This window comes from Abrus precatorius, unplaced genomic scaffold (genome assembly GCF_003935025.1).
Source record: "Abrus precatorius isolate BTA unplaced genomic scaffold, Abrus_2018 Scaffold9, whole genome shotgun sequence".
In the NCBI taxonomy this organism is placed as follows: Eukaryota; Viridiplantae; Streptophyta; class Magnoliopsida; order Fabales; family Fabaceae; genus Abrus; species Abrus precatorius.
Genome location: NW_020874439.1, coordinates 7,700,557 through 7,772,645, shown reverse-complemented (window position 1 = coordinate 7,772,645; position 72,089 = coordinate 7,700,557). Strand labels below are relative to the sequence as shown.

Sequence of the window (72,089 nt, the reverse complement as noted above, 5' to 3'; positions counted from 1 at the left end):
GAGATTTATGCAAATGTCTCCTACACCTCTGCAGCCCCAATTCCTTCATAATTCAAGAAAGAGAAACCAATGATGATAAAGGACACTCTGAAACAGCTAGCTGAAGGGCAGAATCAATTGGCTGAAAGGCAGACCGAGCTGCACAATAGCCTCAAAGCTGGAGTCATGTTAATGGAATGTATCATGCTGAATATTGGTCAGAAATTGGGAATGACCAAAGATGAAATGTATCATACTCTAGACTTGGCAGAGAATGCCCAGTGCCTTCGTTCTTCTGTTTTCAAGAATATGCCAATATACAGAACCCACTTTCCTCAGCCACTATTTGAAGAGGTAATGGAAGAAGAAGAAGAAGAAGAAGGTTCTGATGAGGAAAGCTCAGAAGAAGAAGATGCAGCAGAAGATTAGTTTAGGAATTTATTTTCTGTTATTAGGATTTTGTAAATTTTTAGTAGTTTTAAACTTTTTGGGTTGTAATCACTATTTGGTATAATTTGGTTTAATTTTCACTTACCTGTTTTGCAATTATATTAGCTTCTTAACTAATTATCTTTCTCTTGCTGCGAATTGATGGAATTCTGGTGTTTTTGTGCAGAGAATATCACACACACAACACTCACACACATTGGATGGTGACTCTTGCATAAGTTGCCATGAAATGGGGGTTTCATTCTCTACCTCTTATTCATGTGTAGCCTCACATTACACTGAATTGTTTTTGAAAAACACCAAAATACTAGAATAGATAATAAACTGTTGGCTGTGAATTCTGTGTGAATTTCTTTTTAAGTTGTTTTTTCCATTCTTAAAATAAGATCACACTTGTATTTTTAAAAATGAGGCAGTTGCCACTAGGTGCATATATTTCTCAAAAGTGCATTGTGTTTTCATTAATCCACATGATCACTTATAAATGCCTAATGAGACTTGAGCTGCCTATTTCTTTTTCTTGTGTGATTAATCAGATTTTACTGCATTCTCTAGAACTTGCCCTTGTTCTTAATTGAATATGCATGTTACAGTTCTCACACACATGATAGAGGCCATGTTTGATATACTTAGTTAGCCTAAAATGCCTTCCCTTATGATTAATTGCCTAGTTTACCCCTTTGAGCTTAATATTCCCTTTTCTTGAGTTAACTTCATTACACGCCTTGCTGAAAAACCAATTTTACCATTCAAATTGATCATAGGCATTGTGAGTTTAATCAAGAATGAATTTTAAAACTAAGTTTGGGATAGCATCCATTTATGTTGCTTGAGGACAAGCAAATTTTTAAGTTTAGGGTAGGGGAATAGCAAGCTATCTAAGTTTGAGTTCAAGAAGTCAGAACGAAAGAACAAAAGTGCTGCAGAAAAATGAAAAATTATGCAGCAAAACTGTGGAAAGAGTAAAACATGAGTTCAAAAACAGAATCTGAGTCGAAAAGAGCAAAATGGAGATAAAAAAAAAGAGAAATTCGGAGTAAACTGTTGCAGAGAAACAGAAAAGAAAAGAGTAAATAGAAGTAAGAGAAAAAAAAAAGGAAAATGAAAATTCTGCTTTTGCTGCATAATTGAGGGATTTAATGTGAATTGATGCTAAACCAGACTAGTTTTAAAGTCATTCACTCAAAATGCTCTGATCTTTTGAAATTGCAATTTGTTTCTTATTTTGTTCAGTATCAACCTTAACCTAAGCCCTGTTATAAACTGTAAAAAGTCCTCTTGATGTGTGATTGGCTGTACTAAGCAAAGGAGATGGAGAAATTGGGCAAGCATATGGTAGAGTGTAGCTGAATTGATGATTAAAGAGAGAAAACATTACCTAAACACTGCTGAGAAATGAGGGAAACACTGTCCAGTGAGAAGTGATCATGATTTTAATGTTTCTCACATGAACTTGGCTGATATATATGAACTTAGATAGCAATTCTTGCTTAAAATTTGATGAATGCATTGTGATTGCAACGATAAGTAATTGGATGAACATCTTGATTGAAAATTTTGCAAAAAACACAGAATTGGAAATTGAAAAATCTGAGAAAAGCAGTTTGTAAATTGGTTTTTGAGAAGTGGAAGAATTACCCTTAGGTTAATTTGATTTGCTTGAGGACAAGCAAAAATTCAAGTTTGGGGTAGTGATGAATCCATATTTTGACTGATATTTTAGCATAATTCTAACACAAATGATAAGAGAAATATATAAAGAAAGCAGAAAAACTCAGAAAAAGAGAAGGAATTGAAGTTTGTTTAAATTTGTAGTTATTTTAGCAATTGTGAAATTTTTACTTAGGAATTAAGTTTTTAATCTTGTTTTTGAAGGAATAAATTGAGCAAAATCATATCCATGGAGGTTTGATGATAAGGAAGAGGAAAGAAGCAAGTCTGGACTCCAAAAACACAAGAATAAGAAATTGCAGACTAGGCGTGATCACTATTGTCAGTGAAAGTGATCACTTCAGAACTCAAAGAAGAAGGAAAGCTCTGCGTAACCACTTTTATTATTAAAAGTGATAGTTCCAGAGAGGCAAAATATCAGGAAAGCTCTGCGTAACCACGATTGTCATCAAAAGTGATCGTTCCAGAGAGTCTTCAACTTGGCGAGTTGCGCGTAGTCACTTTTATCAGCAATAGTGATAACGCGCAACTACCTTGGCTCTGCGTTGTCACTTTTATCATCAAGAGTGATAGTTCCAGAGAGCTCGCAATATCAGGAAAATGCGCGTGGCCACTATTTCTGAGAAAAGTGTTAACGCGCAACCAAAAACTCACTGCGTAACTACTATTTCTCATAAAAGTGATTATGTGAAAATCTGAGAAATTCTATAAATACCAGAAACGATCCGGAAATAGGAGATTCTGTTCATTTTCAGTTTTTTTTAGTTAGTTTCTTGTTAGAGGAAGTGAGAGAGAGGAGTGGGGATTCGAATCTTGGAGCTTCACGAAGAGGAATTGGAGTGGAGCAAGCTTCCATGGCGTTTCTGAGTTTCTTCTTCTCTTTCTTTTCTTTTCTCTGCTGTCATGGCTGTGTAATTCGTTCATAGTTAGGGATTGTAGATCTGAAACGAACATGTTGAATTGATTTGGATCTGAATTTCAAGCTTTGGAATAGATTGAGTGATTGATTCTGCACTTCACGTTGAAATTGAATGGAAATTTGATTAACTAAATTCAGAGGAACTCTTGTCAATGGAAATTGAATTTGTTCTTCAGATCTGAACCAATCACCGAGATTATAGTTTTCTTAGGGACAAGAGGCTTTGATCTTGCAATCTTTTGGTTTTTTACACTTAAAGCAACATTGAATTGAATCAGATCCAAGGAATTAGAATGGTTTAATTGAATGTTAGGTTCACTGAGTTAAGGAATTAACCTCTGAATAATATAATGTGAAACTAATTGTCATTCTTTCCAGTTGCTTGTTAATTCAGAACTTTATTGATTAAACATTGGAGTTTTAGTGAAGCAATTCCCTAGCTATGGTTTCTCCCTCTGTTATCACATAACTGTGTGTTCATTGTTCTGTTTTCTGCAAGTTCATTTTACTTTAAATTGTTCTAGTTTGCGGTATTACATGTTACTACTCTCGTTACAATTTCGAAAAGCTTAAATGGTTATAATTCTATGAAGTGATACTTGAATCAAAATTCCCTGTGGAGACGATATTTGGATCTTAAATTTACTCATCACTTGCTGCAATCCTAGTGCACTTGCTATTGTAGATTGCTAACAACAAGTTTTTAGTGATGAATCCATATTTTGACTGATATTTTAGCATAATTCTAACACAAATGATAAGAGAAATATATAAAGAAAGCAGAAAAACTCAGAAAAAGATAAGGAATTGAAGTTTGTTTAAATTTGTAGTTATTTTAGCAATTGTGAAATTTTTACTTAGGAATTAAGTTTTTAATCTTGTTTTTGAAGGAATAAATTGAGCAAGGATCATATCCATCGAGGTTTGATGACAAGGAAGAGGAAAGAAGCAAGTCTGGACTCCAAAAACACAAGAATAAGAAATTGCAGACTGGGCGTGATCACTATTGTCAGTGAAAGTGATCACTTCAGAACTCAAAGAAGAAGGAAAGCTCTGCGTAACCACTTTTATTATTAAAAGTGATAGTTCCAGAGAGGCAAAATATCAGGAAAGCTCTGCGTAACCACGATTGTCATCAAAAGTGATCGTTCCAGAGAGTCTTCAACTTGGCGAGTTGCGCGTAGTCACTTTTATCAGCAATAGTGATAACGCGCAACTACCTTGGCTCTGCGTTGTCACTTTTATCATCAAGAGTGATAGTTCCAGAGAGCTTGCAATATCAGAAAAATGCGCGTATAATGAAATTCATGAATGAAAATTGAAATTGTTGAGAGAATTCATTATTAAGTCCATTTTGTTCATATTTCAAGAAAGAAAATGATCAAGAAGTGAAAGTTCTAAAGGATAGTGGGAATTGAAGCAAAAATCAGAACCAGGGATATACGCGGGCAAGTACATGTCTATGTATCTGAGCGTGTATCTCACTGGTTGCATCAATCAAACACATAATCAGAGCCAAAGATATACACGGGCAAGTACACGCCCATGTATATGGGCGTGTATCTTACTGGTCACGTTAATTAAAGTACGTCATCAAAACCAGAGATGTACACAGTCAAGGTACATGATCGTGTACATGAGCATGTACTTTTCAGAAAAGTTTTCAAGGACAATTTTTAGAGACCAGAGATGTACACAGCCAAAGTACATGGCCGTGTACATGGGGCGTGTTCTTTTAACTTACGTCAGAATTAAACTTCTGCGATAAGATGAGCCCTGGAACCACTCATATAAAAGAAAACTTGACACAGAAACCTAAGAGACGTCGTGTTTGGGAAAGAAAGAGTTAGTGATGCTGGGAGGATGCAATCATGATCTTTAATTTTTTTCTTTTGTAATTGTAGTTTCGACATGTTTAGATTTTAATTTTCCTTTGAGTATCTAGACGTAATGAATCATATGTGATCAATTCTTCTGGAATTCTTCTTAATGTTATTTCATGTTCTCTTTACTTGAGTTTAATTGAGTAGTATTAATTATTTCCTATCTTATTTTCTTGTTTGATTTTGAGTAAAAATCCTACATGAATTTGCCATTATTCAATTAAAAGGACTTGAATGTATTTTTAGAGATAGAAAGATGTGAGTTTTCTGTATTAGAAATAATCCTAATTATGGAATTCATAATAAACTTATTGCAACCTAGGAGAACTAATTAAGGAAGAGATTTTGATTAATCAACCGAAGGTTAGGAACCATTATCCTTGAGAAAGGTATTAATTTATTTCAGGAATTCCTGTAGCAACAAGGGACTAGAACTAAGTAGTTGAAGGAGAATTCTAGTTAGGAGGATTTACAATCTAGATACTCACTTATATATATATGAATAGATAGCTGGAATATATTCAGATTGAGTAAATTCACATGAATAATTGAAATGTTGATTGATTTTGAAATTATGTGATGTACGAAAGAGAAAGAATGAGATGCATTATTATCATGCGTAGGTTAAAATAACTTGAAAAATGTGATTACGATATCTATTATAGCACATTGAATGATGTATTATAATATATTGTGATCCACAAGTTTATTTAAATCGTAACTCATGTATTATGATATGCTGATTGATAAAAAGAAAATGGAAATGAGAAATGCTGAAAAAGAGAAAGAGAATAAGTATATTTAGTATAGAGATACACTGGGGTATAGAGCCCAGAGAAAATTTGAGAAATCTTGGAGAAATGAGAATGGTGAATGCTAACGATAAAAGGGTGCACAATAATTTGCTGAAAAATAGACATTCACAGGCCACACCCTCATTTCCTAACGAAACTCTTGACTATACCTTTGCTAAAAGGGGTCAGGGCGATACACGTATATTCGTGATGTTGCGGCCGGTCAACCAGTAGCTATCTATGCTATGAAGTCCTCAAGGGATCCCAAGGGCAATTATTATGAAAGTGTTATAGATGTGAAATAGTATAGAATTTTGTATGATTATAATATATGTATCGTAACAGATCGATTTATGTTGTTATGATATGTGTGTTGTAATACATCAACAAGTGTGACTGGGATACATGTATTGTGACATTTAATTGAGACAATATGATACATGTATAATAACATACAGGTCAATATAGAAATGTATGTATAATGAGTGAATTGTTGTATATGCTCTGATTGATGGTTGTCTTAGTGTATGTGCTTGGTATAATGAGTATCAATACGAATTGTGCAATATTGATAATGAATTAGAATAAGATATTAGGCAATAACTTTAGTTTCTTTTAAAAAGATTTATAATAAAAGAGATTTAGTGGGGCAGGAAATACTCACTGTTACTGATATTTGCAGGTAATAAAAGAAAGAAGGTGGAAATGGTTGACCCGTTCTAGAGTCACACTCGTCAAGGATTGTAGGAAAGGAACTGCTCAGATATAATTATATTAAATATAGTAGATGTATAAATCTATTGATGTATTTTTATTTCATTAATAGATCAAATTTCTAATTTGGTAAATTTATAAATTTGTTAAATTTTATTAATTGGTATTCCCATATTGTAACATTTCTTCAAAGTTGTACAAATTATTACTAATTTTCTTAATAATATTTTCTATAATACAAATTATTTAAAAGAAATTATTTAAAGAAAAGAAGGATGTTACAATGAATGTCCAAAACACAAAATCATGAGAGCTTAGACTCAAAGTAGATAATATCATACTAGTGTAAAAATATAGTAAAAAGTTCATATATATTATAATAAGTGGTATCAAATAGCAAGGGAGGACTCAGTGCAGGTCGACATCTAGTAAAAGGCGATGGCCAAGGCCTGAATTTTATTATTTGATAATTAAGATTGTAGAATTTATTTTATCAAATAAATAATATTTCTTTTAAATGGAACATTTGTAACATCCTTGTCTCAATAATTCGTACAATGTATAAATTATTCTTAATCGTTTAAATTTGAACATCAATTTACTTAATATTATGGAAATAATTATAGCAAATTAATGAAATTTTCTCTAACGTATAGTACTTGTTCAATTAATTCGACATAAATTAATATAAATGATACGACAATAATTTTAAAGGCTGAATTTAAAACATAATAAAATGATTTAAGTTAAGAAATTTTAAACAGACATTTCATATATTAAGTATATTAATTTACAAATCATGATTCAAAATATATGCGATTTGAAATAATAATTACATCATTAAAATATTTATAACACATAAACATATACAACCACTTAAGATTAATCCTACTCATCTCTAGCTTCCCAACTCTCAATCTCAACTAAGTCTTTCGAATCCATATCTTTGTCCGATCTTAGATAGAGATCTCCTGAATCAGCTCTAACCTTTGTACTAGTGACATGCTCAAATATCCATCTGGATGGTCTTTCGAGGTGGTCGTGATCGTTGTAGGTGAAAAGCTAAGTAAAAGTTGTTGGGGTCCTAACAGTACCTTGGTACATATATACACAGAGAGTCTGGTGTATCCTACTCCTAGGAAAGTCAAAAGGATACTATAAGAGTAATTCATTTCTATCATAACAAAAACCTTATGTTCATCTTCTATAAGTATAGCAAATTTAAAATAATTTACTCTCTGATACTCATTAAATACATAATTTAACCTAAAATGTACAAAACTATTTACTAGTCTAACGCTTCCCTGAGACTTCATCATCCCGATTCCCTGAAATTATTAGTAATTCTATCCTTTTACAATCATTTAGCATAAAATCATAATTTTAACATAAAAGCAACACATTCAATTTCACGAATTCATATTTACAAACATATTCAGATCACTCATAACATTTAATAATTTATCATTCATTTTCCTTTCTCTCATTCCAACACGTACTCTCAGTGCACTATGATCACAGATACCGATGCCTCCAACACTTCTCGATGTCTTACTCAACTAGGTAAATAGTCGCCAGTTAGCCTATGCACACGGATACAACATGTATAATAATTGGACCCTTAATAAAGGTATAGTTAGGAGTCTAGTGAAGAAAAGAGTGTGAGGCCATGTGACGTATTCGCTCTCATAAAGAGTGTGTACATATACGCGAATGTCGCTCACCACTCTACATTTTTCCTAGATTCTCATTGTCTCCGAACTCTATACCCCATTGTATCTCTGTAATTATTTACACTAGATCAATCCAAATCTGACTCTTATAGTCATTCTCAGAATTATTCTCTTTCTTACTCATAAGATCGTGCTTAGTAAAGTACTTCCAGACTAATTACATTCCAGTACATTTCATCTCAATATCATTCCAATATACCATTTTATTCAAATATATTTAATATCTCATGATAATCATTCAGCAAATTTAATCATCTTCCATTTTAAGTACTCATCATGTAATACATATACACATATATCAACCACTTAATCCAAGCAACCAAACAGTCCAAACAATCAACAAACATCTTTTCAATCATACTCAGCACAACACATATCCTACTCATCTATTCTCATACTATATTCACATAACAATGCTCTATAAGCACATCATAAATACTATAATAGAAAGATAAAAATAGAGCTCTCCTTACCTCGAAGATGAGCTCACAAAGATATATGGAAAAGGATCAAAGTTCACAGACAAAAGTTCTCCTGAATACCAAGAGATATCCATAAGAACAAAAACACGAGAAACGATTAGAGAAAATCAAATTTAACTCGAAGAAACTTACTTAGAATCACTTAGCTTCAATGCCCAAGCGTGATTATGAAGAGAAGTCAGAGTTTCTGAGGCTTTTATTTGAGTGAAAAGAAGAGAGAATTCAAAGAAAAATTAAAGGAAGGACATGAGTTTGTAATAGAATGAAATTCTCATGCGAGAAATCTCTTAAATACCCCTCATCCTTGTGCATTCTCGCCTAAGCAAAGGACATCTCGCTTGAGCGACGATATCTCGCTTGAGCAACGACTCTGTCGCCTGAGCGAGATATGCAGACAATGGTCTCGCCCCATATTTTCTTATATGCTCGCTTGAGCGAGTTCCATCTCGCCTGAGCGAGATGGTACCCAGAGAGCATGTCATTTCTCCTGTGGGTCCTCGCCTGAGCAACTCATCTCGCTTGAGCGAGATTCTCAGCTCGCCTAAGTGAGATCACTCTCGCCTAAGCGAGGTAACAGTTGGGCAACATTTATCTTATCTCGCTTGAGCGAGATAGCCTTGCAGCAAGATATTTCTGCACATCCAATCTCGCCTAAGCGAGATCTCCTGCACCAAAATTTCTCTAAAATCCTCCAAGCTTGCTTCTAAATACATTCTAATGCAACTCAATGTTAAATAACACATAATTACCGAAAAATGAGAAGAGGGTGTTACAACATTATTATATTATTTGCAACAGGAAGTATGACAAATTTCTGCTTCAATTGGATGGGAGTTGCAAATAATTCAACTCAGATTCCTCTAGGGAGATTTTTAAGGAATATACATCAATCAATTAGACAAAGATTACATAGATTACCATTGGATTGGCATAACTCAGCAAAAAATTTGGACAATCCTTCAAAATTATCTTCATAAATTTTGTATTTTTGAAGTGTCAAGGTTGTTCGTGAAGTACCTAGAATGACTGAGATTGAGAGTCTTTAGCAACTAATAACCAACTCATTGCTTTGGATTATCTAGATTTAAAGAAATAGCCAAAACAATTTATTTTTTTTAAAAATATGATATATTGGTGAGATAATTATAGCAACTCAAATATTGCATAAAAAACAAAAAAAAAATGAATATCATTATGAGTTGTAAAGCAATAAAATAAAAATAGTCAGATAAATGAAGGGGTGAAAGAAAGAGAGAAAAAAATATCTATGATATTAGTAACTGTATGAAGACAATTGATGAGTTATTAACTTATGTAGTATATTGAATGTTTATGGCACATTTCATTGCATAAATGATTCAAGTTAATGTAATTAATTAAAATATTCATTAGAAAGATGTTATTACTTGGAATGTAATGAATTGTTCAATTATTAATAGTTGGCCGTTGATTTTTTAAGGATTCAAAAGAGAAATCACAATTGAATTTAAAGAGAAGAAGTTGAATTGCTGCATGACATATTTGTGGGCACATGCATAATTAATTGTGGGGACACAAGCCTAACAAAGCATATAGAAACAAAAATTTTTGTGAAAGGCGGCATCTGTTATTACTCTTTTCAAACACAGAATTTTACGTTTTTCGTACATCTATACATACGTAAAGATGTCTTTCATTCCATTTTTTGTTCGCTTTTGTATGGGATTTTGATGGGAACTAGGGCTAGATCCCTCCATTCCTTTTACTCTTTAATGGAACAGTAATTCCTACATTTACATTTTTCTTGTAAGTTGCTGTCAATTGAACATGGAGTTTTCTATAATATATTTAAATTTTTTCTTCTTTATTTCTGCTATGTCTTACTAAACTTATTGGGGTTGAGAAAGGATGAAGTTAATCTTTTATCCATTGCAATGAACTGAACATTGGATATAACTCAAATACAGTCTGTAATCTAACATATTTAATTTTGAGCTTAATGCTTCTCTATTTCTTAGCACTCAAGGTTGATGAAAGGAAACTTATAACTAGAAAGTTGTAATCTTTCTTGGATTTAGATTAAATTTCTCATTATTGATTATCTAGGAATAGGAATCTATAATGGTGTGGTCATGTTGATTTCTAATTTTAATGCTAATCATCTTCTTGGTTACCTAAGGAATTAGGAACCTAAAACTATTTTAGAACCAATCAACTAAGAAATTGATATTGGGTACTTCAGAAAATCTGACTATTAGACCAAATTGTATTTTGGGTTACATATTTTTATGCAATGGGAAGGATTAAGGAAGGCTGAACTCAACCCACTTCTTAATCAAATTACAAATTATTTTCATTCACTTATTTACTTACATTTTGCAGTTTAACTTCATTTATAGTTAATTTCTTAAGCCCAACTTTTACTCTTAATGTTAATTTCGTTTTCCAGCACTTATATCAAAATTCAACATTTTGCACATTATCTAAATTTTCGGTTTACATTGTCACTCTATTTTTCAACCCAACTAGTAACATTCTTATGGTTTGGTAAATAACATTAATCTCAGTAGACAATAAAATCTAATTGTCACTGTAAACAATTTGGTACACTTGCCAATATGTTTATCAACAATTATTGAAAGGAAAAATTAGAGCAGAACACAAGATGAAATGGTAGCAAATATTACAATTGTAATCAACCTTAGTATTATTTTCAATAAAAGGATAAGTGATTATACCTTAGGTTCCTTCCAAATTTGTTTTATATTACTGTATTAAGTAAATATTAACAACTAGATTTTCCTAATAAAAGTTAACAAGTATATATTATAAGGGGAATCCTAGCCAACCAGCCCATTTAAGCTTATCAGAAATATATACCTTTAATTTCTAAGGAGTTTAGCATGATCATGTTGAATAAGTATCAATTTCTTCATTTCCTTGAAGCATTATTAATGATGCAAACTCTGCTAGTTTTTGCAACACCCAGGATAATCCCTCAGAAGTTTATATTCCCTCGGGTGAAGAAAGAAAGGCAGAGAAAAATATGGGGAGGCATTTTTTGTATGCTTAGTAGACAGGGATACAATTGAGCATCTGAATCAAGTCCATTCCTTGACACCTAACTCTTCAGAGTACAACAACAATAGCTTTCATGTCACTGTGAGTCAAATAGTAACACTGAAGGGTTTCTCACAATGTCCTTTTGAAGCATCTCCTTTGACTAAAACAGAGACATGAGATAGGTAAGCCTCTCACTGAAAAAACAGGAATCAGTGACCAAAAGAACTGCTACCAATATTGATGATATGCTTCATTTAAGATATCCTATACCCTAACCACTTAGAAAATGAACTTTAGATTCAGCCTTTCCATTAGTACTATTGCATAACAAAATACAGCCTCCTCCCTCTGAGACAAATATTGCAAAATACAGAAACAAGGGAAACCTGAAATATGACTTTTGCATGTCCAAAACATTCTCATATGAAGTCTTTTCGAAGCTTTTTCTTTGGGTTCAATGAAGTCTCTGGATCCACATTAATCGATTTATCATATATTAGAAAAACGGTTGTCCTCTTGATAGTCAATCCTTGCCCAAAAGCAACACAAATCTCCATATTGTCCTTAGGTCCTAGATTTGATATAATGTCTTGCCAGTCTTGATCATCAAAGGAAATTGATGTGTCTCGCTTGTATAACTGGATGGTGCACTTTGTGTAATTAACAATCAAGATACTAAGACAATCGTCTGCCATTATTTCAGCTGTGGATGAATAAAGAACACGTAAGATCATTCCCTTCATGAACCAATCACTATGAGGCACTTTGAAAAGTACTGAATGTCCTTCACCAATATAGGTTAACCAATGAGGAAAGTTGTCACTGGGTAGAGAAAAACCAGTAGATCCACTGGTAGTCAGTTCCTGTATCAAGAACAAAAGCAATCATTTGATATTATGTCATTCTAAAAGAGATTTTCTACATTTGAATTCTTATATTGAATTTCAAAAGTGAATTTTTAGAGAATTCAAACATGGTAACTAATTGAAAGAAATTTAGCTAATTGCTTTTTATGGAATCTAACAATAGCAGAAGGTTAGGATACACTCCTGCTACAATGGCAGGTTTATAACTTTTAGGACAAACATGTTTCTCAATATAAATTATCGCTTTTCTTTTCTATAACGAAAAAAGATATAATGAATATGCAACAAGCTTAGCAAAAGTATGGCAAAAAGTAATTTCCATGTGGCTAAGGCTTCATATGAGAGCACAATGACCAGGCTTGTTGATATAGGGTATTCAAAGAAGAAGCCAAGAAAGGTTCTTAATGTACGGTGTGTAAAGATTACTTTTTGTTCTTCATATTTTCACTAAGCAAAGATTATTCCGTGTTTTCTTAATTAATAATAGCAAAGATGATTAGTAAAGGTCGATAAATGGGGAGAGAGATGGAACCTTTGACATGCCCTTGCTCAATTCATCAAAGACTTGGCAGTAAGTTCCCATTCCAATCAAAAGAGACCTCAATGAATGATCCAACATTTGTGATGTTGATGTAAATGATGTTTTTTCTAGATATGAAATCTTTGTATCATAACATATGTCATCCAGAATTCCTTTTAATACTTGAGACAGTTGAACCTCTGTGTCGCATTGCACCCAAATGCTTCTTAGTTTTGAAAGGCCACTAATTATTAGTGATTTATCACCCGTTAAGTTATTCTGTACATCCATGGAAACTAAAGATGAGCATGACATGCTCCCAAATGAAGGAATACAAGACATGGGATTCATCGTTGGTGACATCCAAGACCAAAGGAGAGAAGGAAATACATCACGGGTAAACCCTTCATAACCACAAAGGGATATGTATCCAATGCTTTTTGATCTTACTATCGAACGTGGCATTTCTTTTATAGCTGCATCTTTGGCAATCAGTGTTCTCAAGGATTCCATCTGCACTATATTTTCTTCCAATTTGTCAATCTTTGAACAACCAGAGAGGATGAGGGTTTGCAAAGATTTTGACTGATATATCCTGTTTGGGAGATTGCTAAGGCTTATACAGTCTTTCAAATTTATCAGAAGAAGATTACTCAGATCTCCAATGGAATGGTGTACATCAGACAAGCTTGGACAATCTTTGAGAATGAGCTGTTCAAGATTTGGCAGTTTTGAAAAGTCAGGGGTTTTTGTCAAGTACCTTGAATGACTAAGATTGATGATTTTTAGTGTTTCCAACAACTGCACAAGAAATGTTTGAAAAGAAGAATTAGGGAAGACAATGATAGAAACAATTACAATTGTCATCAAAGAAAATTTCATGTAATATTAACCTGGGGCTCCTTCCATACTAGTTTAATATTACTGTATTTTAAGTCAATAGCAACTACATTTCCCAGATAAAAGTTGTCAGGTATGTGCTCTAAAGGAAATCCTTGCCAATAGACCCATCTTAGATGTTTGGGAAGAAACTCATAATCTCCAACAAGATGTACATGATCAAGTTTCAAAAGTCTTAATCTCTTCATTTTCTCAAATGCTTTAGTATCAAAGCAAACTTTACTAGTTCTTTCCAATTTCAATGCCAACCCCTCAATAGCTTTGGTCCCCTGTGAAAGAAAAGAGTGTGGAAAAATTTAGAATGAAATAAAAGGGAACTTTGTTCTTTTCTGACTAGAAATAAAATAACGCATGAATATGTAGCAGAAGCATGCATCTATTGCACATTACAAGACAAATACTCCCTGAATAACAAATCTTATGAATTTTACGAAAAAGTTCAGAAGGACAAAACAACAAAAAAAATAGTTTTGTGATCAAGATAAGATCATGGAGGAAGATAAAAAGTATTGTTGAAATAGTATATACAGCAGGTTCTTACAGTATGTTCTGTCAATACATCAACTACATCCTCATGAGCCCACAATCGACTACGCTTCTCAGGTTCTTGTGATGAACTTTGACGAACAATTTCTTTGCCCATGTCGCATAGCAAATCATGCATTGCAAGCTTATTATTCTTTTCAACCTTTATGAGGCTCCTTTCTACCAAGATTGTTATTCCCATTTCAGGATAAAATCCACAGTCATCTAGTACATCTGTAACATAGGCTCTGTCCTTGCCAATAAAGAAACAACATATGTCAAGAAATATATTCTTTTCCTCACAATTTAAACCATCATAGCTTATTTTGAGTTTCTCTTGTACTTGATCATTGGGAATTTTCTCTAGTTTTGATAATACACATTTCCATTGTTGTTTTGTCCTTTCATACAAGTATGATCCAAGGACTTCAAGAGCCAACGGTAGTCCACCACAGTAAAGAACTACATTTCTTGAGAGTTCATTGAAGTCTTCTCTTGGACTTGCTTTTCTAAAGGCATGCCAACTGAAAAGTTCAAGGGACTCATTTTCGTCCATTTCCTTCATTTTGCAAATGTGGTCAACTTCAAGTAAGTTAAGCAAGCGTATATCTCTGCTGGTAACAATTAATATAGTGCCCGAACCAATCCATTTACCATTTCCACATAGAGCTTTTAATTGCTCAAAGTTGGTCACGTCATCAAATACAATAAGTGCCTTTTTCTGGTGAAGTCTTTTCTCAATCATAGTTGTCCCTGACGCAATATTCCATATTTTCACATCTATTTTTAGGAGATCTGAAATAAGTTGTTCTTGTAAATTGATACACCCTCTGTTATCCTTTTCCCAAACTTCTCTAATATTTTCAATGAAACTTCTATTCTCAAAATTGCGATGAATTTTATTGTAGATGGCTTTGGCAGTGGTTGTTTTACCAGATCCTCCCATTCCCCAGATCCCAATTTTACAAAACTCTGTTATTGATTGAGCTCCAATGAAACCAATCACTTCTTGCACACGTGATTCTAATCCAACTGGAAAATCGGTAATAGACAACAATGTGTTGCCTAGTTTTGTCACGATGTACTTAACAATTTCCTTCACTTGCTCAGCTTCACTTCTTTAATAATAATCATTAAAAAGACAGGAATAGCATTAGTTGCTGAAAGTCCTAGATCTTCAAAATTTGCCATGCACTTCTATCGGATACTCAATACGGGTATTATATATAAATGCCTCGGAATCAAAGCTTATTTACGTTACCTTCAAATGTCTTGACATATATTTTTTTCATTGGATAATAATAAAGGGATTAGCATCATAATTTGAATGTAATATTTATGATTAAATTTGATTATGATTATGTTTTCTTAATAAACTTTTCAAGAGGTTAAATACTTGTAATAATATGACGATGGCAAATTAATATAAATATTAGCTATATTTACAAAATTATAAATCTATAAAGAATTAAATAAAATTTTGTAATTTTTTCAATTGATTCCCACTTTTTTTTTTCAAACACGTCCCTCAAAAATTATTTTTCTTTTCCATACAGTTATTGTATTAGTAATTTGTTATATTATTCTAGTATATATTTATATAACATCCAACTTAACTCATGTGTATTACATAAAGTTATTGTAAATTAATACAACCTTTATAAATCACTTTATATTTTCTATGAAGTATTTATTATATTTTCAAATCTGAATTTAAGAACTCCCAACTTTACAAGTTAAAATTCCATTAAAAAATACAAAAGATGTAATATTATTAATGAGATATCTCGTTCATAAAGTTGAAAAATAATTTTTGAGAGACTAAATTAGAAACAAAATTATATATTTTATTTAAGCCAGCAATAAAATATAAACAATTTATTAAAATAACTATATTTTACTTAACATAGGAGCATCATAAATTTCTTAAAAAAATAATTTATTCATGTGTCATGTCATACCAATAAACAAAGCATTAAGCTTTGTTAAAACTTGATTCAACCTAGTAAAAGATTTGCTAAAAATCACCAAGACAAGTAAAAATATTTTGAGTTTTAATTTCTTAAACCATACACATAATTTCTAAATGTTAAAAAATGCTTTAATTTATGTAAGAATAGGAGAGTGAAAAATAGTAATGTACCGGTAACTCTTGATATCCCAACCAGTCAAATTTGCAGCTTGGGTGAGAGCTTTCTTCCACCAGGACAACATAGGTTCAGCCACTTCCTGTGAGTATCTTTTTGCTGCCAGCGCTTCCAAAGGTTCTCCAAAAGCACCCTTGTGATGACGCACATCAGCTGGATCAACGTCATAGAAAATGGGCACAACAACTTGCCCATAACTTGCGTGGCATTGCATGATTTCCGTTAGCTCATGAAGACAATATGAAGATTCAGCGTAGCTTTTGGAGAAAACAACCACTGCTATGTGAGACGCTTTTATTGCTTCCATTAATTCTACTTTCAGCATCTTTCCTTTGCGAAGTGACTCATCGATGAACGTTTGGATTCCCGCATTTGCCAGGGAAGCGTGCAGATGAGAAACGAAGCTGTTACGCGTGTCTTCTCCTCTGAAGTTGATGAACACGTCGTAGATCCATCGAGGATTCGAGAATGATGATGAAGAAAATGACATTGATTGAGAGATTCGATGAATGACTTTCAAGTCAACGCTTGCAAGACGAGAAATAGAAAACGTATGATACGGAGCAAAGCGAACACCAAATGCGTCGTCGTTAAGCGAGAAGATTCCACTTTTGTTTTTAGGCTTCCAAGTAAGTGCTGAATAAAAACATAAGATAAAATTATTTTTTAATCTTAACAATAATCATCTACAATTTACTGAAAATTAAAAAATTGAGTTTTAATTTTTCTCACTCTTTTTTTAACAATTTCCTTTCATACTCTTAGATTTTTCAATAAAATTTAATTAATAACTAAAAATGTGATTGATAGTGTATTTCTAGTACTCCTCTCCTGTATTTCTATGATTGAGAGTTATATTACATTTGAATGAAATACAAATTTTATCTTCATTTAATACTATAGTTTTAATTTAAGTTTTCACTAACTTCATGCAGAAAAATGTGTTAAATATTTCATAGAAACTATAAAGTGATTTGAAAAATTGCATTAAATAGTTTTTGCTCGCTGCTGCTATATTGTGGTTGTGAGTACTTAGTTTCCATTTTATTTTTATTATTATTATTTGTATTTCTATGTGAATTTGTTGTGTAATTTTGTTTTGCTCAGCTACATGAGGGCTCAACATATGTGATTGGTTATGCAAGATCCAAAGAGCTACGTACGCTTAATAGGTTGCTAGTCTTCTTATAAATGAGTCAAAAGGTAACTCTTTTTGACAAGTTTTGAACTTAAATTTTTAGAGTCTTCTGACTCATTATGTTGAAGGGACCTATGACTTTTTTAATTTTTTAGTTAAAGAATATGTTGATACCACTCAACTTTAAGCTATATTTTTCTTTATAAAAATATAGTATATTTTTCATTACAAAAGTTTGGTAGGAGACTTTATAACTTAGAAAAAAAATTTTCTCCAAACAGTACCAAAAAGAATATTAAAAATTTCTAAAATGTGTTTTACAATATTAACTAAAGAGTAAAAAGATACGTTGTTTGGATGAATAAATTTAAGAAAGAAAGAAATAAAAAAAATATTTACTTATTTAGATGAATAAAAAGAAGGTAAAAAAAATAGTTTATATTAATGAAATTTTTATAAAAATAAATTTTTATTATAACAAAAAATTAAATATTTTCTTATGATTTTTTAAAAAAGTTGCTTTAATTTTTAATTTATATTATATAAATAAGTAATATAAAAATAATTTAGACAATATAAAATGTTCACGATTGGGTCTCTCCTCACATCCTTTCTTCTCTAAGGTTTAGGATGCTCCTAGTTATAAATTTTTTAAATCTGATTTCTTTGTAATTATCAATCATTCATACAATTATTATTGATATATTATTATAAAACATCTATGGACTTGTTAATTTAATAACGATTGAAAAAGAAAGATTAGTTTGGTCCACCTAATCATTTGTCTCATTTTATTCTAGAGATCCATTAACTAATCGAAGTACATTGTCTACAATGTAATTAATTAAAGTTATATTACAAATGACTAATTCACAACATACAATTATGTGCAACAGAATAAACACTAATCATGCACGAAAATCAAACTTTAGATTCAAACACCAAAATCTCATAAATTCATGAACAAGAATTCTCATAGCCCTAGCTATAAACTTAGTTACTCATGCTAGAAAAAATAAATAAAACAATCATAAACAAAGTCATAGTAAAAAAAAATATCAAATTAGATTATTCCCTAGGGATAGAGATAAGAAGAGTTTCTAATTTTCAAGTACAATCGCTTAAAGCTCTAAGTTTCAACAAGAATGTGTCAAAGATCAAGTGAGAGAGAGAGACCAAGGCGTGGAACGAATGAGATGGAAGATGTATCAAAGGTGTGTGTAAAAATCAGGATTTAGAACTCCCCTGTCACTATCCTCCTATCTCCTTTAATAAGATTTGAAAACCTTAAAATTTCTTCAAAGTTGGGTTCTTGCAAGTGAGCACGGTCATGTCAGATAGTATGCACGATCGTGCTTAAGATCAAAGCATGAGTGTGTTGGTCAAGATGCATGATCGTGCATCATATCGAAGCATGAGTGTGCTGCTTGCTTATGGATTGGGCGTGCTTTATTTAGATTGGTATGATTCTCTTGAGTTTGCACCCAAACCGTCCATGAGTCCTGTGTTTCCTCAAACACGTTTAACTGCAGCAAATTTGAGGATAATTAGTGTAAAAATTTATTCAAATAAAGAATAAATACATACAAAGATATTAAAAAAGTGTGTCAAAATACAAACTTATCATTATGTCAATCTTAAAGAGCAAATCTACTATAAATAACATTACTTTACAAAACTTTCTTAGTTCTCTTCATTAATAGTTATTAAAAATTAAGATTAACTTACTTTCAAAAGTTAACTTGAAGGAGGAGGGTTACACAAGTCTTATAAAAAATATTTTGATCAATATTGAATATATAATGCATGAAATTTTTAAGATTATACATTTGTAAATGGCTTAACAAGATTAGACACGTGTAAGCAGCTCAACATTTAAATTAAATAGCCTTAATATTATATTAGAAATTTGAGTACAAGTTACTCCTAAAAGATAGATCAACGGAAAAGGATTACCCAAGTCTTATAATAGGAAGTATTCTGATTCTATTTTCAAATCACGTGAAACATCTGAATAAAACTTAACTAAACTAAAATTTCATAAAATTGTTAAGTATTAACATTTAATTAGAGTTTGTCACTAAAGTCAATTTACTCACATATGATATGCCCCGTAAAACTAATTTAAAATAAATAGATAAATCAAAGCATTACATAACTCATAGCTATATATTTGCTGCTTCTTTTTTTCACTATTTCAACACACTACATTCCAAATTATTTTCTGTTTTCATTATAGGATCCATATCCTCCAGGGCAAAGGTTCATCATCCTTAACAAATCCTATTTTTTCATCTGGCTTAAAGATCTCACAGTTACATATCTTTTACATCTCTTATGTCGTGAACAACATCTGCCATATTTTGAGCCAAAGTCAAATCACTTCTCATTTTCCTGCTTCAGAATTTAATATCTGTTGCGCTGTTGGCATTGTTGGATATGGTCTTCATCTTTGTACCATGAATAATTTACTCTTAAGTTTTCCTACCATCTCTTGAGCACAGGATCTATCATTTCTATCGATGTCTTAATTATTTTTTCATCTTAGGATCTCTTACTAACACTAAAGCCAACAAGGTGCATACCCTTTTTCTTTATAAGATGTTGCTCAAGTTATGTCACTTGGATTCAAATATATTGTGTGATCTTGGTGTTCATTTGCGAGAATGAAATATTTTTGTTGTGATGTCACATTAGCATTAATAATTTGTTGCTACCATTTACCATTACAAAAGACAACACACATTTTTGCCACTAAAAGATTATATTATGTTAATTATTTGCACAAATGGAGAGTAAAGGGAGGAGAAAACAGGGAGAGTAAAAGGAACCTCTGATATACTCTTGCTAAGTGCATTGATGACATGGAGCAAGGAGGTAACTTCCCATTCCAATCAAATGACATCCCATGCTAGTCTCTAAATTTTGTGATGCATCGATCTAATGTTGTTGCCAACAAATTAAATCTCACATCATCTAAGTTAGTAGAGACTGAGTCACAATGCAACCAGATGCCTAGAAGCTTTGAAATTCAACTAAACATTGGCAATAAATTGTTCAAATTATTTTTCTATTGATAGACGATGCCAAGTCGTTATCAAAACAACTAAGTTTTCTAAAAATTTTGTAGTATAGGGCCAATAAGGTTTTGTTTTAAAAAATGTAAATAAGGTTTTTTGGGATTTTAAATATTGTAAATTAATTAAATTAAATTACGGATAAAATTATAACGAGTAAAAATGAATTAAGAAACATCAATCCATAGAATATCAATTGCGTGCAACTCCGAGTATCACAGTATCTAAAGATTTAAATCTGCGTTTGAACAATCACCCAATTCAATTATTAATTTAATCAAATATCCTAATTGAATAGAGTTATAAATTAAATCAAATAATCATTTAACCTAATCCATATTAATTATCAAATCAGAGCATTAATCGAATCCTAATTTAAATTCTAACAACATAAATGTTAATTACGATCGCAACACACAATTCTGGGATTAGAGATAAAAGAGAACAAATTCGGAGAAATTTAGGGCAGAACTCAAGTCAGAATTACGATATTTGGATTTCACGGATTGAACAAGAGGTTTAGCCTTCTATCGAAAAGCTTACCCCACACAAGAATGAGAAAAGAATAAGAGAGTTCAAAAGAAAGTAAAAATAAAGATTCTTATTTCGACCAAGTCTCAAAATCTCAAAGTATCTAATCAACTGCCCCAATTCAGAACCTTATTAATGTATTTATAAGTTCTAATTAGAATAAATTAAGTGGCCAAAATGCAGGCATCGATAATATCTAAAAGTTCAAATACAATTATTAAATAACAAGGGTCTAAATGTAATTCTGCAATAATATTCACCAAAAATCATAAAAAATCCAGTGATCCATATATGCATTTTGAAGCCTGGATGTTTATAATTCAATGCAACTAGAATCAGTCAAAAATAATATCTGTAGAAAAGGTTATGACTAAAAGAGTAGTCAAAGGTCATAATAATAAAAAATATGAAATTAAAGCATTTATTTGTAACAAGTTTAATTTATTCAAATAACTAGAAAATGATAAAAAATTTAAAAATAAAGCATATGAAAAATGTTTATTAATCAAAATAAAACTAAAAATATAACATAAAATATGTCACATCACTTATATATCTAGGGTTAGAGATGTTGACACTCAGAAATAGTTGAATGCAAGATGCAAGATTTATTGTTGGTGACATCCAAGATCATATAAGAGAAGAAAATGCATCACATGCTAATCCTTCTTATCCACAAGAGATATATATCCAATGTTTTTTTATCTTATTATCAAAAAAGGAATTGTTATGAAATAATGATAATCGGATAAAAGTTAGTTAAAAGCTAGTTGGTTTCATGCGTTAGTTCTCTTAAATAAGTTGTTATTAGAAAAAAGACCAAACTGAAAAATTGTCATTCTCTCTATATTCTTCTCTCATTCGGAACCTTTCTTCCTCAAGGTTACCTCATTCTTGTATGTTCTTTGTGTTTGTGTAACGCCTAGAACTAGCTTCTTCTATAACAGGAACGTACTTTACCCCAGTATTATTTGCAACTAGTGTTGTCAAAGATTCCATTTTCCCTTTGTCCTTTTCTAACTTGTTAGTCCTCGAACAACCAGAAAGGATGAGAGATTTTAGAGATTTCAACTTATATATCATCACTGGGAGATTGTTAAGGCTTGTGCGGTTCTTTAAATTTATTAGACTAAGATTATTTAGATGTCCAATAGATTAGTGTACCTCAGACAAGCGTTCAAAATCTTTGAGAATGAGCTTCACGAGATTGGGTAGATCTGAAAAATCAAGGGGTTTGTCAAGTACACTGGAATAACTAAGATTGATGATTTGTGGCCTCTCCAACAACTGCGAGGAAATTTACAAAATCAAAAATTAGAAAAACAAATTATGGAAACTATTACTATTCTCATGCAAAATATGTTAGTTCAAGATTTTATGCAAAATATGGTGGACATAATTTCAAAGGAAAATTTCATCCAAAATGTACCCGGGGCTTCCTCCAAACTTGCTTAAGAGACAGTGTTTCATGTGAATAGAAACTGCGTATCCCTGATAAAATTAAAGTCGTCAGGTATGTATTTTAAAGGAAATTCTTGCCAGTAGACCCAGCTTATGTCTTTGGGAAGATACTCATAATCTCCATCAAGCGGTACATGATTAAGTTTAAGATGTCTTAGTCTCTTCATTTTCTCAAATGTTTCGGAATTAAATCTATTAGTTCTTTCCAACTTCAAAGCCAATCCTTCAATAGCCTGTGTTCCCTGTGAAATAAGAGCATAGAAACCTTTTAAAAATAAAGCATTTGTTGGTTTCTCAGTATAATGAAAATAAGCATCATATAAAGATGCAACTCAACCATGCATTTTGTGCATGTTACAAGACGAATACTCTCCTAATTATAATCCCTCAAATTTTAGCAAAAAGTTAGGAAGAACAAGACAATTTAGAAAGAGAAAAAAAAAAAAAAAAACAGTTTTATAATCATGGAGAGAAATGTTTTACAGTATTTTCTTTCAATACACCGACATCATCTTCATGAACCCACAGTCGACTAAGCTTTTCAGGTTTTGCCGACAAACTTCGACGAATAATTTCTCTTCTCTTATCACGTAGCAGATCATATATTATGAACTTGTTATTCTTTTCAACTTTTATCACCTCCTTTCCACCAAGACTGTTATTCCAATTTCACCATGAAGTGGCCTCTTAGTATCTCACTAACATAGCCTCTGTCTTTGCCACTAAAGAAAACATATATATAAAAATATATCCTTTTCCTTATCAACTATTAAACCATCAAAGTTTATTCTCAATTTTTTTAGTTATTGAACTATAAATGCATGTATTAAGCAGATTAGTCTAAGGAATTAGAAAAGGTTAATTGCACAGAGAGTTTTCATCTAAGGAATTAGAGTTAACTCAATCTCAGAAAACTTAATCTTCGTTGTATGAAAAGTAAAGTAGATGAAATAATACAACAGAAGCAAATAGAAGTGAATCTAATCCTAATCATTTTTGTTTATTGGATTTTCAGTAAATTTTATGTTGTGTTTTGGTGTTTGTTTCTTTCATTTATAAAATACTATTATACTTCATAAAATAATAATGAAAAAATGAGCTTTTGGAAATGACATTAATGTACAAAGGTTGTTAAAGTTATTAATTTACATTCATAAGATTAAGAGTTCTTAAAAAGAAAACTAAAGAGTCATCAAATAAGGTAAGAATGTAGAAAAGCCACGTACATGGCTAAATGATAAATGTTTAAGAAGCTTAGATGACACACTAAGAACTCGTCTGTCACCCTTTTTATATTCTAATAGATGATATATAATCAATTAAAACATAATCCTATATTACGCATAATCAGAAAGAACAATAATTAGCTTCATAATTTACATAAGTAACAAAATAATACAGTAAAATATTTATATCCTGAAACCTCTCCTATTCAAGCAAAAACATTCTCCCATTTTCTTTGTAAGTCTTGCACATATATTTTTCTTTGGCTTCTGGGATGGCTCCGAATTCATGTGAGGTGATAAGTCCATTTTCAATTTAGGTGGTGGATTTGTTTTCGAGTTAAATGAAGGCTTTATGGTCACATTAGACAATGGCTTAACATTCACTTTAGGTGATGGCTCCATTTTCACTTTAGCTAATGACTCCATTTGCTCCACAATTGCGTCACCATATATTAGATACACAGCTGTCTTATTAACAACCATTCCATGCCCAAAAATTACAAAAATCTCCACATTGTCACCAGGTCCTAGATTTGATATTATGCCCTGCCAATCTTCATCATTAAAAGACATTGTTGTGTCTCCCTTGTATATCTGGCTGGTGCACTTTGTGTAATTTATGAACAAAACATTGGTAAGACATTTAGCTGCCATGTTTTCAATGGTTGAAGAATAAACAACACACAAAGTCATCCCCTTCCAGAAACAGTCACTTTCATCAGGAACTCGGAAAGATACTGAATGTCCTTCGCCTATATAGGCTAACCAATGAGGATGGTTGTTGCTTGGAAGGATAAAATCACTAGAACTATTTGTTGTCAATCCCTGTATCATGGTAGAAGCATAGTTATTTATCAATCATGCTACCCAAATGGAAATTTTGTGTGATTATAGTGTCATTCTGAATTTGAAAACGCAAACATTTAAGAGAATATGTGCACTGTGTTATGAAAAATATATACAGGAAATTCAGTCATTAGTTATGAAATGCACCCATAACCAGAAGAAAGTTGGCGGAGATTTCTACTTCAGTAATGGTTGTGAAACTCTTAAGAAAAGGGAGGAATGCTAGCAACATACTCTTTTGTATACTCACTTAAACACACTTCTTGTGATTGGTTAGTTTTAAGAAGTAAAAATATTTTTTACGTGTGATCAATTTATGAGACAAGTGTTTGAACTTTAAAAATTGACTAATCATAAAGTGTGTTCAAAAGAATGTTTCTCAAACGAAGTTGAAGAATGAATATGGCTTATAGAAGTCTCTTTGATGGGATGATGAACATTTTGAAGCTTGGTTCACTTACTATAAGTTATAACACGCTCTCAGGACAAATTTCACCATTGATTCAACTATGTTTGGACCTCCACCAACATTTCTGTATCGTCCTGCTTTCTGTTATTATGTCTTTATATATTATTACTGTTTTCTCTGCTTTTATGTGACACTGTTAGGTAATGACATTAGTAATTAGTTAGTTACCCATTTTAGTTGGTTAATTAGCTGAGTTAGTTTGAATAAGGCATGTTGCCAGTGAATAAGAGGGGAGGGGAGACTAAGGATAAGGAGGGATGGCAGGTGATTTGTGAGAGGAAATTGGGCTTTTATGGCATTGGGAGGTGCAGACCCACGAAGTTCTGCAGTGTGTTTTGTAATTGGGGTTCATCCCTAATTCTTTTTAATAAGATACCTAGATTCTATCAACTGGAATCAAAGCTCTAATCTTGGAGCTGGGTATTGAGTTCTTGAAGATGATTCTAACATCAGATGGAAGGAGGCCTATTTGTGGCTGATCCAGGTTGAGCAGTATTTTGAAGCCAATGGAGTGCACAAGGAAGTCAAGTTATCAAAGCTAGCGAAGGCTCTAAGAGGTGATGCTCTTAACTGGTGGCTAACATGAAAATTGTGCAATCTATGTGCAGACTGGTAGACTGTTGTGAAGGCAGAGAGTATGATTTTGATCAACCAGACCAGAAGCAAAGATGGGGAGCCAAGAAATACAAGCAAAAATGACAATTCTTGGGTGCAAGAAAACAGACCAGAAGATGAAGGTTTAGAGAAAATAGAACCAGCTGCTCCAGGACATGAAATGAACACAAGAAAGGTACAGGAATTTAGGGTTTAGGGATGACAAAGGGAGGGGTCTTTCTCTAGGTTGCAAATCCTAACAAAGATTGAGGGAAGCCCTATCTTTGGCATGAGCAGAAAGCCTAGGACTGATCCAATGACAACAATTGAGGGTTCGGGTGTGGACAGCATGAACATCCCACCACCTCTGCCAAATCCATGTGATTCAATTTCTCCCATGAAGTGAGGTGGATCAACAGCTGTAATGAAATTTTGCTCCTCAAGTAAGGCAGACAAAATGCTTGTACCTGAACCACCTGTTGCATGCATAGAGGCTGAGTCTACTCCAGTGAAAGAGATAAAAGCAGACCAAGTATTCCACAATTTCAAGGCTAAAGCATACCTAGTGAGGAGAAGAGAGCATGGACAAGATTTGAAGTTCCTAGGACAGGTGAAATTCATGAGGTAGAGGTTTAGCAGCCATGTCACTACCGAAATGATCAAGAATTCAACAAAACTTGCCTATGTTGTGTTTTTGTTGGGATGCGTACTGAAGCAAAATGAAGGTCCAATTAGTACAACAGCAACAAGAGTGGGAAGGGAGTACAATATAGTTGCTAAGTTTGGCTGTACAATTGATGCTTTTGAAGAAATTATAGGGATGGGGCAACATTCAAAAGGTGTCACTTCACTAGATTTTGGGCCCTCGTTCAATTTTGTGCTTCGTGGGGAAACTTATGCTACTGTTGCATCTCTAGCTATGGGGAAAATAGACAGTCAATTTTTATGCTATAGATAGTGGGACCCTGGTGGAGTTATGTAATCCTTTACCTTGAAGACATGGTGAAGCTTTAGGGAGGGGAGTATTGTCAAGTAACTCCCATTTGTAATTAGTTATGACATGTTAGATGGAGACTCATTAATAGTTAGCTACAATATTAGTTTGTATTTTGAAGAAGAAATAAGACATGACTGCCCCTATAAATAAGAGGGAGGCATAGAGAGATCAGAAGGTGATTTGTGAAAGGAAATTGGGACCTTTATGGCATTGGGAGGTGCAGACCCTCAAAGTTCTGCAATGTGTTTTGTAATTGGGGTTCATCCCTAATTCCTCTTAATAAGATACCTAGTTTCTATCACAAAATAACAGCTATTTGTGTTTGTTCTAATAAGGTCTGATATCTCAATTTCCTTCTCATTTTTGTTAGATTGATGAAGTATATTATGGTCTCAGTTACACTCCATGAGCATGGTACAAACAAACATTACATAGTAAAAACTCAGCTATATATTGTATTTTTCCACGATTTCAACACACTACATTCCAAATTATTTTTCCATTATAGGATCCATATCCTCAAGAAAAAAGGTTCATCATCACTAACCTATTCTACTCATTCATCTCTTGTACTCATGAATTTACTTTTAAGTTTTCCTACCCATCTCTCTAGCACGGGTTCTATCATTTCTTAATTATTGTTCATCTTAGGATATCTTACTCTAACACTAAAGCCAACAAGGTGCATACCTTTTTTTTTATAAGATGTTGCTCAAGTTATCTCATTTGGATTTATATATATATTGTGTGATCTTGATGTTCATTTGTGAGAATGAAAATTTTTTGTTGTGATGTGACATTAGCATTACTTATTTAGTGCTACCATTTACTATTATACACACTTTTTTGCTACTAAAATATTACATTATGTTAATTATTAGTAAATATAGAGTAGAGGGAGGAGAACACAGAGAGAGTAGAAGGAACCTCTGATATACTCTTGCTAAGTGAATTGATGACATGGTGGTAACTTCCCATTCCAATCAAATGGCATCCCATGGTAGTCTCTAAATTTTGTGATGCATCTGGTGCTGTTTCTAACATAGTAAATCTCACATCATATAAGTCATCAAGAATTTTTCTCAGTTCTTGAGCAAGTTGAGACTTTGAGTCACATTGCAACCAAATGCTTCGAAGTTTTGAAAGTCCACTAAACATTGGCAATAGATTGTCCAAACTGTCTCCCTGTATATCCACAGAGGTTAGAGATGTTATGCTCTGAAGCGGTTGAATGCAAGATGCGAGATTTGTTGTTGGTGACATCCAAGACCATATAAGAGAAGGAATAACATCACATGCTAATCCTTCATATCCACATAGAGATATATATCCAATGTTTTTTATTCTTATTATAGAAAAGGGAACCTGTTTTACACCAGTATTGTTTGCAACCAGAGTTGTCAAAGATTCCATTTGCCCTATGTCTTCTTCTAACTTGTCAATCCTTGAACAACCAGAAAGGATGAGAGATTTTAAAGATTTCAACTTATAGATCATTATTGGGAGATTGCTAAGGCTTGTGCAGTTCTTCAAATTTATCAGACTAAGATTATTTAGATGTCCAATGGATTGGTGTACCTCAGCCAAGTTTTCACAATTTTTGAGAATGAGCTTTACAAGGTTAGGTAGATTTGAAAAATCAGGAGTATTTATCAAGTACTTGGAATAACTAAGATTGAGGATTGTTAGCCTCTCCAACAACTGCAAGGAAAATTATAAAAAGAAAAATTAGAAAAACAAATGATTGATACAATCATTTTGTCATGCAAAAAAATTTAGTTCAAGATTTCATGCAAAATATGATGTACATAATTTCAAAGGAAATTTTCATCCAAATATACCTGGGGCTTCCTCCATACTTGCTTAAGATTACTGTGTTTCATGTCAATAGCAACTGCATTACCCTGATAAAAGTTATCAGGTATGTATCTTAAAGGAAATCCTTGCCAAGAGACCCACCTTATGTTTTTGGGAAGATACTCATAATCTCCATCAAGCTGTACATGATCAAGTAGCAAAAGTCTTAGTCTCTTCATTTTCTCAAATGCTTCAGAATTAAATCTAGTAGTTCTTTCCAACTTCAAAGCCAATCCCTCAATAGCTTGTGTTCCCTGTGAAAATATTAGCATAGAAAACTTTTCAATCTAAAGCCTTTTTTGGTTTCTCACTAGAATGAAAATAAGTAACATATAAAGATGCCACTCAACCATACATTTAGTACACATTACAAGACCAACACTCTTATAATTATTAATCACTCAAATTTTAGCCTATAGTTAGGAAGAACAAAATAATTTAGGAAGAGGAAAAAAGAAATAGTTTTATGATCATGATAAGATCATGGAGAGTTATCAGAAGCTTCAAAATAAAGAGTAGAGAAATTTCTTACTGTATGTTCTTTCAATACACCAAGTACATCTTCATGAACCCACAATCGACTTCGCTTTCCAGGTTTCGTCAGTGAACTTTGACGAATGATTTCTCTTCCCATGTCACGTAGCAAATCATGCATTGTGAGCTTATTATTCTTTTCAACTTTTATCAAACTCCTTTCCACTAAGACTGTTATTCCAATTTCAGCATGAAGTCCACAGCCTTTTAGTATCTCAGTAACATAGGCTCTGTCTTTACCAATAAAGAAACAACATATGTCAAGAAATATATCCTTTTCATTATCATCCGTTAAACCATCAAAGCTTATTCTCAATTTTTCTTGCACTTGATCATTGGGAATTTGCTCTAGTTTTAACAATACACTTTCCCATTCTTGTTTTGTCCTCTTATACAAATAAGATCCAATGACTTCAAGAGCCAATGGTAATCCTCGACAATAAGCAACCACATTTCTTGTAAGTTCACCAAAGTCTTCTCTTGGACTTGGTTCTCTGAAAGCATGCCAACTGAAAAGTTCAAGAGACTCATTTTCATCCATTTCCTTCATCTTAAAGATATGATCAACTTTTAACAAGTGAAGTAGGCGCACATCTCTAGTTGTGATGATTAATACACTTCCTGAACCCATCCATTTACAATTTCCACACAGAGCTTTTAATTGATCAAACTTGTTCACATCATCAAGAACAATGAGTGCTCTTTTCTTGTGAAGTTTGTTTTCAATTGAAGTTGTCCCTGATGCAATACTATGTATCTTCACCTTTGTTTTCAGGACATCCGAAAGAAGTTGCTGTTGTAAAGCAATATGGCCTCTACTATCTTTTTCACAAACTTCTCTAATATTTTCAATGAAACTTCTATCAACAAATTTGCGATGAATTTCATTGTAGATGGCTTTGGCAGTGGTTGTTTTACCCGATCCTCCCATTCCCCAGATCCCTACTATGCAAACTTTGCCTGACAGATTTTCAATGAACCCAGTCACTTGTTGCACACGGGATTCTAATCCAACAGGAAAATCGGTAATAGACAAGAATGTGTTGTCTAGTTTTGTTAAAACATCCTTAACAATTTTCTTCACCATTTCAGCTTCATTGCTACAACAGTAATTATAGAAGTATGAGGATAAATTGTCAAAGATTGACCATAAATTTATGAAATACTCTTTACATAATCAAGTCAGTTTTTTAAAATAAAAGTCAATATATATATAATTTGAAAAATAAAATATGAATATGATATAATTCATCTGTATTTTACAATAAGATATACCATGAATAAGTTATTAAAATTTACATTTCTCATTTTTATTTCTTTGTCTGTTTGTGATTGTCAATAAGATATACCTAAAATTTAGTTTATGATAAAAAAATTATAAATATCAGGTAAGATGGAAAATATAAATCTCCCAAGTACTGAAAGAGCGTTGCATGCTAAGTTGACACCGTGTGTGGGTGTGCGTGAGTGATCGATATAAATTTTTGTGCTTGGAAAAAATAAATTAGCTTGTTGACAAGTTAATTTTTAGCATGAATTTGTTAACTTATTGAATTAAAATTATTTTGTGAAATTATTATTGAATTAGTAGATAAATATAAAATTTCATAAGAAATGTGCTTTTATAATTTGTATAAATTCTTTATAATTTATAAATAAAATATGATTTTTATAATTATTTTTTAGTTTTGTATTGAACTTTGGATTCTTATTTTTTTATTTAAAGATAAAATTATTATTAAAAATTTAAAATACATAGTATAATATTAAGTAATAATTATGTTTTCGTTTTATTCCCATATGAAAAAATCTATATTTTGATCCTTCTTCAAAAACTTATATAAATTAATCTGAAATGGTTTGTTTAAAAATTACAAATAAACAAGATTTAAAAAAAGATAATGAATTTATATATATATATGAGTATTTATTAAAATTAGCAAATATGTAAAATGACAAATTATAAGAACGTCGTTAATTATTAGTCTATTTTATAAATTAATTTATATGATTGTGCGAATATTTTATATTTTAAAAGTAAGATTTAATAATAACAATGATTTAAAAAATTGAGTGTGAAAGAAATAAATGTAGTAAGGTTTTTAACACTACTGGAATTGATTAAATAAAATTGGTGATGCTTTGTAACCGATAATTATAATATTAATAAAAAAATAGCCAAATTGATTTTGTATAACACCATCCCTTTTAAGTTTATCTTATTTCTAAATGTTTTTTCTCACTGTAAGGTTGAAGATCACGCTTGATTGGGGTTTGCTTGAAATGTTAAGTGCTATGCTGCAGTAATTCCTAGTGCTTAGTGCCTGGTTTTTCTTGTATGCATTGTTTCTTGTATAAAAAAAAAAAACATTCAAAATTTTGCTTCTAACATTTTGAAATACTTTACTCATTACAAGTATTTAATTAAGTCAATTACTTTACTAAGTCAAAAGTATTTAATTAAGTCAATACTTTACTCAGCCAAAAGTATTTAATTAAGTCAATTACTTTTCTCAGTTACAAGTATTCAAGTCTTTTGTACTATGTTTCTTATGGCTCCATCTTATGCAGTTAAATTTTTGTGACGTGGTTAACATCATTGGTAAAATTGTGTTATTTTCATTTAACTAGTACTATGTTTGTTGAAAATTTTTTAAAATGGAAGCGAATTTAAAATTTACAGCTGAATTCTTAGAGTATGTTTATTTTAAAAAAAAAAACAGTTTTTTTATTTTTAAAAATAAAACATAATACAAAATTATATTATATTTCATAACAAAACATGTTCTTAGTTCTTAAAAAAAATTTATATATGTCTTTTATCAAATAATAAAAAAAATTTATATATGTCTTTTATCAAATAATAAAAAAAATTCTTTATTATTGAGCAAGACCAACTATCTATCATAATTAGCTACCAACAAATTTATAATCACTCAATCGATCACATTTTGATGGTCATGATTTACCACCAACAATTTGGTCAAGACTTTTAGATTCCAATATGCTGTTCTATTGTGACCCTAAAAAATTATTTAGTCAGAAAAGAATAATTTTAGTTGCGAATTTCAAAATTTACCAATCGCTTAGATCTGTTGACACAAGATGTTAAAGTTAAATACTTATATCAATTAATAAGTCTTTATATAATGTAAGATTAACCATTTCAACATTCAATAATCTTATATTTTTTTCATAATCATGTATATCTTACATGATTTTGATATTTGTAGATATGTTATTTAAAATTTAACATTTAATTATATTTCAAAGTATATTACCCATTAAAATAATGTAGTGTAATTAAATTCCTAATAATTTTATTTTTTATAAAGTTTTATAAAATTAATCTAGTTGATAAAACTTTTAAACTAATGATTAAATTATTTAATTTTGTATTTATAAAAAATTATTAAATAATATAAACGTTGAAGTTTAAACTTCGGTATTAACGGATCTTTGATATATACAGACACACAAAACGAAGTTTAATTATGTCCCTACTTGACTCAATTCTTATAGGGTCAATTATTGTATTCGAATATAATAGGACAAGTTGCGTCTTGTACATATAAAAAAAAATGTATTGTCTTGTTTTATTATAGCTTGTTTGTTTCTCCGCTTTACAACAAGTACAAAACTTAGAATGAACACGATTTTGCATTCTCACTAGATGCTAAAAAATCATTTTTCATTGTGCAAAATTGATGGTAGACGAAAGACAAACAGGCCTTTGTTGTTCCTGACGATTTATTTTAATCATGTCAGCTTCATTCCATATGAACAATTACAAAATAAATAAAATAAAATAAATTTTTTAATTTTTAAAATATTAAAATATTAAAAAAATCACAACAGTTAAATTAAAAAGTATATATAATATCTTAGTAAATTTATGAATATCATAATAAGCACTTAAATATAATACATTGTCTAATATATCTTTTACTATTTGTTAATATATTAAAAGTATTTTAACCATTTCAAAATTAGAGCAAACATAAAAAATTGTTAAAAAATCAGAAAAATGCGATCAAAGCATTTCTGGCCAAGACATGCTTCACTTATTCAGTCACTAATTAATAAAAAAGAAAGAAAGAAGAAAGTAGAAATTACTGAATTGATTTACCTGTAATTCTTGAGATCCCAACCGGACAAATTTGCAGCTTCAGTAAGTGAATCCTTCCATCTTGGCGACGCAAATTTATACCGACTCAAGACTGCTCCAAACTCACCCTGCTGATAACGTACATCGGAAGGTTCAACGTCGTAAAACACAGGCAAAACCACTTGGCCATAAGTTTTGTGGCATTCCATGATTTTGTCTAATTCATTAAGACACCAACTAGAAAATGCATAGTATTTGGAGAAAACAACAATAGCTATTCGGGACCCTTCTATTGCTTGCAATAATTTTGGTCCTAACTCCATTCCCCTTTCAAGCTTGTCATCATCGAGAAAAGTGTTGACTCCAACATTTGAGAGAGCAGAATAGAGATGCGAAACTATGTTCTTTCGAGTGTCCTCTCCTCGAAAGCTTAGGAACACGTCGAATGTCCAATGATGATTGGAGAATGATGAAGACGACATTGAATGAAAGAAAGTGAATTCAACTTGTTATGTTGCAAGACAAGGGAATGAAACCCACGGTGATGTCTAATTAGTAGTTACGGTGCGATCGATGGACTATTATATAGTTATATACCTACGCGCATTTTGATAAGTGCTCCCGCGTGTGACGAAAATTCTACTTTTTTCCTTTGGGTGATAACATGTTATCCATTTTTTCGTTGTTTATCTTCAAATCTTTAACTACCAAAATATTATATCATAAAATAATACGTAATATGTTAACACGTCTCAAACTGTATCAATTAAAAATATTATATCATAAGATAACTACCAAAAAACTTTATTTTTGTGTTCATTCTCTATAAAGTATATACAAGGGATGAAAATAATTTTTTTTAGTTATCTTATATTAGAATGTTCTTAAATATTAGTTTAGTGATAAACAGAAGTTAATTCGAGTGACAAGCAGCTCAGTATTATTTAAACAAAGTTTTAAATTCAAATCTTTATGTATATAAAAAATCTCTAATAATAGACATATCTTTCATATTTAAATACACGATCTGAGTTAGATATACACTAAATTGGATGAGAAAAAAATTAATTCAATAATTATTACATAAAAAACTTTTATTAAAAGTTCTTTTAAAATGTACTAAAAATTATATTAAAAGTATGTTAATACTAATTTTTTAAAAAATATATGTCTTTTAAATTCTAAATCATTTTTTTATTTATTTTCTTTTAATGAAAATAATAGGATGGTCGAATGCCTAAAACAATAACCATCGTTTAAAAAGGTGATGATAATTAATTTGAATATATAGTTTTAAGTTTTTTAAGAAATATGAATACTTTTATAGTTAATCATCTTTCTTCTCATGTCAAATAATATTTATTACATTTAATATTTATCTTAAATTTAAAAATTATCTCATCATGTAATTTTATTGAGAGTATTTATCAACATTTACATATAATTTGTGAATACAAATATTTAGATGATAGGGTTTTAAAGAGGCTTTTTTTATTTTAATATTAATATAATTTGAATTTTTATAATTATTTTTATTTTTATTTTGTTTGATATAATATAATTTTTTTATTAATGATTATAATACTTATTTTTTGAAATTTATTATATTTTAAAATTTATATAGTATAATTTTAACTATTTATTTAAAAATTTTATTTTATTTTAATAATATTTATATAATTTTGGGAAAAGTCATTAATCAACGCAAAAGGCAATTCTATTGAATCCGTCAATACATGTAAACAGTAAACTTGTCATTGGTGTCTTGTAGGTAGTGTCGATATAGCCCTTCTGCGAATGTTCGAATTGTAGACATCGCCTCATTAGTTACATAATGATTATAGGCTTAACAAAGCTTCTAGATTTTTTTTAAAAGTCGTAAAAATTCTATTCATTTTTAGTTTTTAAATTAATTTTTATTAATGGGTCCTACAAGTAATATTTTATTAGTTTTTCTATTAATGTACTTTCGATTTATCATTGAATTTTTGTTCAATTCCTATAAATATAATAAATTTGAAATTTATTTTCTCATTATAGAGCAATAAAATGAAAAGATATGGTGTTTAAAAGAATCAAGTGACAAATAAACTATAAAGAAAACAAACAGAAAATAATAGAAAAAATTTGGTATTCAAAAAGTTACAAAGTTTTTCTAAAAATAATTAAAAACAAGAGACTAAAAAAGAAAATAAAACTTCTTTTAAAAGTACAATTTAATTAACTTGTTATTAAAATAAAATTTCTACTTTTGTTTAAATATTTGTGTTAGTGTTTTAATAACTTACTTAGAATGTATAGATTGATATTTTTTATTAATATGAAAATAATGAATAATAAACACTTACTACTTTTGGCATACACTTATTTCTAAACACTACTAGAATGAAAACATCTAATGCACAATGACAAATACTCTACACCATGAACTAAGAACAAAATTATTTAAAACAACAAAAGTTTTGTGATCATGGTAAAACCATATGGAGAAAGATTAGAAGAGTTTTGTACTTAAAATATATAGTATTTGTCTTTACATCAAATAAATACATTATTTTTAATTTCTAATATATATTGACTATGTTTTTCAGAGGTAGCAGATTTCGAACTAGGTTTATACTAATTATATTATTCGATGTTAGACAAGTTGGTCGATATTAAAATAAAACAAAATTGATATATGTGTGTTAGTACTTGGTATTATATATTATTATGATAAATTGGACTTTTCAACGCGTAAATTCACAATATGTAGATTAACCATTTAAATTCTATTAGTCAAAGATTATATGATTAAAGGGAAGTTAACAACTAACTTACACTTAATTCTTTCTTTTGCATTAATATGTAATCATGCACACGCTGGTGTTTGGTCATTTTTGTTCTTTCTCTTATGAGTTTTTCTAGATTCACCCTCTTCGTTGTAAGATGGTCTAGTAGCTTTGACAAACTCTTTTTCTTTTCATGTCTCATAGAAAATTGTGTATTTTAGTATTGTTGTTCCTTTTAACTTTCATAATAAACTTCACACACTGGGCTAGTATCTCTCTAACATAATACTTAAGACATGCCCTTTTTAATAAAAAAAATAATATATTAAGAAATATATTCTTTTACATAAACTATCGTAGCCCTTCTCAGTTTTTCTTGCATCTGATCGTTTTCAGTTTACAAATTACGTGAAAGAAGAAAGGGATTAGTTGAATAACAGGAAATTTAGCCAACTAATTCCATTTAAAAGAAAATAAATTGTATAAAGTTATGCCCCATGTGGTCAAATAAGCTTGGCACCCTTATTTTTACTTTCACACGTACGATTTATTAAAAAAAGTAAGTTTTATGTTGTAAATCAAGAGAAGATTCTATTATACGTGAAATAATGATAATTATTATTATTAATTTTATATAATTAAAAAAATTAGTAATTTATTATTTTTTTATTTGTTTTTTCTTTATTATTTAAAACATTTTTTTTAAAAATATATTAATAATGCACTCTTTAATATTTTTAATTATTAAGAAAATGTATTAAAAAGTATAAAAAAATATCATTTTTTAATTTTAATTTTAAATTTTTTAAAAAAAATTTAATAAAATTTGACTAATAATTAAAAATATGTCCAAAAAAAAGAAAAGTATATAATGTGCGGCCTAAATCTGTGTCCATTGACATTGCTAACGTGTCTTCGAACGCTTCGCACACGCAAACGTGTATGTAGACCACACTCTCGGGTTCCACGACAATCCCAAGTCTCTCCTTTTTTATAAAAAAAGTAGAATTTTAATTTTTATATACCTAATACCTCTCTTTTATATACTTCTATCTATTTTTTATTTCGTTCTTTCATTTTCATTGCATCATTTATTGTAATTTTTATACTTTTTCTCTTCTTTTTGTTAATCTTTATCCGTTCTCTACCCTCTTGTACTAAACAATTAAGTGGAGACTTATCATAGTCCAAAAATTTATGATTAAGTGAAGCATCATTTTAAATGTCAAAGAAGGTTGCCCAATTCAAAGGTTGGGTTGGTCGAGGATAGAAACCGTGGGCAATTTCAACTTCGTTATATTGATTTACTACTCAGCTTACGTTGCATGGATTATGTTTACATTTAGTAGTTATATTTAACAAAATTTTATTTATTAAAGAAACATTCATATTTGGAACATTTGTAGAAACGTGTAATAAAAATGTTTAAAAGAAATAAATCAATTCAAATGTATTTAAAAGTCACTTTAAAATCAGAATAATCTGAATTAAGTCCAATATACTCATTAAAGAATTACCATCTTCTTACCATTATTTTATGCAGAATACTCAAGTCCAAGACCATATATAAGAGCTATCAAGATCCTTACCACTTGGTTTAATACACATCGGTAAATACCTTTTTTTTTTTATTATGCTGTGTGTTTGTAATAATTGTTATTTGAACTTGTGAAGTTTATATATATGTATCTTGTTATTTTTAATTTGAAATGTTAATTGAGTATGTTTAGGATATAAAAGAAAAACAATAATTCTTATTCTTTATAATTTTGAAAATAATTTTCTTACTCAACTTGAAATAGTTTGACAACTTTTTCTTGAAGTTGTCAGCAGATTTGTGTATTATGTTAAATGACTTGTCAATCATGATAATTTTACAATTGATTTGAAATTTAATTAAAATCAAATAGATTTAATTTATTTGATACTATAAACACATTTATATTTAAAATATGATACTTATAAGTGATATCTTATTTTTTAGGCATATTATTTTTATCCTTTAAAGATTTAAGCAAATTATGGATTTCAGAAAGCTTATTATCACTTTAATTATTTAATTATAAAATGTGTCATTAAATTAACCATCTTAGAAACTTGATGTCAATTTCTTACATTCAAATCTTCATCTTCGACCTGAAGACGTGTATTGTACCTTTATTACACCAATATTTAGTATTTATTTTTACATTTAAAAGAACTAAGTTTTTTTTTTCTTAACGTGTGCGAGAGAATCAAAACATTATTGTACCTTAGTTTCTTTTTCCTAATCAAAACGAAGACCCATATCTACAGATGTTACGAGAAAGTTGAGAGGAACTGTGCTCGCATGGCTAGCAAACTAGGGATCTAAAGATAGCGTGGAGAGAATAGTTTTCTCAACTTTATTTTTAATTAAGGGTTTTAAATTATCAATTGTCTAATTGGAAGAATCGCAATAAAAAACTAGAAACCATTAAAAAATAAAATAAAATTAAAGAACACAATTGATTTAAATGAGATTGACGCAAATTTCAATAAATCTTTAATCATCACAAATTAGAATTGACGAAAAACTCGAGTAATAATTTATTTTAAATAGGTAAATTTTATTGTATTCCTTAAAATGAAAAGTATTCACTGCTGTCTTGCATAATGTGATGAGTAATTTATTTTAAAAAAATATAAATACTTTTTAACTTTTAAAATATTAAAGAAATTTCATCTCCTAGTTTAGATAAAGTATATAGTATTCCCTCAATTTGAAGAATATTATAACAAATACTTTTATTTTATATTATTTTTAAATTAACAGTTGTCTTTTATATGGTGATGAAAATATGTGAAGACTCAGTTGAAATGGGGATGAAAAGTCAAAGGAACCTGAGATGATGCAGAAATAACAACGACGTGGGTAAATAACACTTCAGATTGAACACTATGCCAAAATAGCTATTAGCAATGATGTGAGGAAAATCGAGGCTCTATACCCTCCGTTCTCTAACTCAATCCCCATTTCTCAAAGAGTTTTTTTTATTAAAGTTTAGGCTTAATTAAATATTTAATCTCTAAAACATTTGCAACTCCTCATTTTTATTTTTTCAAACCAATATACTATGCCTTTATAATTTTTGTTTTCTATTTGGTCCTCTAAATAACATAAAATTTTTCATTTGGTCGTCCCTTTAAATATTATTACCTTTTTATTTATTCCTCATAAATATCATGAATTTCACATTTTAGTTCCTTTAAAATAAGAGACTTAAAAAAAAAACTTCATATTTAGAAAGACAAATAAGAAACTAAACAGATACTACCATTTTATAACCAAAAAACAATATGGGAGATTCTTTTAAAAAAAATAAAAATTTGCGGTCAAATATAAATTTTACAAATTTTTGAAGGATTAAAAACTAAATTTAGCTTAAAATTTTTACTCCCCACCCTCTACAACTACAATCCAAGAGATTCTCCTAGTTTTCCTTCTCCCATTACTCGAAAATTGCTAAAGCTATTACCACCTCTAGTCTTTGTTTACAAGAAAGTATCTTTTTTGTTTTTTTTACTAATTATAAAAAACAAAAAGCTCATCTTCAAATATATTAATTGTTAAATTCTATGTATATCTTTATTTATTGTGAGTTTTGTAATGATTGGAAACTTACTCATTATCTATATCAATGAATATATTTATTCCTTTAATATAAGTTATCAATTTAATCATTTAATAATATGAAAATTTCTGATATACAGTATAAATTTATGATATATAAATATTTTTTTTATTGATCTTGTTGGATTATTTGTTTCTTATAAAATGGATCAAAACTAGTATTAAACATGGAAACTGCCGAGAACTCTATCAACCCCTCTCTCAATTTACCACTCTCACGGCAAGTTAGATGAACATGATAGAATACTTTTTTCCTTTCTTATCTTATTTTTAATGTTTGTTTAACCAACAAAAATATAACAGTCTATCCTATGACTTATTATATCTTATGCGTAAATTTTATTAAAAAAATTATCTAATTTATTAAAAAAATGTAAATATGTTATTTAAAGAAATTAATATCCGTATAATTATAATAATGATTATGTAAATACACATAATTCATTACATTATATGTTTTCTCGTTTTCACTCAATTATTTTAGTACACATCAAATATATAAAATAAACATAAAGAGTCTTCCAAAACTCATGTCCTATGATTTATTATATCTTATGCGTAAATTTTATTAGAAAAATTATCTAATTTATTAAAAAAATGTAAATATGTTATTTAAAGAAATTAATATCCGTATAATTATAATAAGTAGATAATTATATATTTATTCCTGATTATGTATCTATGATTATAATTACTTTAGTTATTATACATACTCATTCCATAACGTAGTTGAAATATACAGAATTCATTACATGACACATTCTTTTTCATTTTCTCTCGTCTTAACAGTATTTATTATTTTAATACACATCAAATATATATAAAATAAACATAAGAGTCTTCCCAAACTCATGTCGTATAACGTTTTAACTCTCATATCTTAGTTTTTCCACTCTTATCATGTTAACCAAGAACACCGGAGACTCTGTTTTTATGGATGGAAAAATGTCAAAAGTCGAAACTGAACACCTGACATAGAATCTTCACTTTTCTTCCTTATTTCTTTTTTCTCCTTTGACGAGGAGTAATACTAATAAGTTCTTTACCCATTTTAGGTTGTAAAATCATTTTACATCCTCTGATCAAGAAGGCAATAGAGGTGCTTGGAGCAATATATATTAAAAAAACTTTCAATAATTTGGGCTTAATATTCCACTAAAGCTAAAAACGAACTATATTTTTCACCTATGTTGAAATATATAAAACTTATAAAATACTTTTTATATTGTGGGTTCATAATGTTAGGGGCTAGATTCAAATTGTCAGTTATCTGGAAGTACATATTTTGCAATACCAGATACTATATAAGGATTACAGTTTTAACACCAGCTCCATGTTGGATCATTTAGGGCCTATCTCTTAACAAGATTTAGAACAATGAGAACTGAAATCCACACAATTGCAAGATTTTCAGATCCTTATTAGAGGAACAAAAAATAATTACACGAATTTCACCTTTAATACATATTTAAATTAGGACTGTCTCTCCATCCTTCCAAGAAAAATATAGCAACTTACAACACACAGAAAACAAGGTAATGATATATTATGACTATGGCATGCCTAATCAAAGATGGCCAACTTTGTCACTTTCTTTACAAATGTTTTAAGGAGACTTTTCTTTGGCTTTGCTGTAGGCTCCATTTTCACGCTAGTTGAATCACCATATAATAGATAGACTGCAGTCTTCTTTATGGTCAATCCAAGCTCAAAAACTACCAAAATCTCCACTAAGTCACCAGGTTCTAGATTCGACAATATGTCCAGCCACTCTTCATCATTAAAGGAAATTGGTGTCTCTCGCTTGTATATCTGGATAGTGCACTTTGTATGATTAGCAATCAAGACACTAAGATATTCAATTTCCATATTTTCAGGAGTTGAAGAATAAACAACACATAAAGCCATTCCCTTGAGGTGACAATCACTATCTTGAGGCACATTGAAAATTACTGAATGTCCTTCACCTTTATGGGTTAACCAATATGGATAATTGTCATGTGGGAGAGGAAAATCACTAGATCCACTGGCCAATCCCTGTTCCATCAGTAGAATCTTAGTCATTTATTTAATTGTTATTCATCATTAAAAAACTTATGTTATAAAAATCATCGGAATTTATTGAAACATATTCATTTATTAGTTTTTGTTCATATCTGTGAACAGCTATCACACAGAACATTAGGATAGTAAATGGTAGTTTCAGAACTGTTATGTCATTCATGTATTTTAACTTATATTCTCGTTCTTTTTATTTTTTTAATGATCAATGGGTCCATAACTATTGAAAGAGATAGTGCTTGAGAGAAATTGTGAGCTGGGATACACACGTTTTGGTATTTACAGATAGATTTACAATCTGTAGAGAGTAATCTTAATTAACACAAACTAATCGCAAGCCTAATGATCAATATGTTTGGAAATATTGGACTATATATCTTAACATATATTTTCATATAAATTTTAGGAAAATGTCTACTTTACTTCCATGTATATTTGGTCATGTGTTATTTAGACTCTTGCTTTTGAAAGTGTGCAAACATTTTGGGGGTATTTTTGTCTAAGAAATAGAGAAATGGAATAACTGAGTAACGAAAGGATTTTCTTGCACACTTTCAGAAGTGGAGGGTATCCAGTTGCATACTTTTAAAAGTGAGAATTTAAATTGCACATGACCAAACGTATAGGGGAGTAAAATGGACTTTTCCCTAAATTTTAAGAACTATCCCTGCCCAAGGTAGAAGTCAAATGGAAAAACAGAAAGAAAAATCATAGCCCTCATGTCTCACTCCTGCTATATAACTAACCCTCCACTATTGATGCACCCAACTTCGAAAGAATCAGACCAACCTAAATGACCTGGTCTAGTCTAATTGACCTTTATCTCAGTCCCAACAAAAAATGGCAGCAAAAATGAATGCACTTCCAAACAGCAGCAGACCATACAAAGGATAAGCCACAGTGGATACAAGTGAAACAGTTCCTTGGAGTAATGAAATGAAGGCAGAGAGGGGTGAATTAAACAGAAAATGGCCACCAACCATCGCTATTATCATATCTGCCAAAAATTAAAAGGTGGCACAAAAACATGGCAGGACAGCTCAGTCCAAATAAAGAACGACGGTATCTTTACACAGAGGAAATCAACACTGGTTACTGCACAACAGGGCAATGGCTGCTAGAATTGAGCGGCAACAGAGGGAAGGACGGGTATTACACAGGAAAGAACTCAGGAAACAGTTGAATTATGATGTAGGTATTGTTTATGTAGACAACTACAAAGGAGAGTTCATGTTCTAGTTAGGTGGGGAATTAAGAGAGATCAAGGCAAGGAGTGACTTGAAATCTGGAATGGTGCAGACACACCCATATGTCAAGGACAGACTTACCAATGAAGTGATACTGCTCTTGATCTAGAGGCCAGAAAAGCCAGATGGAACCAAACTCCCTTGAGAATGTAATATCCAAGAGCAAGGTTTGATTAGAAAAGTGGCAATGAACCCCAAAGATCAACTAGAATGGACGAATAGACATTGTTGAGATCCCACATTGACTATAAGTATGGTCAAATAGGAGTAATAAAGGCTAAGGCGATCCTCACCTTATTCATCAAGAGATTGTAGAAAAAGTAACCAATCATGGAGGGGTGGTTATATTTATTAGAAGAGAGAGAAATTTTGTGGACTAATCACATGATTCTGTATGTATTCATAATGTTTCATGAAAAAAACGTTTGTACTAAAATCAATTTTTAACATAAATCTATCAGTAGATGACACAAAATACCTCAAGCAATGCACAAAACTGCTACTAGATAATATTTTCGTAGAGAAAAACAGAGCATAAAACAGAACCAAAATAGAAGTAGATTGAAGCAGAAAACTACAAACCAACAAGCATTAAGAAGTCAGATCAAAGAAGAAGAAGTGATAGATTGAAGATCCAACTTAACAGGAGTAAGCCTAAATATCTATGTAACAAGTTAGGCATAATTAACATCTGTAATCCAACTTGAAAGGAATTCTGATTACTATACTAAGCACATGTTTAATGTGCTTAGGTGTTAGTGTCTTTTAAACTACCTTCTAATACAGGGTACATCAATCAAAATTTCTGTACATATATACAATAACTGCACCCACACTGGGCAAGGTATTACAAAGTATTTCTTATCTTTATACTCAGAAAGCAAGGGATATAAAATAGGGCAAGCTTTGCAGTTTGCTCTTCTGAATTAATTGTAAAGATGCATAATAAAGGTAAGGAAAGAAGAAGGAACCTGTGATATACTCTCACTAAGAGTATTGAGGACTTGGAGGTAACTTCCCATTCCAATCAAAACAGATCTCAAGGAATGCTCTGACTCTGAGGTATCTGATGTTGACACATCTGACGTGGTCTCCAGTTCAGTGAAACTTACATCATATATGCCATCCATAATTCTTCTTAATTCTTGAGTTAGTTGAGACTCTGAGCGGCATTGCACCCTAACAGTTCTAAGTTTTGAAAGATCACTTAGTACTGGTGATATTTCACCTAAATTATAATTTTGCACATCAATAGAAACTAGAGATGATGACATGCAACCAAATCGGTCAATACGGGATACAACGTCCATGTTTGGAGACATCCAAGACCAAATGAGATATGGAAATACATCACGTGCTAGTCCTTCAAATCCACATAAACATATGTATCCAATGCTTTTGGATCTCACTATTGAAAAAGGAACTTTTTTAACAGCAGTATTTTCTGCTATTAGTGTTGTCAAGGATTCCATCTGTCCTATATCTTCTTCCAACTTGTCAATTTTTGAACAACCAGAAAGGATGAGAGTTTTCAAAGATTTCAACTTATAGATCACTCTTGGAAGATTATTAAGGCTTGTACAGTCCTTCAAATTTATCAGAACTAAACTGCGGAGATCTCCAATGGACTCATCTACCTTATGTAAACTTGGACAATCCTTGATAATAAGCCTTTCGAGATTTGGTAGCTTTGAAAAGTCAGGAGTGTTTGTAATGTACCTGGAATGACTGAGATTGAGGATTTTTAGCATGACTAGCAACTGCAAGAAGAGAATTTTTCATAAGAAAAATTAGTTGAAAACAGACAATGAAATGGTTGCAACAATTCATATTGTCACTAAATCATTTGAGATTTAAAGAAAATGTCATCTAACATACCTGGGGCTCTTTCCAAACTATTTTGAGAGTATTTCGCTTTAACTCAAAAACAACAAGATTTTGCTGATAAAAGCTTTTGGGTATGTACTTTGAAGTAAAACCTTGCCAATTGATCCATCTGAGCTGTCTAGAAATATATCCATAATCTCCCGTGAGTTGAACGTGATCAAGTTGTAACAATCTCAATCTCTTCATTTCCTTAAAAGCATGGGTTTCAAAGCAAACTCTACTATTTCCTTTCAACTTCAAAGCCAATCCCTTAATATCCTCTGTTCCCTGTAAAACAAAGAGCAGAGAAAAATTAGGAAAAAAGGGAGAGACAAATATTTGTTATTGACTCACTGTAAAGCAATACATAAAGCTCCACAGTAAGCACATTTGACAAGACAAACAAGTAGAACAGACTATATACAGAAAACAAAGGTTTATATTTATTAAAAGAACATAGGGAATGCTTGAAAGTTCAAAACTATGTACAGAGAAGGTTCTTACAGTATTTTCTCGCAATACATCAACTATATCCTCATGATCCCACAGTCGGCTACGCTTCTCAGGCTTCTCAGGTGAACTTTCACGAATAATTTCTCTTCCCATGTCTCGAAGCAAAGCATGCATTCCAAGTTTGTTATTCTTTTCCACTTTTATTAGGCTTCGCTCTATCAAGATTGTGATTCCAATTTCAGCATGAAGCCCACAACCATTTAGTATTTGTGTAACATAGACTCTGTCCTTGCCAATGAAGAAACAACAAATGTCAAGAAATATCTCCTTCTCTGTATGATTCTGTAAACCATCAAAGCTTATTTTTAGCTTCTCTTGTATTTGATCATCGGGAATTTTCTTTAATTTTTCCAACACACTTTTCCACTCTTTCTTCGTCCTTTCATACAAATAAGATCCAATGACTTCAAGAGCCAGGGGTAATCCTCCACAATAAGCAATAACACTTCTTGAGAGATTAATGAAGTCTTCTATTGGACTTGCTTCCCTAAAAGCATGCCAACTGAAAAGCTCAAGGGACTCATTTTCATCCATTTCCTTCATTTCATGGAAATAGTCAACTTTAAGGACACTGAGTAGACGTACATCTCTTGTTGTAACAATTATTACACTTCCTGGACTGATCCAGTTACGATTTCCGCAAAGTGAACTTAATTGCTCTGACTTATTCACATCATCAAGAACAAGAAGTGCCCTTTTGCTGCTAAGCATTTCCCTAATCATAGCTTTCCCCCTTCCAATGCCTTGCACCTTTATCTTTCTCATTTTAAGGACATCTGAGAGAAGTTGTTCTTGTAAATCAGTTTGTCCCCTATCTTTCTCCCAGACTTCTCTAATATTTTTAAGGAAACTTTTGTCAGTGAAATTGCGATGAATTTTATTGTAGATGGCTTTGGCAATAGTTGTTTTACCAATACCTCCCATTCCCCAGATGCCTACAACACAAACACTTGTTGATCTTGTTTCTAAAAATTGAATCACATCTTGCACACGTGATTCCAATCCAACTGGATAGTCTGTTATAGGCAAGTTTGAAATGTCTAGTTTTTCCAAGACAGCATTAACAATTTGATTCACTACCTTGTTCTCATTCCTGTAACAATAATTATTTCAAAAATAACAAAATGAGGGTAAGATCATAAAAGTGAAGAAGAAATGTAGTGTGTGCTTGGTCTATCTTAATCTAAATAAATAATTGTTTTTTACCAACTTTGAAAGAGTTTTTGAAAACAAATGGATTATTTTCACAAATGATCGTGCGCCAAACATGAACTTTACTTGAATAACTATACATATTATACTTACATATTATGCTTTTGTAAATGCTTTTAGTTGTTTTAATTTACTAGATAAGTATCCTAGTCAATAAATAATTCCTACGTTTTAGGAGTAATTTATTATCCCAGTTTGTTAAAATATTAGTTACATAGTTTCTATTTTATTTGAATTATTATGAATGTACCAATGCTATCGAATAAAGGTGAGTTTTTCCCATTCATTTTCTCGTAATTTTACTCATCATTGCTTCTCTATTTTGCAATTTTTTGGCATAAAGATCAACAAAGTGGTACCAAGATATGTCTTCTTACATACATGTGAAAATGAATGTTGAATCAAATTTTTCACAAGTTGCTCCTCTTATCTTTGATAGAGAAAACTATGATCTATGGGTTATCAAATGGACGCTAACATAGAGGCTTTGGATCTATGGGAATCTGTTGAAGAGGATTACAAGTTCTTCCACGGCCATACAATCCTACCATGACCCAGATAAAAATCATGTCTTTTGCTAGTGTTTTAACAACTATTTGTATGACTTTAAAAATAATAAAAACAATTTGATACTATCTAAAAGAAGAACATGTAGGAGATAAAAAGATTCGAAGTATGCAAGTGCTAAATTTGATGAGGGAATTTGAACTCCAAAGAAGGAGTTTGAAACAATTAAAAATAATCAAACAAGTTGCTTGACATAGCTAATAAGGTGAGATTATTAAGCATTGGTTTTCTGATTCTAGAAATGTAGAAAAAATTCATGTTGCAGTGCTGAAAAGATTTGAGGTCACAATTATCAGCTTAGAGAATATTAAGCACTTGTCCAAAATTTGTCTAATGCGTGCAGAGACAATATGAAGTTGTTGAGGGAGCCTTTAGTGTCACACATCATAAAGGTGCAAGATACAACAAGAAGAAAAATTGTATCTTCTATATGTCAAAAATATTTGGCTTCCTGTCTTCTTTGTTTCTATTAGTCTCTATATATAGTACAAACATACTTACCCCTAAATTAGGAATTCTAAATATATACAAATAATAGATTGATTCTATTCCTAATTAATACAACGCATAAGAGGAAACAAGAATAGTAACAAATAGGAATAACAGATTCCCTAATTAACATCCCCCCTCAAATTGATGCCGTTGATCAAGAAGCATCAATTTGCTAATGAGAAACTGGTGACAGGGACGAGGAACGGCTTTGGTAAATATATATGCAAGCTGAAGTTGCGAAGTGACATGAGGAAGAGAAATAACATGATCATCAAGAGCTTCACGAATGGAGTGGCAATCCACCTCAATATGTTTAGTACGCTTATGAAAAATTGGATTTGCAGCAATTTGAATGGCACTAGTGTTATCAGCATAAAGAGGGGTGGCATCATTCTAAGACTACCCACCAATTGCCGATATAGCAAAGGATCAGGCAAAAGATCACCTTCAACACGATGATATTTGACATTAACTTCGAGAGGGGTGTCCACAGGGGCAGCAGACTGAAGACCAGCTAGAGAAATTAAGTCTTCAGCATATTTATGCTGATTAAGAAAAATACCCTTGGAGGTGGAAGAAACCTCAAGACCCAAGAAGTAATGAAGACAACCAAGATCCTTCATATGAAAGGAAGCCTGGAGCTGCTGTTTAAGTTGTTGTATGGATGCCTGATCAGATCCTGTAATGACCATGTCGTCAACATAAATAAGGAGAAGAACAATGCCAGCTGTTATGTGATGAATGAATAAAGAGGAGTCATGTTGACTTTGTTTAAAAGAGAATCCAAGAAGAGTGGACCGAAATTTTTCAAACCATGCCCGCGGAGCTTTCTTTAAACCATATAAAGAACGGTTGAGCTTGCAGACACCTGTAGAAGAGGAGAACAAGCCCAGAGGAGGTGTCATATAGATATTCTCTGCCAAGTCACCATGAAGAAAGGCATTCTTCACATCCATTTGATGAAGGGACCATCCTTTGGAAGCTGCAATAGACAGGACAGTTCTAACAGTAGTCATTTTAGCAACAGGGGCAAATGTCTCATCATAGTCGACTCCATATTCTTGTTTGTTACCCAAAGCAACTAACCGGGCCTTGAAACGGTTCAGAGAGCCATCCGAATTCAACTTCACAGAGTACACCCATTTGCAACCAATCGGTTTAACATCAGGGGGACAAGGAACAATACCCCAAGTATAATTCTCCTAAAGCGCCTGCAACTCATCTTGCATTGCTTTAACCCAACGTGAGTCTTTAATAGCCTGTGAATAACATGTAGGAATAGAAATCCCAGATAACGTGGCAGTAAAAGAAGTAGGTTCAAACCCATACCAATCCGGGGGACGGTGAATGCGACTAGATCGGCGAGGTGCTATTGGCAGGGGGTCAGGCGATGGTTCAGTGTCGAGAGGGGGACAAACAGGCTTCCGTCTGACATACACATGGCCTGGTTTGAAGCATTCTACAGGAGGAGGAACTTCTGGAAATTGAGTGAAGGAGACAAAATCAGGAGAAGTAGAGGGACGACTGGAGAAAAAATACTGATGGTCAAAGAAAATCACATTCCTAGAGATGCGTAGGCGCTGGATAATGGCATCATAACACAAAAACCCTTTTTGAGTGGGAGCATAACCCATAAAGGCGCATTGCACAGATTAAGCACCGAGTTTATGACGCTCTAGAGGTGGCAAGTGGACAAAACATACACAACCAAACGTGTGAAGGTCATGATAACTCGGTTGTATATTGTAGAGACGAAAGAAAGGAGAATCAAGGTCCAGAACTTGTGACGGAAGTCGATTGATCAAGTATACAGCCGTAGATAGAGCTTCAACCCAGAATTGAGGTGGAACAGATGCTTGAAGAAGTAATGTGCGAGTGATATCAAGTAAGTGCAGATTCTTTCGCTCTGCAACACCATTTTGTTGAGGTGTATATGGACAAGAACGTTGGGAAATAATACCCTTTTGCTGTAAGAACTCCTGAAAGTTGTGAGAAATATATTCCCCGCCAGAGTCAGTACACAAGGTCTTGATGCATGTGTGAAACTGAGTTTCAATATATGCCAAAAACTTCTTGAACATGCAAAAGACCTCAGATTTCGAGCGGAGAAAGTATATCCATGTAAATCGGCTGTAATCATCAATAAATGTTACAAAGTATTTATACTTGTCATGAGATAAGACTGGTGACATAACCCAAACATCACTATGAATGAGATCAAAACATTTATCAGTATGATGAGCTGTAGTGGGAAAGGGAAGGGTTTTGCTTTTAGCAATTTTGCACACAGAACAATCAAAAGATGAATGAGGAAGGACCATTTTATTACTCAATAAACCACTTTTCAATAAATGAGACAAAACAGTAGAGTTTGGGTGTCCTAACTTTCTATGCCAATCGTCATATTTATGTGGGACGCCATTACATGCAAAAGACAAAAGATCAGGTAGTGAAAACTGAAGTGGAAACAATCTGCCAACTTTAGGTCCCCTCGCGATCACTTTCCCCGATACCTGATCCTGCACAAGACAACCAACCCGAGAGAAATGAACATTATAGTTGTTATCCACCAATTGGCCAACAGAAAGTAAATTCGAAACAAGTCCGAGAGATACAAACACATCCCGAAAGGAGGAATTAACGTCTCCAACAGTAGTAATAGGAAGAGTATTACCATCAGCAATTTGAATGTTTTGGGTGCCATTGTAAGTTTTAACATTGTGCAAAAATTCAGAGGAACCAGTCATGTGGTTGGAGGCCCCAGAATCAACAAACCAAGGTTGAGAGGCAACAGTGGTTTTACCTTGAATTTCCAAGGCAGACAGAGCGGATAGAACCATTTGTTGCACACTCTCTGGAGTCAAGGCACCATTAGCGGAAGGTGCAGGAGTAAAGGTCAAGGCTGCTGTAGTAGTAGTGGTATGAAAGCCCTGCACTGGTTTTGGTGCTGGTCTAGTAGGACATTCTGAGAGGATGTGACCACGTTGCTTACAATAATTGCAAAATTTCTTAGTGCAATTACGAGCAATATGGCCAAATTGCTTGCAGGAGTAGCATTGAACTTGGCTCATGTCACGACCCTTCCCCTTACTTTGAGCAGAGTAGGCAACAGAAAAAGTGTCTGAAACAGAGTTGTCACGTGTCATAGCTCCTTGAGTTAGGAGGCGTCGTTCCTCCCGAAGTAGTTCACCAAGACACACATCCAAAGAAGGGGCCGGAGACCGATTCAGCAGAGCAACACGCACAGCTTCAAATTCGGGTCGGAGCTTCATGAGAAATCGATCCCGCTTACTAGTGTCATAGACCTTTTGAACAGCAGCAAGCGAGTCTTTGGAAACATCAGCGTGTAAAATAGTCGAGTGGTCAGCCCATAGACTAAGGAAACCAGAATAATAGTCCTGAATAGAGAGATTTCCCTGGTGATAAGTGGCTATGTCAAGCTCTAGCTGAAAACGTTTAGCAGCATTATCCTGATTGTAAACGCGCTTGAGATAATCCCACATCTCTTTAGCAGTAGAAAAGGAACGCAGATTGTTAACCATTTGAGGTTCAATGGAACCTAAAATCCAAGTGATAATCTGGGCATCCTTTGTTTCCCATGCTCCAAATGCAACCGTAGCCTCCGGAGCAGTAGAGGACCCATCAATATGACCCCACAGTCCTTTCCCTTTCACGAACATCTTAAACTGAAATTCCCAAGCAGCATAGTTTTTGCCGGTAAAGCGGGCACAAAAATTCTCCGTAGCCATGGAAACTGAGAGTAAAGTCAGGCGCCCGTGCCCAAAAAGAAAAGGGGAACAAGAACCAGCAATCCAAGATGGAGAGGAACGAGAATGTCAAAACCCCAAGGCAAGACCCAAGGACCAAGAAGCAGGCACGAACCAGAAACCAGAAAGGTTCACGTCTCTGTTGACGAGACTCGTGATACCATGTCAAAAATATTTAGCTTCCTGTCTTCTTTGTTTCTATTAGTCTCTATATATAGTACAAACATACTTAACCCTAAATTAGGAATTCTAAATATATACAAATAATAGATTGATTCTATTCCTAATTAATACAACGCATAAGAGGAAACAAGAATAGTAACAAATAGGAATAACAGATTCCCTAATTAACACTATATGCTTGTGGAAAAAATGGTCAACCTCCTTTTAAATGTTGGAGGAGGTATGATGCACAATGCAATAAATGCAACTAATTAGACATGAAGATGTTATATGCAAGATAAAAATCAACACTAAGATTAAGAGGCTAAGATTGCAGATTAAGCGGAAGAGGATCATTTGTTTGTTACTACTCCCTTCTCAAACTAATCAAGTAAAAGTTGCTAATTGATAGTGGTTTCACTAATCACATACTCAACAACAAGGAACTTTTTTGAGATTTGATGTCGACTAACATCACCAAAGTCAAAATAGGCAATGTTGGTTCAATCCCAATCAAAGGAAAAGGACAATTGTAATAACAAGAAACTTTTCATGCAAAGAGAATATTTCTACAACTATTCATCCTAATATCATAAGGGCTGATAGTAAGTTTTCTCTTTTAACGCCTTTTGTAAGTGAAAGACATCTCAAGAATGCAAAAACAGTGGTTATATATTTCAAATGCACTTATAACTTAAGTATCAATTTCAATACGAGTGCAAAAAATTAAGTTGGTTGGTTTCTCTAATAATGTCTCAAGTGACTCAATTAATGATGTCAATAAATTTCTTAAAATGTAAAAAAATAGAGTTTGCAATTTATAAAACAAAAACAAGCGTTAACAATATGCTTTTGTATCTGCTTTTGATAGTTTTAGTTGATTATATAAGTACGCTAGTTAATAAATAGTTACTACATTCAGGTTAAATTTAGTTTGTTATCCAAATTTATTGAAATCTTAGTTACGCATTTAAATGTATCATTGCTGTTGAAAATTGAGTTTTTTTTCTCATTCATTCTCCTCCAAATTTTACACATTTTTAATTCTCTATTTTTTTAATTTTGTGCCAAATAAATCAACAACCAACAACAAAAAAAAAAGTCTTTGAAATTGACATTTGTCAATCATTCCAGTACCTACTACTAAGATCAATCAATTCGATCCCTCATTTTAATAACAAAAGTCATTCTAGTGCCAAACATTAATAGCCAAGTTATCTAATGTCACTAAATTTACGATAATTGTCAAACGAAATACTAAAATTGACTGATTTAGATAATACTCCATTGTGACCAAAGAAAAAAAGAAAGACAATACTCCGTCTAATCCTTTCTATAAGGAGTATTTAATTAAATTACAATAATCAATAAAAGTAGTTAAAGTTAGTTAATTTTTTTAAAAATAATATCATAACATGCCACTTTTATCCTCATTCAATATATCATTCAACTTAACTCCAATTCAATATTTACTCCGATTGATTTTAATTTAAATTCTCATCAACTTCATTTATCAAAGGCAAATAAAAAACGAAATACTTCATATAAACTATAAAGTTCCTTACAATAAGGACCACTCAAACCTTATAGAAAATTATCTTATAAAACAGCTCAAGACCCAATTGACTAATGATCCAATTTTACGAGTCAATAATTGATTCTTTCCCTTTTCTCTTTGAGAGAGAGTAATCGATGCTATACTTCACTCTACTTAGACAATTTGACTCAAATTTCAATTAACTGCAAGATGGATAGCAAATTAAGCAACTACTGCACAATGCTAAGCTCTTAACATTGAAATTCAAAGAAACAAGAATTGAAAGAGAGATTAAACTCACTTGCATTTCCTAACATCCCAACCAGCCAAATTCCCAGCTTCAGAAAACGCTCTCCTGCAAAGCTCGACGAAGTGAGACACTCTCGGGTATCGTGTCGCGTGTTCCTCCAACGCTTCTCCAAAGGGACCTCCGTGACGACGCACGTGCGAGGGGTCAACGTCATAAAACACGGGCAGAACCACCTGATCCAATCTTCGGTGACAGTCCATGATCTTCACCATTTCTTGAAGACACCAACTAGACTGCGCGTACGTTTTGGAGAAAACGACAATGCATATTCTAGAACCTTCTATTGCTCGCCATATTTCTGAAACCAACTGCGTTCCTCTTTCGATCGTCTCGTCGTCGAGGAAAGTGTTGACTCCGGCGTTACACAGCGCCGCGTAGAGATGAGAAACGAAGTTCCTGCGCGTGTCTTCTCCTCGGAAATTGAGGAACACGTCGTGGATCCACTGAGAGTTAGATGAAGAAGACATAATGGAGTGTGATGAGTAAAATAAATTTGAGTGAAGTTACTAACAGGTTATGCTAATACTGAATTCGTTGTTATTCGTTTACTTTGGACCGAAAGTGTGAAATAAACACGCAAGGAGTTTAAAGTGTGATTCCGTCAATACGCGCAAACGCGTCGTTAAGAGTAATTTTTCTTTATTGGTCAAGTTCCTTAGAACAAGGTAGATTCTTGTCAAGTTCACTGTTTTGGAACCTTCTTCACAACTTGAGCTTTCTATATGATAAATTACACTTTCTCCTGTGTAAATTTGCACCTTTTCAATATGATTTTTGTTTTCCTTAACCTTACTATATAATTTTACTCCTAATATAAAATATATAAATCTACAATTAGGAAAATATGTAATATATCCTTTTGCCTAAATTATAAGCCATGGATCTAATTGACCAATAAAATGGACTTTTAAAAATAAATTACGAATATCATTTTGTTGCATTTTCCATTTTCGAATATCTTACACTAAAATCAGAATAATACCCCTGATGAGACTTGCAGGCTTTACAATTGGCAGTGCTTGTTCCTCAACTATAAAAATACTAATTAATGAGACATACTGGTCTTACTAGAATAACTGCAAACATTACTGTTCACATTAAAAATTCCCTCAGAAATAATTTATTAAATATTTTCTTCTGCACAAAGATCAAATTGCAATAACATCCAGCAATCTTCTCTGGACGTGCATTTTACTATCGTCTTGTTATAAATTTATCCATCAATTTCCTAAGTATCAAGAGGGTGGCAATCTAAATTTAAGGTACTACCTAGTGATCTGATAACCCTAAAGATCTTTAATTGACAATAAAATGTAATTTAGCGGTAAAAAAATTTTACTAATAGGTATTGATAGAGAAGTTACTCCAAATTTGTGCTCAAAGTTACCAAAAAACTTTTTAGCAGTTGTGTAACCTTGTTTCGTCAATCAATCATGAGGTCCAGAATAATGAGAATTGAATTCTTGACAAGGTTTTCCGAACCTTATTAGTTGAAAAAAACAATAACATGAATTCTCTTTTATATGTGTGTGTGTGGGGAAACATTGTCCCCCGTCCCTCTCAGAAAAATACTTCAACAAGATTACATAGTAAACATTTAGATTCTATATGATTACAATGGTATTACCAATGAAAAATTGTTGAAACCCTTGTTCTAGTTCAAGCACAAACATACTCCCATTTTCTTTTTAAGTATTGTAGAGATATTTTTCTTTGGCTTCTTTGATGGCTCCATTTGGACGGTAACGGGTGGCTCCATTATTACATTAGGTGATGATTGCGCACTCACTTTAGGTGATGGCTCAATTTCCACATTGATTGATGGCTCCATTTTCATTGTAAATGACTGACCATATATTAGATAGATAGCTGTTTTCTTGACAGTACTTCCATGTCCAGAAGCTACAAAAATCTCCACATTGTCACCAGGTCCTAGATTTGATATTACGCCCTGCCAATCTTCATCATTAAAGGATATTGTTGTTGCTTGCTTGTATATCTGAATGGTACACTTTGTGTAATTAATGATGAAGACACTAGTAAGACTTTCAGTTGCCATGATTTCAAGGGTTGATGGGTAAACAACACACAAAGTAATTCCCTTCATGCGACAATCACTATCATGTGGAACTTGAAAAGGTATTGAATTTCCTTCCCCTATATACCCCAACCAATAAGGATAATTATCACATGGAAGGAAAACATCACTCAAACTTTGAGTTCTCAAGCCCTGTATCATGAAACAAAAGAGAACTTAGTTATTTTTGTAATTATGCTTTTCAAATGGGCATTTTGTGCGAATATAGTGTCTATTTCAGAAGATAAGTGTACTACATAAAAAAAAATATGCAATGAAACAGACTGAAATGAATTCGTCAATAGTTTTTAAATGCTCCCAAAAACAACAGAAATAAGGAGATAAATCTAACTCTAGTCTTAAATGTACTTACAAGTGACATATTAAATATTACCCCTAAGTGCATGTTCCTTGCGGATGACTTAGTTTTGGTTAAAGATTCAAAACGAAGAGGTTAATGCTAAACTTAAGTTATATAGAGAGATTTTAGAATCTAAGAGTTTTCGCTTAAGCAGAAGCAAGACAGAATATATGTATTATAAGTTTAGCAAAAAAACAAGATGTGGATCATGCTTTGGAAGTTAAAATTGAAGATGATATTATATTATAAATTTTTAGATTTATGTACTTGGGATTGATTATATTGAATGATGAAAAAATTAATGATGTTATTCATAAAATACAAGCTGGGTGATTAAAGTGGAGAAAGACACCATAAGTTGTTTGTTATTATAAAGTACCTATCAAGCTGAAAGGAAACTTTATCACATTGCAATACAACAAGCTATCCTATATGGTAGTAAATGCTTGGTCTTAAAAGAAAAACATGAGAAAAAAGTAGAATTGTCAGAAATGAGAGTGTTAAGGTAGATGACTAATCACATGAGAAAAGACAAAAAATAAATGATAGTAGACGAGAAAATATTGAAGTATCACCTATAGTGAAAAAAGATAACTAAATATCGTCTAAGATGGTTTGATTATGTGCAAAGAAGACGTTTCAAGACACTTGTGAGAAGAGTGGATGTTATGACTTTTAGTTAGATAAAAAAGGGAAGATATAGATCTAAAATAATCTTAGAAAAGGTTATCAAAATAGATATTTTGATTAATAATATTATTTCTAAAAATTTAATTTTTGATTGACATCAAATGGTGTAGTGTGATTCGTGTAACTGATCTCATCTAATGGTATAAAGCTTAATTGTTGTTGTATTTGTATTCAAATAAAAGTTGTGAAACTCTTACCAAAAGAAAAAGTTGTAAAACTGATGTCATAAAAGTCTTTCAGACTGTAATGAGATGATGGATGGTTCTTGCACTAATACATACTTTTGTACTTCTTTTCAACTTTAGTATGCTCTTTATGATCTCCACTAATAAAATAGTTACATCATCATCATCATCCCGGTTAAGCTGATGTTCTTTGCTAACTAGCCCTGCTTTTCCTCAGCTGGTAGGTGCTCTTACATATTGCATCATTAATTTCAAGTTTTTACATCTCTTATGTTGTGAATAAAATCTACAGCTGGGAGGTGCTCTTACCTCATTTATTGTGTGATCTTAGTGTTGAATTGGCTGAATTTCAACTTTTTTATGTATTCTGATGTTAACACTTTTTATTTCACTAGTTATTTCAACTTAATATAATGCTCATATTAAGAACTTGGAAAATTATTTTTACTTTGTTCACGTTAAGAATCATTTTCATTATATAATTGCCATTAATGAATATACATATTTTTGCCAAGTAAATACTATTTCATGTTCTTTAGAATTGAACAGTAAATGTAAGACACACACTCACAAAGCAGAGAGAGAGAGAGAGAGAGAGAGAGAACCTCTGATATGCTCTTGCTAAGCATATCGATGACTTGGTGGTAGCTTCCCATTCCAATCAAATCAAATACCATAGGATTTTCTGAAGTTTGTGATGCAATCGTTGAACCCAATTTAGCAAAATTTGTGTTGCATAAATCATCCAGAATTCTTCTTAATTCTTGAGTTAGTTGAAAATCTGAGTCGCATTGCACACAAATACTTCTAAGTTTTGAAAATTCACTAAGCTTTGATAATAGCTTACCCAAATTATTTTCCTTAATATCCATAGAGACTACAGATGTTGACATGCTCCCAAAAGGTTGAATACTGGGTACAAAATTTGTTGTTGGCGACATCCACGACCATATGAGGGTAGGAAAGACATTGCGTGCTAATCCTTCATATCCACAAAGGGATATGTATCCGATCCTTTTGGATCTCACTATAGAAAAGGGCACTTGTTTCAGACTAGTATTATCTGCAATTAGAGTTGTTAAGGATTCCATTTGCTCTATGTCTTCTTCTAACTTGTCAATCTTTGAACAACCAGAAAGGATAAGTGTTTTTAAAGACTTCAACTTGTAGATAATAATTGGGAGATTCCCAAGGCATGTACAACCCTTCAAATTTAAGAGAGAAAGATTACTTAGATCTCCAATGGATTGGTGTACCTCATACAAGCTTGGACAATTTTTGAGGATGAGCTTCTCAAGATTCGGAAGTTTTGAAAAATCAGGGGTCTTTGATAAATTCATGGAATGACTAAGATTAAGAAATTTTAGCCTCTCCAACAACTGCAAGAGAGATTTTTGTTTTGTTAAGAAAGAAAGATTAGCAAAGTAGATGGTGGAAGCAACTGATATTGTCACCATAGAAATATTTTTGTAATATATACCTGGGGCTCCTTCCATACTAGTTTAAGATAACTGTGTCTTATGTCAATTGCAACTACATTTCCCTGATAAAAGTTGTCAGGTAGGTATTTTAGTGAAAATCCATGCCAATAGACCCATCTCATGTGTTTGGGAAGATGCCCATAATCTCCAACAAGCTGGACACGATCAAGTAGCAAAAGTCTTAACCTCTTCATGTCCTCAAATGTGTTGGTAGTGAAGCAACCTCTGCTAGTTATTTGAAACTTCAAAGCCAATCCCTCAATGGCTCTTGTTCCCTACGGAAAAAAGTACATTAAAATTAGAAATAAAATCAAACCTTTGTTATTTTCACAGTAGAAAGCTAATAAGTAAAACGCAAAATTTGTTCCCCAAGCATACATCTAATGCACATTCAAAGACAAACAATTTTAGAAGTGAAAATTTAGAATCTCTTGGTTTTTTAGCCGAAATTAAAGTAAGGAAAAACAGTATAAATCAGAAAATAAAAACAAAAGGTGTTTTTGTGGTCTTGACAAGACATCGAGGATGATCAGAAGCTCTAAAATAGGAAGAAGAGAAAGTCCTACGGTGTGTTCTGTCAATACATCATAGACATCATCATGAAACCATAATCGACTGCGCTTCTCTGGTTCTACTGGTGAACTTTGACGAATAATTTCTCTTCCCATGTCTCGTACCAAATCATGAATTGCTAGTTTGTTGTTCTTTACAACTTTTATGAGACTCCTTTCTACTAAGACGGTTATTCCAATATCAGCATGAAGTCCACAACCATTTAGTATCTCTGTAACATAGGCTCTGTCCTTGCCGATAAAGAAGCAGCATATGTCAAGAAATATGTCCTTCTCCATATAATCCGTTAAACCATCAAAGCTTATTTTTAATTTCTCTTGTATTCTATCATTGGGTATCCTTTTTAGTTTTGATAATACACTTTGCCACTCTTCTTCTTTCCTTTTGTACAAGTAAGATCCAAGAACTTCAAGAGCTAGTGGTAGTCCTCCACAGTAGGCAATTACTTGTTCTGAGAGAGCAAGGAAGCCTTTTATTGGATTCGCTTCCCTGAAAGCATGCCAACTGAAAAGCTCAAGGGACTCGCTTCCATTCATTTCCTCCACTCCATATACATAGTCAACTTCAAGGACATTGAGTAGACGTACATCTCTGGTTGTAATGATTATTACACTTTCTGGACCCACCACATTACGATTTCCACATAGTGCATCTAATTGTTCAAACTTATTCACATCATCAAGTACAACAAGTACTTTTTTTGTGCAAAGCGTTTCCTTGATCATAGCTTTTCCCCAATCAATGCTATGCACCTTCATCTTTCTTGTTTTAAGGATATCTGAAAGAAGCTGTGCTTGTAAATCAATCTGGCCCCACTCTTTTTCCCAAACTTCTCTAATATTTTCAATGAAACTTTTATCATTGAATTCATGCCTCATTTCGTTGAAAATGGATTTGGCTATGGTTGTTTTGCCAATCCCTCCCATTCCCCAAATCCCAAATACACAAGCTCCTTTCTTTTTCTTTCTTAGAAAGTCAATCACATGTTGAACCCGAGATTCTAATCCAACTGGAAAGTCTGTAATAGACAAGTATGTTCTGTCTAGTCTTTTCAAAACCGCATCAACAATTTCCTTCACAACACGGTTATCATTTCTGCAACGATAAATAAAACGAAAAGACCAAGGGCCAAATTATCAAACATTGTAAGCCTAAAATCAAGAATAAAAAAGGCAGTGACATAAAGTCTTAGACAGTGTTTAACTCTAACTAATGAATGCCCTGTACAAGTAAAATAGAGAAGTCATAACTTGCAAGTGTGAGTGGTTTTTGGAAATAAGAGAATAAAAACATACATGCAATTTCTCACATCCCAACCACCCAAATTTGCAACTTGGTTCAGCGCTTTCTTCCATAGTTCTTCCCGATGGTCTCCAATATCTTGAGTGTAAAAACTCTTAAAAGAAATATAAGTGCTATCACGTAAAAACGACGGGATGATATCGTAAAATACGGGCAAAATGACTTGACCTCTAAGTGCACGGCAATTCACGATTTTGACAAGTTCATCAAGACACCAACTAGATTGAATATAATTTTGGGAGAAAACGACAATGGATATCTGAGACCCTTCTATTGCTCGGAATAGTTCAAATTTAAGCTCATTTCCCTTAGGAAGCTTCTCATCATCCAGGAAAGTGTTGATTCCAGCATTTGCAAGCGCAGAATAGAGATGTGAAACGAAACTCTTTCGAGTGTCTTCTCCCCTGAAATTGATGAAAACGTCGTATATCCATTGGGGTTTCGACTTTGATGACGATGAAGAAGAAGACATTGATTTAATTCAATAAAAGAAAACGAATTGAACAATTAGAAGACAAAGCAAAATGCAAAAATCCAAAGATGGAATAATCTCACTCTGCTCTTTTCAGTTAAATCATTGCTGCCACCACTTTTGTATTACCGCTTACACGATAAGAAAGTGCAAGCCAGCTTCGCTCCTTAGCTTTACATTAAACTAGTTGCAAATTGCAATGTACGGTATTCATTCTTATAATCATATTTTATAATTAATTCCACATTATAAATACGTACATTGCAACGGTCAAAAAAGTAGATACTAGTTTTTCATTGTAAAGCTAGCAGCTTTATGTTAAACTAGTATCTACTGTAATTAAGATTATAATAACAAAAAAATTAAGATTATTTGTAATGAACTTATTTATAAAGTGATAAAATATGAGATTATTTATTAAGAAATTTTATAGGTTAAATCTATAATATACTTTTAGCAAAACAAATATTTTCGTCTTTCAATTTTATTTTAATTTTTTAACTTTTAAAACATTTCAAATATATCATTTTTCCTTAAAAATATTAATTTCTTTGTCTTTTTTCGTTATATGTATTATTCACACACTGTTGAGGACTTTGACTTCTGGTTTTATCACATAACTGTCGCTATTGACAAATCCAAGGAGACGAAGAAAATTTTGGTGAAAGAATTGCATGGCTCACTAGAGGCACATGAGTAAAGACTCAATGAGAGAAATGTTAGAAAGGTCTCAGAATCGGCCTTGTAGGCAAAAATTAGTAGAAAGAATGATGGTGATTATAACAAGAATAAGAATAGTAAAGGAAAGTGAAAGAAAGGAAGAAATTGGAGTTATGGATCTAACCAAGAAGGTAGTGATCCAAAGTCAGATGATTCCAATAGTGATGACATGTTAGACGAATCTAATGACAGGAGTGGACCTCAAGATAAAGGTTAAAAGAAAAGATTTGGCAAGAAGAATGAGTGGTACTATGCCTGCCAAAGATAGGATGATTTTGCATGTGAATGCAAAAGTGGAAAAGGTGTACAAGGAAGGGACGATGAAGTTCAGCTAGCTTCTAAAGAGGACTTAGATTTTGATCATGTTCTTTTCAATGGTGACCCCTGCATTAGAAAGTAGTAGTCGTGAAAAAGAGTGATGGTACCTTGACACTCAATGTTCCAATCATATAAGAAGAAATAAATAATGAATAGTAAATATTGTAAATAGAAATGTGAAAGAGGCAGTAACAACAACTATCTATATTCTTAATAGATATCTTACAAGGAGGTCGAAAGAGGTTACTCTTGAAGAGGCTAGGGAGAACTAATGGTCATGTTGGGGTATCATGCAATAGGTGCTTAGTTAGAAAATGATACAAATGTTTAGAATAGTAGTTTAGAACAATATTAGGAACAATTTAGGAAAAATTATTTGTACCCTCTACTTATAAGATAATTTTAGATATCATAGTTCTAAAATATTTAAATATTATAATATTAAACAACCCAAACAAAATGGTAGAGGATACTTATAAATAGGCATGCTATCTCATTGTAAATGTCAATAAGAAGTAAGCAAGCTATCAATTCTCCATATCTTAAATGTATTAATTAAAATTCTTCAACTATCATATTTCAACTATTCCAACTAACATATTTCAACTATTTTACTCACTACCTACATTAAGTACCATCAATGGAATTAGAGCTACATTCAGTCATCTACTGGGCGTAAAAATATTATCATACTATTCCAAAATTAAAATAAACCACTTTCAAAAAAAAATTTAACCCATGCCTAGCACTACACAACCATTATCTCTCCTTGTCCCCATCTTCAATGGTGAAAATTAAGATTTTTGGAGCACAAAAACGAAGACATATATTCACCTTCCAAGATTTGTGGGATATTGTAAAAGAAGGATTCACTATTTCAACTAATATCTTATATTTTACTACAACTCAAAGAAAAGAACTAAAGGAAAATAAACAAAAAGATTTGAAGGCTTTATTTGCTTTACAACAAGTTGTGACTGATACATTTTTTAAAAAAAATAATAGGTGCTACAACAACTAAAGAAGCATAGAGCACACTGCAAGAGGAGTTTAAAGGAAGCGAAAAGGTACGTATTGTAAAACTCCAAACTCTACAACAAGAGTTTGAATTATTATAAATGAAAAAGTTTAAAATTGTAAAGGATTACTATTTTAAAATAAAAGAAATAGTTAACCAAATGAGAGCTTACGGGAAAATATTCTTGACAAGAGAGTTGTTGAAAAAATAATAATAATTGTTCCCCGTGAATATGATTCAATTGTGACAATTATTGAGCAAACAAAGGATCTATCTACTCTATCAGTGATAAAGTTGGTAGGGCCCTTTGAACCTTATGAGCAAAGGTTAAAAAGACATGGTGAGGACTCAATTGAAAATGCCTTTCAATTAAAACTCAAATTACGGTATTAGAATAAAGGGGATAAAGGAAGAAAGAACAATGGAGAAACTTCTAGAAACAAAGATAATTTTAGAAATTTCTCTAGAAACAATCAAGATAAATATCCTACATTAATAAATCCAGATTTTAATATGTTTTTAATTAGTTTTCTATGTTATTTTTTTTTTTATAGAAAAAGTTAATTTGAAAATTGAAAACTGCACAAAAATATGTAGTTATTCAATAAAGTTAATTTTTGTCTTTAGTAACTTAAATTGTTTGGATTTAATAGAATTATGATGTAATTTTGTTGTTGAACTTGGTTTGCAGGAGATTATAAGCAAAAACAAATGAGTTATAGGATTTAAAAGGTCAATTGGGCTGAGCATTGTTGCTTTTAACACAAAAAGTGAATACTTTAGATGTTTAGAATTCAATTGAGTGCTGGGTGTGACTACTATTGGCGCAAAAAGTGACTACTTGGAGGCTATTTGAGAAAAACATGTTGAGCGTGATCACTATTTAGACAAAAGGTGGTCATTCCAAAGCCTGAATAAAAGAGACAAGCTACGCATTATCACTATTTCCATGAAAAGTGATTGTTCTAAAGAGGGCTTAAGGAATGAAGCTTGAGCATGGCTTCTTTCTGCGCAAATAATGAACACGAGCAAGCCTTATAAAGCAGTATACCTCTGCGTGATCACTATTTTCATAAAAAGTGAGTGTTCCATAGTGTTGTCAACAAAAATGGCCTGCATATGCCTCCTTTTCTCACAAATAGTAGCCACGCGTAAGCCTGTTATGAAGAAATGGCCTACGTTTTACTCCTTTTCTTACAAATAATGACCGTGCAAAATGTTGTTAGTAGGAATGACCTATGTGTTACTCCTTTTCTCAAAAAAAGTGACAATGCCAGAAATGCGGGAATGTTATAAAAAGCTAGAAACTTAGAATTTTGGAATCTTTTCTTGTTTTTTTCTTTTCCACACTCTTAGAGAGTTAGAGAGAGATGATTGGGGGCGAATTTCAAGGCTCAAATCTAGGGGAATCAAGCTTGGGACTTGGATTCATGGAGTTCTTCCTTACCTTCTCTTCTACTATTTCTTCCTTTCTTTCTTTGATGAACATGTTCTTATATCTTTTTGAGTAGGGATTGATGGATCCGATTTAGATATTAAAAATTGATTGTGGATCTAAATTTTAAGACTTTGATTGTGTTGAACATTTAATTCTATCCTTAATGCAATTCTTGGATTAACTATTCAATTGAATTGAACCTAGAGGATTTTCATCAATGGAAGTTGAGTTAATTTCTTAGATATGAATTGAATGTCAAGGTTATTGATATCTTAGGGATGAGCATTCATGATCTTGTGATCTCTTAATTTCTAATACTTAATGCAATGTTTGATTGATTTACACCTAAGGAATTAGGGTAGTTAATTGAATATTAGGATTATTGAGTCAAGGAATTGAACTTTGATTAATCTAGTGAATTGATCACCAATCAATTAAAAAATTGAGTTCAAATCTACTTTAGTTTTGCAATTGATAAGGAGGTAAAATTATTCCTAACTCTATTTACATATCACCTCATTACTAAACTTTGCACTCTATTTTGTTGTTACTTTCTAATTTTACTACACTTTATTGCTTTTGTCTTCAAATGTTCAAAACACCCCAAATTTCGTTTAGCTTAAATAGTTATTGATTTGTGGGGTTGTAATAGAAAGAACTAATCCCTAAGAACGATACTTGGGGCTCAAATGAATTCTGAATTTTATAACTTGTTACAACTACACTAGTACACTTGCTAGTTAGTGCGGTGATATACATGCGGCATCTGTAATAGGACAAATCATGCTAAAGAAGAATGTCGATATCGTAGAAAGCCACAATGTCGATATTGCAGGAAATTTGGTTATTTGAAAAAGTATTATTGCAACAAAAACAAGTATCAATCAAATTTTTTTAAGAGTATTATTGAGAACAACATCTTTTCTATGCTATCAAAGATTCCAATAATGAAACAAGTGGAAATTGGTACTTGGATAACAGTTGTAGCAATCACATAACCAAAGATGTAAATATTTCTGAGGATATAGAAGAATCTACTAAAGTTAAAGTTTGAATGAGGAACAATACTTTTGTTGAATCAAAAGTCAAAGGCATTATTATGGTGGAGACAAAGAAAGGTACGAAACTTATTATTAATGTCTTACTGGTTCTCAGTTTCAAATAAAATCTCTTGAGTATTGGTCAAATGATGGACAAAGGTTATTCTCTCCACTTCAAAGGGGACACATGTAAGATATATGACAGTAAAAAGTAAGTGATTGGCCAAGCAAAGATGGAGAAAAGAAACAAAAGTTTTCCAATAAGCGTTAAACAAGGTGCTAACATTGCTATGAATGAAGAAATTAATACTTCATGGCTTTGGCATCGAAGATTTGGCCACATCAATATTCCTACCTTAAAGCTATTATATCAAAAGAATATGATGAAGGATCTCCCATGTCTAGAAGAAAATAATGAAGGATGTCTCTTTGGCAAGCAACATCAGCTGTCGTTTTGTACTGAGAAAGCTTGGAGAACAACAAATTTATTGGAGCTTATTCATACATATATTTGCAGACCAATGTGGATACCATCACTTCATAAGAACAATTATTTTATCCTTTTATCGATGACTTTTCTAGAATGACTTGGGTCTACTTCATCAAAGCAAAATTAGAATTCTTTGAAATATTCAAAAAGTTTAAGGCCCTTGTTAAGAAGCAAACTGGTAAACAGATAAAAGTATTAAGAAGTTTATACTATTATTTACAAACTTAACATATGTCCAACTAAGGTTGTCCAAGATAAAACTCCAATTAAAGCTTGGAGTAGGCAAAAATATCAGTAAAACACCTAAGGGTTTTTGGATGTATTTGCTATATACACATTCCAGAAGAAAAGGACACAAACAAGAAGATAAAATTGTACAAGTTATCTTCTTGGGATATAGCGAACAATTAAAAGAATATTGAGTCTATAACTTGCAAATCAAAAAGCTCACTATTAGTTGAGATGTTGTAGTTGATAAAAGGTTTAATTAGAAAAATGTTTCTATACGAATGCGGCAACCTCAAGAAATTGAAGAAGTCTCAAGTGAAAGATTTCCATCCCAACAACAAGTTTCCTCACTAGAGTCTACTCCAAAATGAGTTAGATCTTCTGTGGATATATACGAGACTTGTAACATGGCTACAACTAAACTCAAGAGCTTTGAAGCAACATAAAAATAAGAAATAGGATCTAGTAGATTGCTCTATAGATAAAGATATCATTAGAATGAAATAAGTCTATAAGAATAAGTTTAATACGATGGCACCATACAAAAGTACAGCGCAAAGTTGGTAGCTAAAGGATACTCACAGCAACTTGGAGTTGATTACAATGAGACATTTGCTCCAATTGCCTGCCTGGATATTATAAGAACTCTAATTGCTCTTGCTGCTAAAAAAAAGATGGAACATTTATCAACTAGATCTAAAATCTGTCATTCGTATACTACGCCAAAAAGGAAATGTTAGAGCGGTTTTATTTTAATTTAGAGAGCGTTTAAAATCCCTCTAAAATCTTACGCTATTCAATATGTTGCATTTAATAGAGTTGTTAAATAACCACTCTTAAATGTTGATATTGGTGGAACAGCTCTCACAAAGTGGATGTTGCTTAGCCGCTCTCTAAAATATAAATATGAACTGTGAATCTGAAATTTGAAAATTTTCTATTACAAACTAAAATTAATTTATTGTTACATTTAAATTTGAATTCATATGTTTTCCATTCAAAATTTCTTCATTTTTATTGCAAATCAAAATTGAAACTTAAGTTTGTATGTTGTGTTAACTAAACAGTTCACATCTTCATGAACCAAACATAGGTAAGTAGAGAAAAAAAGAATAAATTAGTAGGATGGTTCACTATTAATAGAGAGAAAAAGAAAGTGTAACATCCTTATTTTTAATTAACATAATAACAGTATAAAATCAGAGAAAATTCAGAATAACAGAAATTTAAATCAAAAAGACCTAAATAATAAGACATTAGCCTTTAAAACTGGTTAAGAGAACATCAAATAATATGATCATATTTGTTTTCATAATGTACAGTAGATATCAGTACCTCCAAATATACATAAGAGTTATCAAAATACATTAGGACCATTCATTTACATTTACAAATACTTAAAATAGTAATGGTCCTAATGAGCAGTCTACCCACCAATGACTAAGTGACACTAGTCTTTCCCATGCCAACCCTCTATCATCGCTAGGTCTTCAGAATCCAGCTCGTCATTTGAGCTAAGGTACAGATCACTAGAATCGGCAGTGACCTGAGTACCCGTAATCTGCTCGATCGTCCATCGCGATGGTATTCTGGAATGGTCGTGATCATGGTACGTGACCAGATACGTTACTGTTGTTGGGGTTCTTTTAGTGCTAGAAAAGATATAAATACAGAGAGTATGATGGATTCGATGCACAGACAAATCAAAAGGGATACTAAAAGCTAATTCCAACTCCATCATAACTACCTCACTAGGTATTTCACTATCATAAACAAGAATTTTAAAGTAACTAAGTCTCTGGTACTCGCCAAATACATTATTTACATTATTTATTACTGAACTATCTACTACTCTCATTCCCTCTATGGGTGCTGTTATTTGGATTCCCTGAAATGGTTAGGTAAGGATGAGTCTCTACATTCATTACCAAGCATACATACACAGAGAATTCAATAATACAGATAAAACATTCAACATGCATCATATAACAATTCAGTTATGCATCCAAATTATGTTTATCTCTATTTATTCTTTCGATACTCATTTCCATATTCAATTCCATTCTCAATTACACTGTCATTTCCACTACCTCTGGGATCCGTCGAGGTCTTCCTTAGCATAGATAGTTGTTGGATAGCCGCAGCTACACGGATACAACGTGTACCGACCCGACCCTTTTTAGCAAAAGCATGGTCAGGAGTATTAGTCAGGAAATAAGTGTGAGGCCTATGGTGCTCCTACTCTCATTTGTGTTGCGCAATTCAAGAGGAGCATCCACCACCCTCATTTCCCCAAGACTTCTTAGTCTTCTCCATCTTCCATACTCCAGTGTACCTCTGAACTATCTATACTTGTCCTTATCATATTCCTTTTTATCTGTATTTTCGCATTTCATCTCTATATTTTCCATTCTGTGTTTACTAATATATTATTCACACCTTTATCTCTCTATTTTACTCTAGTTTCATTATTATATCATACATCATTCAATCATTGCCGAGAGTTAGTCCCCTCAGACTCAGTCCACCACATACATGCATATACACTCAAATCAATGATCATACACTTCATCAAACACTACAAAACATGCTTCAAACATAACAAAAACACATTCTCATCCAAAATACACTCAAAATCATGCATTTCATCACAATCTTTTCATGAATACAAACATAACACTCTATTGGTAACAAAATAGAGCTCTCTTTACCTTAAAATGAAGGTTTAGTAAAAGGTTTTTGCTCAAAACGTGAGATTCTTCCTAAATATCACAAGAGACCTCATTTAGAGAAGGAGAATCAAGAAAATAACCAAAGGAATGGAGAACCAAGCTTCAAAAACTTACCAAAGAACAAGGAAAATGAAGTTCTAAGCTTTAATCAGATAAGAGTTGGGGTTTTTCAAGGATTTGCTGAGAAAATGAGGAAAGAAGTCAGAGGGAACGTATGGGAGTCATGACTTGGATTATAATCCAAGTTTCTTAACTTGGAAACCCTTAAATACCCCTCAACTCGCGATATTCTCGCTATAGCGACGAATTCTAGCTATAGCGAGACTTTCTCTCGCTACAGCGAAAAAATCAGACAAAATTGCACTTTACTGTTTGTCATTCTAGCTACAGCGAGAGCATTCTCGCTACAGTGAGAAGATTCTAGCTATAGCGAGAGAGCACCAGAATGTCTGTTTTTAGATGCTGATTTCTCGCTACAGCGAAAAATCTTGCAACTCACACATCTAAAACTCTCCTAATTTCAAGCAACATGCATTAACAACTCACATCAAGTATAAAATTAATAATTAATAAAGTAGGGATGTTACAGAAAGAATAGAACTTACAGATGTGAAAAAGACAAAAAAAAAATCAACTTTGTTAGTGTATAGAAGATGTGAAGTATATATTAGAGAGCGGTTTAATGCTAACTGCTCTCAAAAGTATGCATTAAAGAGCGGTTCAATGCTAACCACTCTAAAAAATGTATATCAGAGAGCAATTCTCTATGAATCACTCTTAGAAGTATACATTAGAGAGTGGTTCAACATTAACCGTTTTCTACTAATCACTATCTAAGTTAACGTTCCAAAAGCTTATTTTTGCTATAGTGGTAATGGTACTCTTCAAGAAGAGATTTATGTGGAGCAACCATAAGACTTCATAAGCCAAGATAATGAAGGCAAAGTACTAAGACTGAAAAAGGCCCTATATCGATTGAAGCAAGTTCCATGAGCATGATACCGTAAAATCGATAAATACTTTATGGATCAATGATTCAAAAGGAGAAAAAGTGAGCCAACTTTATACACCAAGTTTCAAGGTCAGTATGACATACTCATAACCTCCTTGCATGTAGATGATCTTATCTACACAGGTAACAATATGGAGATGATAACTAATTTTAAACAAGATATGATGAAAACCTTTGAAATGAGCAACCTTAACTTGAAAAGAACTACTTCCTTGGAATAGAGGTTAAAACAAAAGAAAGAAGTTATATTTTTCTCACAAAAGAAATATGCTAAAGCACTGCTTATAAAATTCAAGATGAATAACTGTAAGACTGTTGGCACTCCACTAGTGACAAATGAGAAATTGAAGAAAAATAATGGAGCATCAGAAGCTGATGCATCACACTACAAAAGTTTGATTGGAAGCTTACTATATCTCAAAATCACACTGCCAGACATAATGTATGTTGTAAGTCTTCTTTCAAGATTCATGCAAAGTCCAAGGCAAATTCACTTTGGAATAGTAAAAAGAATCTTAGGATATTTACTAGGCACTAAGAAGTATGGTATATAGTACCAAACCATGTGTAATTCAAAGCTACTTAGCTATACCGATAGTGATTGGGCAAGATCGTTCGATGACATAAAGAGCACATCTAGTTATGCCTTTTCATTAGGATCAAGAACAATCTCTTGGGGTTCGAAGAAGCAAGCAACATTAGCACAATCAACAACAAAAGCAAAATATGTGGCAACTACTGAAACTACAATTCAATGATATAGTTGTGAAAAATACTTGAAAAAATGAGAGAAAAACAAAATGAGTCTACTACAATCTGTTGCAACAACAAATCAGCTATAGCAATAACAAAGTATTGAGTGCATCATAGCATAACAAAAACACATAGCAATCAAATATCACTTCATTAAGAAAGCAAAAGGAACTAAAGCAATCAAGCTCGAGAACTGAAGAACTGAATATGAAGTTATAGACATTTTTACTAAAGCATTAGCAAGACCAAAATTTGAACAACTATGCTTGGAGTTATAGAAATTTGCATCAAGGAGGAGTATTAGAAAATGATACAAATTTCTAGAATTGTCTAGAACAATATTAAGAATAATCTAGGAAAAAACTATTTGTATCTTCTATTTACAAGATAATCTTAGATATCACAGTTCTCGAATATTATAAATATTATAATATTAAACCATCTAAATATGATGGTGGAGGATGCCTACAAATAGGCATGCTAGGTTATTGTAAATACTAAGAAGTAAGCAAACTATCAATGCTCCATCTTTTGAGTGTTTTAATCAAACTTCTTCAACTATTATTTTTCAACTATTCCAATTAACATATTACAACTATCTTACTCATCACCTACATTAAATACCATTAGAGGTTGTTTGACCCATGTATAAAGATGATTGTGATCAGTAGTAATGTAGTGTTTAATGAAAGTAAAAGATGGGATTGAAACACTCGTTCAGACAATAGTAGAAGTAAGGTGTGTTTCAATTCTATGGGAGAGGAAAAGAAAAGAGATAATATCGTGGTAGATATTCACATTAACAGACCCAAAAAACTAGGCTGCTACACCAAAACTGCATAATTATAAGGTACTTTCTAAAAAGAAAATCATAACTGAAAGACACTTAGTATATCTAGCTTTGCTTGTCAAAATTAAACCAATCAACCTTAAGCAGGTTGTTAATAGTCCAAGGTGAATAAAAGCCATGGAGGAAGGGTTAAAAGCTATTGAAAAGAATATTCAAACCTAAAGCTAGTTTGACTTCCCCAGCAAATAAGGTCTATTAATTTGAAATGAAACTATAAAGTCATTTCTTAAGAGACTAAGTGACTAATGAAAAATTGGAGTTAATATAATGTAGCACTGAAAATCAAGTAGTCGATATTATAACAAAAGGTGTAAATTATGACAAGTTGTAGGAGCTTTGTGATATGATAGAAATTATGTCTTTATCTGATCTAAATTAAAGGAGAGGGGTGTGATTTAATTTAGATTGGTTCAGTTAGTTTGAGTTTCTTGTAAGTAGTTTTTCAGATATGTTTGCCCTATCCTATAAATGTAATACAATTGTTAGTCATTTGGGGGTGGGTAGCTACGAGAGAGAGAGAGAGAGTGGGTGAAAGTGAGAGAGAGAAAAAGTGAAGAGCAAAAATGGGACTAAGGGGTCTTCAAGAAAGGTGAAGGAGAGAAAGAGGCCACTACAAGAAAAATAGTTATTTGTGAATGATTTTTCGGTCACTAATAAAAAAATTTTAGTCGCTAAAATAATTAGTGACCGATTTTCTGACTGATAATGTTGGGTTGCTAAATGTATGGT

At 32.0% G+C, this 72,089-nt stretch overlaps 3 protein-coding genes and 1 pseudogene across 3 annotated transcripts; all 4 read right to left on the bottom strand.

The window, feature by feature from the left end:
- Window positions 1-12,086: 12,086 nt before the first annotated feature.
- Window positions 12,087-22,370, bottom strand: LOC113850724 (TMV resistance protein N-like). The gene is made up of 7 exons (XM_027481278.1): window positions 22,292-22,370; window positions 16,622-17,261; window positions 14,495-15,596; window positions 13,947-14,222; window positions 13,339-13,854; window positions 13,066-13,194; window positions 12,087-12,530 (listed from the first exon to the last, which is right to left on the bottom strand). Exons 1-7 carry the CDS (start codon window positions 22,368-22,370, stop codon window positions 12,087-12,089), a joined length of 3,186 nt encoding a protein of 1,061 aa, XP_027337079.1.
- Window positions 22,371-22,837: 467 nt separating this feature from the next.
- Window positions 22,838-33,945, bottom strand: LOC113850723 (annotated as a pseudogene).
- Window positions 33,946-41,449: 7,504 nt separating this feature from the next.
- Window positions 41,450-41,932, bottom strand: LOC113850722. Its single transcript, XM_027481277.1, has one exon. It carries the CDS (start codon window positions 41,930-41,932, stop codon window positions 41,450-41,452), a length of 483 nt encoding a protein of 160 aa, XP_027337078.1.
- Window positions 41,933-44,120: 2,188 nt separating this feature from the next.
- LOC113850721 lies at window positions 44,121-60,761 on the bottom strand. Its single transcript, XM_027481276.1, is given in 12 exon segments — window positions 44,121-44,452; window positions 44,515-44,557; window positions 44,559-44,922; window positions 45,083-45,348; window positions 45,565-46,192; window positions 46,238-46,666; window positions 53,612-54,086; window positions 55,286-55,873; window positions 57,505-58,312; window positions 58,414-58,681; window positions 58,928-60,082; window positions 60,283-60,761. Coding segments are annotated over 12 exon segments (5,835 nt in total).
- Between the last annotated feature and the right edge of the window lie 11,328 nt (window positions 60,762-72,089).

What these genes read in the sequence shown, in the direction of transcription:
- LOC113850722 (XM_027481277.1), bottom strand. Translation starts at nt 41,932, where the DNA reads ATGGAACAGGGATTGGCCAGTGGATCTAGTGATTTTCCTCTCCCACAT.
- LOC113850724 (XM_027481278.1), bottom strand. Translation starts at nt 22,370, where the DNA reads ATGGAATCTTTGACAACACTAGTTGCAAATAATACTGGGGTAAAGTAC. An exon ending in ATGTATTGACAGAACATACT is followed by an intron (nt 14,223 to 14,494) that starts GTAAGAACCTGC and finishes TTTCTTTCACAG; the next exon opens with GGGACCAAAGCTATTGAGGG. An exon ending in TAGTATGGAAGGAGCCCCAG is followed by an intron (nt 13,855 to 13,946) that starts GTTAATATTACA and finishes TTTCTTGTGCAG; the next exon opens with TTGTTGGAAACACTAAAAAT.